This window comes from Papaver somniferum, chromosome 9 (assembly GCF_003573695.1).
Source record: "Papaver somniferum cultivar HN1 chromosome 9, ASM357369v1, whole genome shotgun sequence".
In the NCBI taxonomy this organism is placed as follows: domain Eukaryota; kingdom Viridiplantae; phylum Streptophyta; class Magnoliopsida; order Ranunculales; family Papaveraceae; genus Papaver; species Papaver somniferum.
The window spans coordinates 78166052-78238140 of record NC_039366.1 but is presented as its reverse complement, the minus strand read 5'-3'; the positions used below and the strand labels follow the sequence as shown (position 1 = coordinate 78238140).

The following is a 72089-nucleotide window of genomic DNA, read 5'->3' as shown; positions in this document are numbered from 1 at the left end:
ATCCAAACTAATACCTCCCAGTGTTTTGACTGTCAGATATGTTCCAATGTTAATTTGTTTTCTTTGATCTATTCAATTTCAATTTTCTTTCACCCTTTCAATGGCTTATCTCTTTAACAGATCACAGACAATGTGCATCTCCATACTTCTGCATTTTCCCCCCCTTCTCTTTTCTCTTTAATGTAGTCTCTTCCGATAGACGTAATTTCCCTCATAACCCTCCTATTGTGATAGTTAACCTCTCCTCTTTTCTTCTGTGTCTGTATATGTATTTTCAGTGATATTTGTACATCACAGTTCAAGCATTGTAAATTAATCTCCTTATTTGCTACAAATTTTTTCATTATTCAGGAGGTGCCAAGGATAGTGCGGCTAATGGAGGAATATGTCAGCTGCTGGAGAAGAAGGAGGGTCTTTTTCGGCAAAAAATGATGGGAAAAAGGGTCAATCATGCATGTCGGTCTGTCATTTCTCCAGATCCCTATTTAGCAGTCAATGAAATTGGAATTCCTCCTTGCTTTGCACTGAATTTGACGTATCCAGAGGTGGGGATTAACATTTTTCGTCTTTCATCACCATCATGTGTTCCCTCATTCATGATTGAAATTTGGAACGCCCTTTCTAATTCTCAAACAACCTGTTTTGGTACGCCTTTATATTTGGATTTGTTGCTTGAACATGATTCATTTTAGTCCATTTCTTGATTCTACAGAGAGTGACGCCTTGGAATGTTAACAAACTGAAGGAGGCTATCCTCACCGGCGGTGAGGAACATCCCGGAGCTACACACTACGTAGATAAGTATTCAAGTGTTAAATTGCCAAAAGCTAAGCAAAAGCGATTTGCATATGCAAGGAAGTTACCCACTTCGAGAGGAGTCCTTACACAAACTGGCAGGAGTGTTGAGCAAGAACTTGAAGGAAAGGTGGTGTACCGCCATTTACGAGATGGAGATATAGTGCTCGTCAATCGACAGGTACAGCATATCTTGAGAAATTTCAATGAGTTCGTCTCTTGTTAGATGAACATTTCTGTTTTGTATATTGCATTTTTTTTGTATATTGTGTATCTAGGTTTAACCAACAAGTGAGTTACATCTTTCACTGTTGTGGTTGAAGAGTCTGTTGAATTAGTTGGACCAATAACCATCAGGTGTATATTCTCCTATCTATTTAATAGGAATGTGAGAATATTACTGCCCTGTTACATGAGAAACCATTGTATATCAGGTAAATTTTTATCCAAAGAGTGTGAAGAGAACTACTTAGAGAGTGATACCGCAGGTGTTTATTATGGTGAAAAAATGAACTATCTGGAATTATCTGAATTCTTAGTGTTTGAGAAGTGTTTCTAATTGCTTCTTGGCTCACTTTATCTGGACTCATTTATTATTGACAGCCAACACTTCACAAACCAAGTATTATGGCTCATGTTGTCCGTGTTCTGAAAGGGGAGAAAACACTACGTATGCATTACGCAAATTGCAGGTTTAATATCCTTTTTTCCTCTGTTTTATGACTGTTTAAAGATGCATTGCATATGTTTGGGTACTGGGCTTAAAGTTTGCTGTATGTTTTGTAGTGTTTACAATGCTGATTTTGATGGCGATGAAATGAATGTTCATTTCCCTCAAGATGAAATTTCACGTGCAGAAGGTTACCATATTGTGAATGCAAATAACCAATACCTTGTTCCAACAAGCGGTGAACCGAAAAGGGGTTTAATTCAGGTTTGATAGTTGCTTACTGTTAGGTCCTTCAAGGTTCACTCACTCGCATATGCGACCTTCAAGTGTTACTATATATTTGAACCATTAAGCGAGAAACTGATTTTTCAAATTGTTTTGCTTTCAGGACCATATCATAAGTGCTGTACTTCTCACCAAGAAGGACACGTTTTTTACTCGAGATGAGTACAACTACCTTCTTTACAGTTCTGGGGTGTCTGCTGCTGTTCGAAATTCATCTAGTGGTGCATCTCGCAAAAAAATATATATGATAAATTCTGAAGATGAGTTAGAAGGCGCTCCACCTGCTATTTGGAAACCAGAGCCGCTGTGGACAGGGAAACAGGTGCAGACCAAGTTGTTAACACGGGCCTGTACATTCTCTGTCTGGACACTATGTGTTGCCAGTACAGATGATCTTATAAAATGACACATTTTTTTTTGGGTGGTGATTTTAAAAGAAAAATCTGATGTGGTTTCTATTTGCTTTTTTTTGCAGGTCATAAGCTCAATATTACAACATATTACTCGAACCAGAGGACTCGCTCCTTTTACCATTGAAAAGTCTGGGAAGGTACCATCTGAATATTTTGGAGACTCAAGTGGAGAATTCATGCTGCGCATTCACAAAAACGAGTTGGTGCACGGGGTGATTGACAAGAATCAGTTTGAAAAGCATGGCTTGGTTCATACTGTCCAAGAGCTCTATGGTTCGAATGTAGCAGGGATTTTGCTTTCTGTTCTAAGTCGATTGTTTACTCTGTATTTGCAGGTACAATTATTTTGTTTTGTTTCATTGTTGGACTTGATTTTATATTATTTTACCTGGTCAGTTGATGCACATTTCAATATTATGCGTATGACCAGATGCATGGTTTCACTTGTGGAGTGGATGACCTTCTTATAATACCTGATGTGGAAACAAAAAGGACGAGTATACTTGAAAAAAGTGAAGAAATTGGGAAAAAGGTCCATTGTCAGTTTGTTGGTTCTGCCGATGGAGATATAGGTTTGTTTAAATTTAACTACTTTTGCTTTGTGATGTACTTGTGTTTGATGGGAACCATTTTGGCCGTAATGCTAAGGAATGTCTTCGTTGTAGATCCAACGACGTTACAAGCAGAGACCGAAAAAACTATACGAAATAATGCTGAATCTGCAACAACCCGCTTAGATAGGATGATGTCCAGTGCTCTCAACGGGACAACCTCACAGGTGAACAAGGAGTTGTTTCCAAAGGGGTTACAGAAACCCTTCCCAAAGAACTGTCTTTCCCTTATGACTACAACTGGAGCAAAAGGTGGTTTGGTGAGTAGAAATTGAATCTCTTGGACATGGAACTATTATTCTTTGGGTAAAAAGTTTTTACTGCTGGTTTTGGACATAAGCTGGGCAAAGGGTGACAAGAGCACCAGAGTGTGCTGTGGCTACGTTCGATATATAAACTCTTGGTGATTAGCAGTATTTTGGAATACTTAATTTTATCTTATTTCATTTTTAAATTTTACTATATTTTAAAGTTGAAAGTTAGAGCTATTCCCATTGCACCAGCACTAGTTTATAAGCAGTTGGCATCTATGTGAGATTGAGTACTAAATATTCGCTATTGCATTCGTTGCTACATTTACATGTTAAATGCCCTGCACTGCTTTTTTTGACAATCTTAGTCTTACTCATTATAGTTCTTTTTTTTATGCTCGTTCAGTCTAATGATGGAAAGCATAGTTCCATACGGAGGTTGGTTGGTTGGTGTCAGTATCTTCCGTTTTGCTCTGTCAGTGGAGTAAATATGCTGTGAAAACACATTTGCTAATTCTTGAAAGTTCTGCTGTTTCGTTTGTTCACATACAATCTGCAAGGCACTGCAGTGTCATTCTGTAGTGTTATATGTTTACCTTGCTGAGAAAAAAACTGTTTTAAGAAGAATACTATAAATCACAATTATACTTTTTCTTAATCAACTTACACTTGGTCCACTTTTTTCGTGTTTGTGTGAATGACTAATATAATAGATAATGTTCTAATTTGATCTGGTTGCATTATGTGTGGGTCCTTATTCGTCGGCTAACTTCACCGCTACATTGACTTGTTTTATGAACAGGTTAACTTTACACAGATATCCTCTTTGTTAGGCCAACAAGAGCTAGAAGGTAAACGAGTTCCTAGAATGGTTTCTGGTAAGACTTTGCCTTGCTTTCACCCGTGGGATCCTGCATCACGGGCTGGAGGCTTTATCAGTGATCGTTTTCTGACCGGTCTTCGCCCTCAAGAATATTACTTCCATTGCATGGCTGGTCGTGAGGGGTAAATATAAATTCTTTCTACCATAACTGACAATTTCTGTTGTTTTAAGGTGAGGCCTTTACAGAGTATTATAGGTTTTGGACCACCAACTGGCAAGGCAATCTTTGTACTTTAACAAATACAGTGTGATATCAGTTTCATAATGCAGTAATTCAAGTATAAAGATACAAAAAATAAACTCAACAAATACCAGTACCTTAACATTCTAATTGATAACCTTTCGATGAGAAGAAAGTGAAACCTTTTTCTGATGAACATACTGAATTATGGTGCCAGGTTAGTTGATACAGCAGTCAAAACTTCTCGCAGTGGATACCTGCAGAGATGCCTTATAAAGAATCTCGAGTGTCTAAAAGTCGGTTATGATCACACTGTCCGTGACTCTGATGGATCTATTGTCCAGTTCTGTTATGGGGAAGATGGTGTGGATGTCCATAAGACTAGCTTCATTTCTGAATTCAATATACTTGCTGCTGTAAGAAAGTTGCTGTCATCTTTTTGTTTCATTTGATGTTCTCAAATTTAATGCTAGTTTTACACATTCAGATTTTTTGTATTTGTTCTCTGTTCAGAATCAGGAGGTTGTGCTTGATAAGCTTGGTGGTGGCTGCGAAGATGCCCTCGTAATGAAATTCAATAATTATATTAAGCACATGCCAGAGCCCCTTGAAGGGAAAATAAATGAGTTTATATCTAGTTTGTCGAAGAAGCAGAGGGCATCTCTACAGCTCAGGAAAAAGGACTTTTTAAAGTTAATGAAGCTTAAGTACTTTAGAAGTCTTGCTCAGCCAGGAGAACCTGTTGGTGTTCTCGCTGCTCAGTCCGTAGGAGAGCCATCTACTCAGATGACGTCAGACACATTTCTTCTTTCGCCTTTTCTTTATTTTTTATCATCATGTAGGTGCATTTCTAGTAGAGATGGTAAAGTCGTCTGGAGTTGAACCCATGGCCTTAAGTTGAAACTCACCTACCACTCACTTTTAATAATAAACTGTCTTCTATTACCATGATTTTGGTAGTCTCATTCCTTGCCATTAGGTGCTTGTAACATCTACCGATTTAACAGTACTTGTGGGAAGCTGATGATTTTAATTATCATCTTTCAGCCTTCTCTTCAACCTTATCAATTGTCCCACCTTTATGTCAGATCTCACCCTATATTGCAATGCGAGGATCATCTCGGGCATAGCCTAGACACGGCAAGTTGAATTTGCATGAAGAAATAGGCACTGATTGTTTCCCTATTTATTCGATGTTAGTAGTGAAATGAACTCGTTTACAAGAGACAACCTGGGGGGACGAAACCTGATAAGACTATTGGACATCCTCTTTGACCCTGAGTATAATACTTAGAACTATCAGCTATTGAATGGAGTTGGTTTGTTTTGCAGATGATTTACGTTATAGAGGATCACCCTTTTCCTTTATTTCCGTTGGCATGTTTTGAGCGTTATATTGAAATATTGAAGTGTCTTTTTTTATTTTTTTTGCAGTCTCAATACTTTCCATCTTGCCGGTCAAGGTGAAATGAACGTCACTCTGGGTGTCCCTCGGTTGCAAGAAATTCTAATGAGGGCTTCTGAGAAAATCCAGACTCCTGTTATGACCTGCCCCTTGCGGAAGGGGAAGACAAGGTAAGTGAACACTTTATTCAACCATTGCTTGCCTATCAATAGGTTTAGCTTTTGAACTTAGAATCTGTAGTCTGTTGCTTATATCACTTAATCACTATCCGGAGCGACTGTTTATTTCATTTTTGTGTACGGACTTCATTCTAGGATTTCTGCTCATGAATTTATTCAAACCATGCCTTGCCTAACCATCATTAGAGTACGCAAGGATTTGAAATTCACAGGTGTCAGCTTGTATCCTGTTTATTGGAAGAAATTTGGAGCAATCATTCATTCTGTTGTTAAATACCCTTTAACATGACCAAAATTATCGATTGAATCTCAACTTAGTGCCTGGATTGCATGCTCTTACATTTATGGAATATAACCTTTTGCAGAGATGATGCTGATCGCCTGGCTGCAAAGTTAAAGAAGGTGACAGTAGCTGACATAATTGAGAAAATTGAGGTCAACGTTGTGCCCTTTTCTGTTTATAAACAGCAGGTCACAACTGTTTTTAAGCTGAAGATCAAGGTCTTTGGACCTGAACATTTCCCACCCTATATGGATATTACACTTGAAGACTGTATGCAGACCTTAGATGTTTTATTTGTGAGGGAGTTGGAAGACTCTATAGAAAATCATTTGATCATGGTATTCAAAGTCAGTGGCATTACAAATATGGGTCGGGAATCTGAAGTTGTGAATGAGGAAGAGAAAGAGAAAGAGGAAGATAAGGATGATTCTAGTAAGCAATCACATAATACAGGGGAAGAAACTGATGACGACGATGAAGGGGATGCCAATGATATCGAAGCAGAAGATCTTGGTGTTGATGCACAGAAAAGAAAAGAACAAGCTACAGATGAGATGGATTATGGCGAAGATGGGATGGAAACGGAGACTTCACTTGTTGAGAATGTAGATGCTGAAGGCTCGGAAAGTGAAAGTGAAAGTGATGATGTTGGGAATAAAGAAAATGACCAAGGTACGGATGGCGAACCTCAGATACTTGATGCTGAGGAAGAACCAAAATCTGTACCAGCATCAAAGTCATCAGACAAGAGGGAACCAGGATCTGCAGCCAAACCGAAAAAGGTGGCCAAAGCAAGGCGGACGAAAAAGGAATCCGATAGAGTATTCTTTGTAGAAGCTAAGGGGTTGGATTTTGAAGTCCATTTGAGATTTACCGATGAACCTCATATTATACTATCTAAGGTATTATTCATATCTACTAATATTTTCTTGTGACTGGCCTTGCACGTTTGTTTCCTGGTCTTATCACTTTCACGTAATTATGTACTTGCGCTGTACAGCAGTTTGAAAGTTCGCAATTGTCCTTTTTATTAATGATTTCTGTGTCCTCCTTTTATCTGGAAATTTATTCTGATCAGAATTCACATCGACATAATCTAAAAGTTTGATTTCTTTCATAGATATGACGAGATCAATGCTAAACACTTGTTTTAAATATTGCTACAGGTTGTCGAAAAGGCAGCAAAGAACGTCTACATAAAAAGATCAGGAAACATAGAGCGATGCTCTGTTATCGACCACAACAGAGATGCTAAACTCGCAGCACTACAGACAGCCGGAGTAGATTTCGGTGCTTTCTGGGACATGATAGATGATCTTGACATCAATCATATTGTCTCAAATGATATGCACACAGTTCTTCGAACATACGGAGTGGAAGCCGCTAGAGCTACAATTATAAATGAAGTGAAAGGTGTTTTTGACGCATATGGGATTAAAGTCAACATCCGACACCTAACTCTGATTGCCGATTACATGACCCAGACAGGTGCAATACGTCCTTTCAGTAGGTATGGAATTGCCAGCTCTACCTCACCTTTTAGTAAAATGTCCTTTGAGACGGCAGCAAAATTCATTGTTGATGCTGCATATCACGGCGAGGTTGACGATTTAGAGTCGCCATCAGCAAGGATTTGCCTTGGTTTGCCTGTAAAAGTAGGAACAGGCAGTTTTGATTTGTTACAACAGGTATTTTGATTTTGTATGTATAAACGGATCCTACAAATCCCTGCAATTTTGTTTCGTTGCTGTTGTTATCAGCATATCTAACTTTTGTTCCGAGTTTTCGGAACTGGTAAGGTGGGGGACATATAAATTCTGATGCAAAATGTTGTTCTTCATTTATCAAGGCATATGTTTGGCTGTTGTTTGAGATTTTGGGTTTCTTTTTCTTAAAACACTCAACTTTGTGACCAGTGGAAGCAAATGATGTACCAAAAGATAGTGTTGACTTTCACTTTGTTTGTTTTCTTCTGGTTCACCAACCTCGTCTGAATCTGACTAAAATCACCTGATTTATTTGAATCTGACTCAATATGTTTGTTTTTTGAGTCACATCTGACTCATTTTACTCAAAAATATGAATCGGTGATGTTCCTATGAGTCAGGATTATTTTATGTAGAAATTGACGTCTAGTCCCAAAGTTAGTGGGCTTTAGACGCTCTAGTCCTGTCGCCCCAAGCCTAGTATTGGTTAGTCCAAAATTCCCCCCCCCCCCGAGACAGTTTAGTCCAGAATTTGGACGAGTTAGTCCTTTTCTCCACCGATCTGATTTTTTTTGGTACCCAAAATGTCCTTAAACCATAAGGGAAAATTAGGCTCAGGCCCCACCCATGGATAACCCATAATATGAGGCCCTTAATTAAAAGAAGTTTAAACCTAGGCCCCGAATTATTAAAAGACCTTGATATACCCTTATGAATATTGTCAAGCCCATAATTAAATAAAGTTTAAATCTAGGCCCAAAATTATTAAATCTAGGCCCCGAATTATTAAAGTACAGTGTGAATGTGTAAACATAAGTTACACATGCATATGGCATGTGTATCCAGAAGTTACACATCCTTATGGCATGTGTAATGCAAAGTTACACTTGCATATATATGCAAAAAATAGACATCAAAAAAAGAACATAAAAAAAAAATACATGTATTACTTTAATATTCATTTACAACAATTTTTTTAGCATGTGTAACTAGAATTTACACACGCATTTGTCTAGCGTAATCGAGAGTTACATATGCATCTATCTAGTGTAATTGAGAGTTACACATGCATCTATGTAGTGTAATTGAGGGTAATATTAATAATCAACACCTGCAGATTGACACACCAATCCAAAACATCAATTGATCTTCATATTCTTCTCTGTCATCTCAAGTCTTACGCAATCATACCTCCTAACTCATCTGCTCAGAGAGGGTAGCCTGTAAAGAGATGAATAAATCAATATTTATGCATGGAAAGACTGATTGGTATTCCAGTATCAGACCAGAACATAAAAAAATATGAATGCATGACATAAGATATACAAATCTTAAGTTTTACACATATAATTACCACATGTAACTAGCAGTTACACATTCAATTGGCATGTGTAACTCGCAGTTACACATCCAATTGGCATGTGTAACTAGCAGTTACACGATTTCAGAATTTTGACATTTTTGCAGCCTAGTTAGATCGAACTAGCTAACAAGAGAAATCACAAAACATAAGAATGTTCATAACATGAACCTAACCCTAACTTTATTGAACCTGTGTTTACCATGTCAGTCGCCGTGTCGATGCACAAACATGTATACCCTTCTATATAGTAAAATATTTGACCATAATTGTTATACCAGTGCTCATTCTGTATAGTAAGTAAAATCCAAGCTTTGATTCAACAATCAAAGAATCATGGCAACATCATTATATGAAAGAAGGAAAAGCATGAGCAGAAGAAAGATAACTATACAAGTAAAATCCCATATTTTCACCAATCAAAAATTGATTATCTGTATAAAAAAGGTCTGCGATCATGAAATATAACAAGCAGTGAAGAACTAATAAAAAGAATTAAGGTTCAATAACTTAACAGATCAAGTAAGATCCACCACCATCACTATTGTAAGAGGGGAATGAAGTAGCTGAACTAGAAATACAAGCTGAAATAATCATTCAAGAACAAAAAGTAAATTCAGATTTTGGTCAACAAGCAAAAGTTAACAAATTTGAAATCAAGATAACGAAATCAAGATAAAACTGCTCTAAAAAACTACATCAAAATCAGTATGTGTAAGTAAAAGTTACACATCTAATTAGCATGTGTAACTACAAATTACACATCTGTTTAGCTTGTGTAACTAGAAGTTACACATCTGATTAGCATGTGTAACTAAAAATTACACATCTATTTAACTTGTGTAACTAGAATTTACACATGTAGAAGTTACATACCGACCCCATGATCACAGACCAACGTATTATGTTGTTTGTGCAGTTGTTCCATCAAACTTACCAATCGGTGTCTTCATATCACTTTCTTCTTTATTTCAGACCTCTCTCCTAAATCTTTCAATGAAACAAAAAGTTCACGCCTAGAATATATGACAGAAAACTTTAACCATTAGTGTTGCACCCCTCACAACGCATCAAATGATGCAAAACTCAAGTACCAACCTATAAGTTAAAAGTTAAATTTTCAGATAATACACAAGCTTTAGAAAATATAGAACATAGAGAACTGTAAAAATTAAACCACTCCCTTGCGCACCAAGTGGCCATAACACCAGTGTGAATCCTTGGAAGATCCATGAAGATTTGTGCCATTCCGAATCTCCACTTCCATCAGTTATGTAAATCCATCTTAGGTATATTGCGTTACTACTTAAGCCCAATAAATCCAAATTCACAAACCAGGACACAAAATATACACACTTGAAACGTAAAACAAAAATATACTTAGCAGGTACACATGCAATGGCTTGTGTAAACGGTAGTTACACATCCATATGGCTTGTGTAAACTGTAGTTACACATCCATATGGCTTATGTAATAAGAAGTTACATATCCACTTGGCTAGTGTAATATGCAGTTACACATCCATATACTTAGCAGTACTCAAATTCATGACTTTAGAGATACATAATTATTAACGTTATTGTTTCCTATTGACAGGTAAATTTTGAAAGAATTACCCAAACTACTTGTTAAGGTTGTGTGCAACAGCAATTGCAGCCTTGACTCATCTATATCTCTTGCTGAAGTCAATCCTTGACACGTTATAGAAATACAACTGGAACTTGTCTTCTGGCAGATTCGCTGCGACCACGCAGTAGGCTACAAAATTCAGAAAACATAAGAAACCAACAAGATTAAAGAGATGTATCAATCAAAAAAGCTTAAGAAGATAATGAATTATATGAGTTCATTAAACTTCAATATCAATTCACAGATGTTTTACGAGAGCTTCTGGTTCTATGAGTGAGTTCAGGTTGCAGAGATCTCAGGATTCATAGTTACACATGCATCCTACTTATGTAATTAGGAGTTACACAAGCATATAACATGTGTAAGTAGAAGTTACACATGCATCCTACTTGTGTAATTAGGAGTTACACAAGCATATAACATGTGTAACTTTTAGGTACACATGCATCCTACTTGTGTAATGTGAATAAAGAATTGAAGTTATCTAATTGAATACCAATACCAGTAAAACATTCATCTGGCTCATATCAAGCTTAATTATTATATATATATATATATACATAATTATTTATGATAAATGTTTCAGAATTAAAATACATAATAAGAATGAATGTCATTAACAGAACTATGAGAAAGTAAGTTCTATATTAAATCAAGTCAGCATCAGATAATTAATATTAGAGAACCTGAACTGATAATACCTTGATTCTATCATATTCTCTGACAGCAACCATCTTCCAAGATACTCATGTAGGGTGTCCTGTATTAAAATGCGAAATCAGGAACTAAAAAGAGTTTATATAGATAACAAAATAAAGAAACTAGAGTCTAGAGGGTGATTAAATGTTCAAGTCCATCAAAAAATTGATAAATTTGCCACAAATAGTCACAATGAAAAGGTTAACAGGTTCTGATTTCAAATTTGAAGGCATGTGCTTACGTTCTTGGAAAACTAGGCTGACTTAAAATAAGATGCTACTCATTATACATCCCTTCTTCTCAATTATAGGTACACATTCAGTTCTGAGTAATTGCAAATCAACTAGATAGAACATTCCAAACTTCGTTTCGTTAAAAAATATTGTACCAGATGTTTGTCATTGTGAATTCAATTCTCGATAATACCTGATTGCTTTCACAGCGGCTGTTGCAACACATTTCATATTCACCGCTCGTGTTCTCTGACAATTATACATTGCCCCCTCCTTCTCAAATTTCATCAATTTGATGAATGCTAGACCCAATTCACTCATTGTTTCTCCTATATCTTGTTGAGCTTTCACAAGTCCTTCAGCCTGCACCACCAAAGAATGAATTTAACTCGAATAAAATATAATATATCCTGAAAAACAAAATCAACACTTAATACTACCATCACAGTATTTATTACATGCTTAGATACATTGCTCAGTTGTTGCTCGAAATCATGAAGCATTTCTTACTTCTCCAGAAACTTCTAATCCTCTTCAACCACATGAGGTTTCGAACCTCCCTAATCATTTGTAACCGACTGCTTCAATTCTTTAAATATTCTAAACAAATCTCTACCTCCTTTTCGCAGGTTGACTAACTTCATTCGGAGTAACAACCGGAGTAGAATCACTAACTCAGTTTCACAATCAAACCGTGAATCACATGATGCAAAATGACATTAAGTAGCATTTTTGTAGTAATTTCAAACATAAATGAAAACCAACATCACTTTGACCTCATACACACAATGATGATATAAGACGTAATATTTTTTGCAGCAGTCAAGTATATTCAATTCAAACAACAAAGAAATCCTATAATAACAAGGTATGTATTGAGTAGTTACCATCCAAGAAGGCGTTTGTGAAGATTGACTATGTATTCTTCAGTTATAACTTCCTCGTTTCTTCTCTCACTGTTTTCAACCATCTTCATAATCTCCCCATCCTCATAAACGTATCTCAAAGAGGAATTCTACAAAATTTATAAACTCTGATTTGGTGAAAATCCAAATTATACAAAATATACATCTGATGTGTCTCAAATGAGTAAATCAAATTTTGATTGTAATAAAATCAAACATTCAAGAACAAATACAAGTAGATATTAACTTTGAATCGAATCGAAAAATCAAATTAGATGAAATTCATAACAAATAAATGGGTAATAGAGATGCTAATTCACTGATTTCGAATCTGAAAACTGATTTTTAATCGAGATTTAAGATACAGAGATTCATGATTTCCAATATAGAAACCTAATTACTATTATTTTGAAATTTCTTATCAAGACTTTTATATTAAAAGCAAGATAGAGATTAGATTTTAACAGATCTGAACTTTGATAACGAGTTCATCGAGAAATTTCATTTAAAATCATAAAAAATTACAAATTAGAGTTGATTACAAACCCTAAAAAGATTTTCGTAAAAACAAAATCGATAAATAATAGTTCAAATCGAAGAGAATGATAAAAGCATTATAGATTGACGCAACAATTCTGAAATCAGATCAAAAGAAGAAGAAATTACCTATTTCTTTCGATTTGATGGTGAATCTCACTATTTCATCCATGTTATTCTTCTTCTGCGTGCAACCTACAGATCTATTTGTTGATAATGATTATCACTTTTTTCAATTGATTTTCACCGAATCTCCCTATAACAAGTGCTGCTGATGTTGAATTTAGGTTTAGATAATCAAGATCTTTGTTTGTAAACCTTAGATTTAGGTTTTGAAATCGATTTTCATTGCAAAAATCGGTTAGAAAATGTGCATTCTCCGCCCTGTTTCTTTTGCCGAGAGAGAATGAAAAAGCAGATGAGAGAGAGAGTGAAAAAGAAAATGAAAATGAAACTGAAATCTATAACTAGTTTTATTAGGTATAAATACTAAAGGTCAGTCTTGGTATTTGTTATTTTCTGATGACGTCAGCTTCCGGTAAAATTTCAAAATCTGGCCCCAAAATTGAAAGTAATGGGCCTAGAAATATCAAAATCTGAAAGAATGGAGTTGATAGTGGAGGATCCATTTTGTGGGGTTTCTATATGTTGAACCCATATAGCAGGGGGTTATAGTATTTTCCAGAAACCGTAATACGTCAGTTTTGGAAAGAGAAAAATTAGATCAGAGAAAAGTGAGGGAGAGACCGGAGATGGAGAAACATTTGATTCATCTCGATTTGATTCAAAATAAGCACGAAAGACCTGAAAACTATCATAACAAACGCTTGTTCTTGGAGATCTACTCGAAATCGGTGATATAAAATTGATGAGCATCGTCATGAAAAATTGAATCTGAAGATTTTGTCACCAAAAATGATTACGAAGATAAGTTTCATCTTCTCTTACCACTTATTTGTATCTTGAACATTCTATTTGGAGTTATTAGTTTACCGTTTTTGAAACTGAACTTCGTTCAATTTTTTTCTAGGGTTTTTATAGGACTAAGCTAAAAAATTCTTTTGATTAACATGTTAGATTTGAAATTATAAATTCTTTTTATTAGATGAGATTCATAAAGAGAAAGACAATTTAATCGATGAGCTTCACATATGAATTTCTGTTTTTTGTGTTCATTTTGATCTCATCGCTTCTTGCTAGAGTACTAATACTATCAATATGCACGCGTTGTTAGTAGGCTATCTCAAGAGTGCAAAGCATGTTTGATTTGATTACTTTATTATTATTATTATTTTTTATTTTTTTTGTAAGCGTTTGATTTGATTACTTGATATAAGGTATATCCAATGTTTTTTTTATTTTACATTCACTTGCAGTAGAGATTAATGTCATTGATGTATATCCGTAAACTATGTGAATCAAGCTGATACTAGCGATTTTTATATTATTTTTACACATTATAGAAACTACGTTATAAGATATAAACTAATCGTTAGTTGTCATGCACCTAGTAGGTAATAACAAGGGCAGAAAATGGACTTCTATCGACGGAGCATTAGAATCTGAGCAAGTGGAGCGTTTGACAGTCGTAGCACTAGTCAAGTGGGAAACAAGTTTGAACCTGCAACTTCTTATTATTTATGAATCTTACAAATTTGCATCTGGTTTAATTTGGGTACGTACATCTCCTATATGGGAATGCAGATGCATAAGTCAAACTGGTTGTGTATCCTTTTTGTCTTTTCTAAAGTTTTCCTTCCCTAGTCATACACTCCTATTATGATTTTTGTTAGACATTAATCATAGTACAAGAAGCATATATATATTACATATAATATTATTATTAATGTTACTGTTCGAACTTCTAAGATGATGCGCGGGCATGCATCTCATTTTTGAATCCCATTAAGCTTGCAGAAAACACTTACATTTTTGTATAGAACAATGCAAAAGTCGCGGGACCTTATATCTCTACATACTTACAATAGTTTTCCACTAAATACTTATTTGCATAAAAATTATTTTTATTTACTTATACATGATTAGGTTCTTTGTTGGATTTCATACGCTGATCAACAGTGTGGCTGATATTAGTGGATTGCAACTGGTTGTTTAGCTTGTATGTTGTGAATCTATTCTCACTTTCAGTTAATTTTGTTTTATAGTTGCTGTCAGTTTTGTATTTCCTCATGGTACAACGTAAAAATTGACTCCATAAGCTTATGCTTGCACAAATAATTAGGGTGTAGAAACTGGTACACACGTGTAAAAGTACACTAAAACATATTTCTAGCAAGCAGAACTAAAATCATATCTCTAGGAAAACCTAATTTATATTTAAAATTATTTTTAAAAGTGTTAGATCCTTGAATACTATGTGATACTTTAAACAGCCGCCTTACTATTTTGTGTATATTTTGTTATTGAATTGTTAATGTGCACAAAATTGTAAACCTGTTGAATGTGACTCTGTACAAGGTGTATTTTCGTGTACACTAGTTAAATTGTTAATGCGTTGTTCTACTTTTTTCTTTCATGTGTTGGTTTTTGTATTTGTATTGTTACTTGTTTTCTTTAATTGTAAGTGTCAGAGATAGAGAACTACATGCATAGCCTTTCCCTGTTGAGTGAGACTGATTGATGGGGAAACACTGAATGAAAAATAGACTTGCTAAGTGAGCTTGCAGTTTCTACAATATAGATGTATTTTCATGTACACCAGCTATACGCGGTGTACATAGAAGTGCACTTTTCTTTTTGTCCTTGTTATAAGAGGTGTATATGCTTGTACACCACTTATATGACTTCTTGTATATTCCACATGGACTATTTTTAGTTTTACATATGAAAAACTTGGCCTTCCTCGTGATGAAATGGGTATCGTAACGATCTTTATGACTTCTTGCAGAGATATTACCTCATGTTATTGTATGCTTGTATATATTAATTGGGATAAATAAGGGTAGATTCATTTATTAATTTCTCTTTTTCTTTTTCCAGAAATGGTCGAGAACAAAGGTCATGACTACTCATCCGGATGGTGAGAATTCTTTTTTTGGTTCCACAATTCGAAGCCGAGACGCAAAAAGAAATATTTAAAAGGTATTACTTAAGAATTTCCACCCTTTTATTTTTTTTCTTTTATTTTGCATCTTGGTTATTCTATTTGTTTGTTGATAAGTACATAATTATATAAAAACAATCAAGATTCCTGCACCTTTAGTATTATCGCGTTCCTATTTAACTCAAACTAGAAGCTCTTAATGTGTGTTGCGATGTGTACATAGTTGTACACATGCTGAAGATTAATGTGTACATAATTATACACCTGTTTATTGGGTGCGATTTCTAGGTGTTTATCGGCAATTCAGGAATAAGCTTTGGTTAATGTTTAATCCTTATACTTGTAATCATCACTAGTATACTTTTGTTTTGATTTTCAAATTTCAATTCGGCATGCAAATTTGATAATGGTAGACTGGAATTTATATCAACAGGTGAAACACTATCATTGGATCGCAATTCAAGATTTGTTATGAGGTCAGTACCATCTTGGCTTTTGTTCTTTTTAATCATTCACTTTGTCTTAACTCTGGATAACTGAACTCGAGAACTTTTTATACACATATGGTGCAAAGAAATATTTTTCCACTAAACTCTCTACTTGCAGCTCCCGTTGAGAAGTTTCATGTGAAATTACTTAAATTAACTACTTGTTTAGGATATGCCCAATTTTGTGTTTTTTTTTCTTTCTTTTTATTGTAGACTTTTTATGTGTAGACGATTCAAGTTGTATATGTGTATAAACTTCTGCATTTTGTTTCCTCTCATGAATATACAACATGTTTTGTGTACGCGGATGTTAGATTTTCTAGATTTTGTACATGTGTACATGGTGTACACTACTGTCCTGTCTCATTGATATATGACATGTTTTATGGGTATGGAGGCTAGATTTTCATGATTTTTGTAGATGTGTACATGGTGGTTGTACATATTTTTACACCTATAATATAAGTGTACATTTTCGTACACATGTGACAGAAATTACATGTGTACATAGTATCCCATTTTAGGACTCTTAATCAAGTTTTAGTGAACAATCTCTTTTTTGTTTTTTTCGATATCGAATCAGTGATGCTATGATTCACTAGATGTTGGTTACGATAGAAATGTTAGGGATGTCTGGTTGCTCCAATACTGTCAACTGTATGAATACTTATCCAGCAAGCAGCAATTCAAACATCTTTCCACTATAACAACGTAGAGATTGTAAAATCAAGGCCAAGTGCAGCAGTAAGTTAAATTAAAATCCAAAGTCGTCGAGGAACTAGATCTGATTCACATAATATAAACACATGCTCGCTAATGTATCAATCCAGCCAAATAATCATATCTACTGTAGCTTTATAAATGTTGCTTCTATTTGACCACAGGAACTTACATCAACGGATGCAACCCAAATTGGCAACAACCTCTCGAATCTAGGTCAGATATATAACAGAAAAAATCATTCAACAAAAGTATTGGTAAGCACATATTCTCAAAAATACGTAAGAATTAACTGGTGTATTTTCTTGTACACCAGTTATATGGGTGCATATAAAAGTGCACCTTTTTTTTGTGCTTGTTACAGGTGTGTTTGCTCGTACACCTTGCTCTTAGAGCTTCAATGGAGGAAGAGAGGGCAAGAAAGGACGGTGCTGCAAGGGCTGCAGATGAAAAAGGAGGTGTACATATTCTCAAAAATACGTAAGAATTAACTGGTGTATTTTCTTGTACACCAGTTATATGGGTGCATATATTGGTAAGCACATATTCTCAAAAATACGTAAGAATTAACTGGTGTATTTTCTTGTACACCAGTTATATGGGTGCATATAAAAGTGCACCTTTTTTTGTGCTTGTTACAGGTGTGTTTGCTCGTACACCTTGCTCTTAGAGCTTCAATGGAGGAAGAGAGGGCAAGAAAGGACAGTGCTGCAAGGGCTGCAGATGAAAAAGGAGGTGTACAAGCTTCAAGTTCACATGATACAACTATGACTGAAAACGCTGGCATTATGTCTGACGGAGCTAATACAGGCGATTTGATGGCAGGTCTCATGCTTGTTATTGGTTGTCCTGGGGTTGAATCTGTGGTTAGAAACAGAATGCAGTTTATGATTATATATGAATTAGAAGATGCGGTTTTTTGCAGTGAAGTAAAGATGCATTTGGTTTGATTAGAGTTTATGCCTGATCAAGTCTGAAAGAAGATGGTGTTACCGAGATTCCAAGGTTGTTAGAACTGTTGATTTGATGAATATGAGATGGAGACAGTATTGTTACTTTGTGTGATTTAGAGTATGCAGTGAGTAAGCTGATAACGAAATGAAGAAGCGCGTGTATTGTTGTTGGCTGAGCAATTACAGGGTATGGATGAGCTGCAGCTGGCTATGAAGCAATTGCAGGTGATGCTATGGGAAATTTGGAAGAATGAGTTTGCTTCTATGTTGCAGTACAAGGAATGGTGCAGCTGAGTAACTGGTGCTATTGAGATGGTAGAACTCTGAAGTGGTGATCTGGTGAATAAATATGAAATGTCGATGGGATTGAAAAGATGAAATCTGAAATGTGTGATGTTGGTGGTACTGAGGAGCAGGAATTTATGTTGATGTTGGATGGGTAGTGTTGCTGCAGAGAAGCTACAAAAACGGATAAAAAAATTGAGTTGAATGGTTGTGGTGCTCTAGTTGTTTGCAGCAGCAGGGTTAAGAGTGGTTGAGCGTTGGAGTTGGTGTTGGTAATGAGTTTGGGTTGTAATCATGTTGTACTTTTGTAGACGTGTACATGTTTGTACACCAATGTAAACTAAGTTTTTTTTTAAAAATGAGAATTATATAGTCATATGGGTACTCTTTTTGTAGCTCTCGGAAAGAGCTTTCCGAATATATAAAGTTTGTGAATTTTGGACAAATGGTTCGAAAGATAAATTGATTTTTTTTTATATTATTTAAAACTGATGGCATCATCATGAGTCACTATGGATTAAACTGCAAATATTTGGACTAAATTGAAGCAGGAAGGTTATTTGTGTACTTTCCATAAAAAAGGACTAATTTGTACCTAGTTGAATGGGTTAGGACTAACTAGTATATTTGGATGGGATTTTGGACTAAACTGTATTTTTCCCTTATTTTATTACCTGAATCAAACAGGTCGACGTAGGGGATTAGGTATGACTTAGTTTGTGAATAAGATTTGACTTAAGATAAAAAACGAACGATCTGACTTGAGCCGAGTCAGATTTAGACGCCGAGTCAGCAAAAAACAAACTCTGTTGGAACTTTTCTTGGACCGGAATGATAACCCAATAGCTTTGGCTGCTGATTCAGTCTCAACATATACATGATATATTGTTGTTATAAGTGGTGTCTATTTCGGCTAATTTTCTCCGGTTGCAAAGTTGGATATAACCTTTATTTATTATCAGATAGAAAAGCAAAGCCTGTAAGAAATCAAATTGGAATATATACTGATCACGTATGAAATAAATAAATTATGATATGAATTTCCTATCTAACGGTTTTAACATGCGTGAAAACAATAGGTCCAAATAACGTTGTCACTACGTTTTTTTATATTTTATTTTGTTAATTCATTTATTTTGATTTTTTCAATTATAATTTTTAATATTTTATTCTAAAATAAAAGATTGGGTAAAAAGATATTTTATATATTTTTTTCTTCTGAAAAACGGGTATAGCGGGAGTGAAAACTGAAAAACGGTCTAAAAATGTGTTAAAATGTTATTTAGAAGAAAAAAAAGGTAAAGATCAATTTTAAAAAAATGGTTATCACATGCGTGAAAATAGTTATAATGGGTCTCAACAACGTCGTTTTTTCCCCTATCTATCAGTGTTTTTTAGACATGGATATCGGTGACCTCACGAGCAAACTACTTTGGCGTGACCGTTTGACTATTTTAACGGCCGTTTTCTCGGTAGAAACTGTCGTTTTTCAAACCTTGATGTTGAATAATCTAGGTTAGAAGTACCAAACAGGTAATATAGAGCATCTAAGAGTGAAACGGTATGAACAACTCATTCAAAGCAAAAAAATTGGATTATGGGACGATCCAATTCCTAGAATTGAATTCCAGGAAATAGATTCCTTAATCAGGAAAATTGTTTGGTTGGGTTAATTGGATTGCACGGTAATCTAAATCTATAATGTTACTCAAATATCCTTGATATTTGAAATTCTGATACCTAAACTAAACCAGTTCAAGAAATCAAATTTCAAAATTTCAAAATCCAAAATTGGAAAAATGAATTACTTGACAAAAGGAAAAGAAAATATGGATAATTAAGAAAATTACCTTCATCATGATGATCTATTTCAGATGTGATCAAACAAATTTTGTCATCACGATCTGCAAAAGTCGAGCAAGACTTTTGGATTCTTCATCAGAAGAAATACTAACATATTCACTAGTCAGAGTCTTAGATTGAAATCCTTGTTCTTGAATTAGTGCTTTATCAAGAACTTTTACTTTGACAAAGATTCATATTCTCTTTGGCTAGAGTCTCAAGTTGTGTGTCTTTATCTCTAACTTCTTGTCTGAAAAGATTAGATTCAGTCTTTAGTCTCAGTATGTCAAAAGACAAACATCTAATAGGCTTTAGGAGTTTTACCAACTCCTTTTCAACATCTTCCTTGACATAAGAGTCGGACATAACAAATGTGCTATTGATTATCTTAATTCCTGGATCATGAGCCAAAGAAGTAGAATCATTTTCAAATTTTAAGTATTCGCAAACTTGCAATACATTAATTGAATCAGTCATAGATTCAATTTTTATAGGTTGGGTCGCACCAAATACAAATTTTTAGTTTTATCGTTATTGCCTGCACTGATACCAACTGAAATGACGAGGGTACCGTTTCAACCTATAAGTTCGATACCAAGTGTAATCGTCTATGGACAAAGTCGAAACAATACAATAATTTGGTATTCACTTGACAATAGTTACGGTACAAGACCGATTGACTATATGATCAATGTCAAGTGATTAGGACTTAACGTACAAGTGTAATTTATTTTATTATAACAAAACAATTATAATGAAGCAGTAAAGTAAATGACACAACAAGATTTTGTTAATGAGGAAACCGCAAATGCAGAAAACCCCGGGACCTAGTCCAGTTTTGCATACTCTCATAATTAAGCCGCTATACAAAGTACAAAGCCAACTTTGTATAGTTGAGACCAAGTAATCTACCCCTAGTCACTTAGTTCCATTAGTATCCCTGTGTCTACGATATTCTTGTCACGCACGTGAATCTCAGGACAAAAAATCACTATCTTGAGTTACTTGACTGATGTAAAGTCTTAAGCACTCAACTCCCTGTGATCGTCTTCCAAACAGTACAGGAACAAAGCTGTTTGGTAACTACTCCAATAATATTTTAATAAATATTCGTTGAGCTTTGACAACGGTTCTTCCGTTTAAACTAGTACACTTCTTTGTCGGGTAAGATCAATCCAAATTAGTAACTTAGGTTCAGATTCACAAATATCAGATTCAGATATTGAAAAATACCACCAAATGATAGTTGCCGATCTAGATGATTATATGATTAGATCTATCGATGATAAATCAGTTCTTAGTCGGATCCCAGCCGATCAAAATGTGTGCACCAATTACGAGATACGAAAACCAATAAGAAAAATCTTCTTTTCTTCAAATCTTCAATTACCTTCAATTGTACCTGCACAACAAAACTTGAATCCACTTATGATCGATCACACACAGAACGAAGTCTGTTAACAATGGATGATAACAAGTTGTCTTCAGTTCTAAAAACAGTTGTGAAGATCCCTTCAATACTTTGATCTAGTTTGAGTGACCTTATGTAAGAAGAGAAGGCTCTCAAGAATAATCAACTAGGTGCAATCAAAGTTTCAACAACCGTTAGTCAATCAAATCTATAATCGAAAACTAAAATAACAATGCAATTATCTAGTTTACCACCAACGGTACTCGTAGAGTTTGTTGATCCCACGTAAGTCTTTAAACGAGTGGTCGTAAGAGATTTCGCCTAATTAGGGTACTTTCCTATCCGGATAGACGGCTCCACCAGAAACAACACGAATAAAGTTTTCCTGGCTCTTAGGATAGTTTTTAAGAAATGCAAACTCAAATATTTATAGACCAAGGTTGTTTGGACAACAAGGAAATTCCAAAATCGAAAATATTCTCAAGATATGCAATAAGTACTTAATTTCGGTTTTCATATTTCCTAATAATATCCAACCTGTAATTCTGAAATCTCGCATTAGAAAATATCTAATATTAGTTTAGCACTTATATAACTTTCTAAGAGATATGTTTTTGATTGCTGGAAAATCAAAAACATATAATCGAAAATCTTATTTAAAAGATTCTCAATATTTCAGATTGGGATCACCTTGAGTATCAAGGAATATCTTTGGACAATAAAAGATAAGAATTGTATTCATGTCCAAATTATGTCAACATCTAAAACTTTCCTATTTAACAAACCCTAATTCCAAACTCACACAAATCGATAAATTAATATGTGAATATGAAGTATCGGTTTTGCTCTTGGGACCGGTTCTACCATGACACCTAACATAGGTTAAGATCGGTTCTACCAAGTCTCCAAATATAGATAGGGATCGGTTCTACCATGACTCCCGACAAAATCTAGGATCGGTTCTACCATGATTCCCAATATAGGTAAGGATCGGTTCTACCAAGACTCTCAACAATAGTTAAGATCGATTATACCATGTATCCCAATATAGGTAAGGATCGATTCTACCAAGACTCTTAACATAAGTTAAGATCGTTTCTACCGTATAACTAGGTAAAGATTGGTTCTACCATAACTTTCAACATACATCAACATCGGTTCTACCAAAGTTCTTACCTAGGTTCGAATTGGTCATCCAATAGATCTTCAATGAAAACCGGACCAAAACGCCTATTGATTTCCTTTCGATTGCGAAACAAGTTTCGTATATGTACTTCTTTTAAACATATGTAATCAAACATAGTTTCCTAGGATGAAATCACACTTATATCTGATACACAATCAAGTAACGAATTACATAAATCATGTCATGTCACATTTACGAAGTTCAAAAGATAAACGTTATACTTCGTAATCAAATATTCATCCTTGACACTTTGATCATTATAAAATGACCAAGTATAATACTAGAGTATTAAATATAACCTCATATATTATGTTTTTAGTCTTAAACGACTTTAAAGCAACGATAGGAATAGAAACAAGTCAAGTCAGTATCACTAAACTCAAGTGGAAGGATGATGTCTTCACGTTCTTCAGGTCTTCAGAGTAATACTTGTATGTCTCAACATTCCTAGACGTTCTAGTCTAATTTAAATGAAATTGACTCAATATATTTAATCAAGCGACTCTAATTGAGTTTTGGTACTAAAATATGACAGCGAAACTTGACATGTCGATGCTTGGTGGGTTTAAACGAGCAATGCTATAACAGGATCCTCAATTAAGCAAATTGCCTAAACCTTTAATATATGCATTGCACGGGAGTGCTTTGACTTCGATAGATCAATCTATAAGACTCCGACCTAAACCAAAACAATGGTCGTTCCAGAGTCAATTCAGTCACAAAGAGGGATGAGGGTCGATCTGTAAGAGGGAGGCTGAGAATTATATGAGATCAATGGTAATTGATGGATTGTGGATGTATTGAGTTCTCCGTGTTGGAGAGTTCTACAAGTTTGATAATAATATACTATCGTAAATTGGATTACCATGAGTTTTAATCAAATTGATTGAGTTTTGTTTTGTTCAGTCGAGCTAAGTTAGGTTATCAAATCATCGGTTGATGAACTTATTTATGTTGCAAAAGTGGTTAACACATTGATCTCCAGTAAGTATGACGTTCAAGAGGAGTGAAAGAATGGGGAAGTGGAAAATTGTGGTTGGACCAGTTCCACATTGCGTGGGAGACTTGGCTGATTGTCCATCCACTACTTTGCTAACTCATTCAACTGCCAGCACGACCTACTCACATTTCTCATCCTAGATGTATTGTTACATCACACGTGTTGTAGACTGCCATACCAAAACCCTAGTGAATATCCCCACATGTGACATGATTGATGTCTCATGAAGTCTACAAGGCAGACGTGTATTTAATTGGTAAATTTTTGACTTAGCTAGACCGTGGGTCTTAACCTTGATTACTCGAGCATAATTGACGAATGTGATATGCTCTGTGACTCATCGTTATGATGAATTGAGCATAAGATGTCTGCTGGGACAACAGTAATGCATAGACGTCGAGTCTGATGAATTATGACATATCATTATACCAGCTGAGGTGGCAATGATACTCTCGAATGATTTGTATTGAAAACGTTGATCTAATGAGATTTCTTGATCATGGACCAATGTATCCTGATATGTCAAGTATTTGACAAGAGATCATATATTTTTGAGTTATTATAGAATACCGATTCTTGATCCACCATGTCGTGAGTAGTCGAATGACAAAGTAGGAATTATAGTGTTGGTAAATGTTGGGTGATCGATGGTCGTCCAACGAAATATTACATGATCGACTAATTGGATGGTTGTCCAATGAAATATTGCTTCTTGGAAAATGCAGCAACAAAAATATTGTTAGCAGGACCGAACATTAAATAATATTTAAAATACTGATAGTTGGATCAATATGAAAATTATTAATGCTCAGACTTGATCAGAATTATCATCAAGTCTGAAACCCTAATTTCAGGAAGCCCTGGATCCAGGAGATGAAGGACTGTTCAACATGGGTAGAGAGACCGACCAACCAACGGGTATGAGGACCGTCGATTGGTGGTGGAGAGACCGGATAGGTGGTGGAGGATTATCCAAAATATGGAGGATTATCCAAGTGAATTAAGAAATGTGGGACTGGCCGTCCATGGTGGCAAAGTGGACCGACCATCCATGGTGGTGCATGTGCCACCATGTCGACATCCGTCCATTCATGAGAATTTAGGTATTTTTTGTAGGACGTTTATGCAATATTTTGTATTTTTAGAAGAATTTGATCTTGACTGAAACTTTCAATTTTGCTTGAATGAGCAAGTAGGATTCTTACTTAAACGTCCAATATTTTAGAATATTAAAATAAAGATATTTTAATATTTACTGGTGAAAAGACCTAATGGTTGTGAGACTATTGAGTTGTAAGTTTTCTGGAGAATTGAGCAATATTTGACAAAATATGGAGAACCAAGGGTTTGCTCGAATGAGGGAGACAAGGATTATGGAATAATAATAATATAAAAAAAAGTGGGAGGTGCGGGACCGACCACGGCCGCGACATGGCCCGTTCGGAAACTAATTCTGAAATTTTGAGGTCTGTTTGGTACAGGGTAATTGGGCCTATTCCCCCAGAATTCAATTTCTGGGCTCCCAATTACCCTAGCAGAACGCGCTGGAAGAGTATTTCTTGGCATGTTTATCTTGCATAAACCAGCTAAGATTAGTCTTACGGTGGAAAACCTCTGAGTCTCAGTTCCACCTATGCATTTGGAAGAGAGTCAAGCGCGAAGTGTCTTCATGTTGAGCGCTAAGTCTATGGCCACACTAAAGATCCTACCTATACCACGAGCACTAGAATTTCCTACACTGCTCCGAGTATATATTTCTCACCATAATTACCCATTCACGAGGCTCTCGTAGTGACTCCCGTAGGAGTCTGTAATTTGGTATGATGGTGCTTAAAAATTGTAGCATGTGTATAAAAAAGAATATTGATAGAAACATTTCGCGAGGTTAAGACTTATAGTACACCTTCAAGCTCCTGAGTCTTGTCTTCAGTTAAGACAATAATATATTAAGCGCAAAACTGTTTTCAATAGAGGATGAATTTTTTTATCTTTTTTTATAAAACAAGATTTTAGACCTCTATTTATGTAGCATGTGTATAAAAGAAAATATTGAAAGAAACATTTCGCGAGGTTAAGACTTATAGTACACCTTCAAGCTCCTGAGTCTTGTCTTCAGTTAAGACAATAATATATTAAGCGCAAAACTGTTTTCAATAGAGGATGAGTTTTTTTTTATGAAACGTGATTTCAGACCTCTATTTACCATAACTTAATCTCCAATAGTTAGGTACTACAAACTAGGAGAGATGAAATATTGAATACGAAGTTGTTAAAGAAAGTCTTAGCTACACCTTTGGATGCACCTCCATGTCGTATGTTCTTTAATTATCTTTTTAATAATTATATAAAGTAAACTTAGATGGTTTAAGATTTTATCACATAAGATATTTTAAGGATTAAATCCTATACTATTGGAGATAGTTTATTAGGTATGGGGTCTTATATTTTCTAGATATGTAAATTCTCCTTAATAGAGGTCTTAATAAGATTTCAACGTATGATTTGTTACACCTGTTGTTCGAGATGCTCTAAACATCTCCCTCGGATGCAAATCTGCCAATAAATTTGCAGCACGATTGGTCTCTCATACACATGAGAGAACACCACCTTTCTAAACTTATTTCTTAGCTGGTTAAATTTCCTTAAAAGTACGTTTCCTGCCCGAGGCTTTTCCAAAACCAACTATATTATCATCAGGATCACTGTAATTCACAAACAAACAATTCCAACATTGTCATTTCATTCATGGTGGAATCTAAAATAACCATTAATCAACTTGCTAACCGAATGGAGAAAGTTGCAACAGTTGACGATTCTGATGAGCTTTATATTGAAATTAACCTTTTGTTTCTAAGAATCTCGGGAAAAAAAGAGATTGGAAATTATGTTTTATTGGTAGATTATTGAGTCCCAAAGAACCTCTATTAATAAATCTCACTAACTGTTTTCAGAAAACTTGTGACCTCTCAAAGGGTTTAAACATCTCAAGACTTAACAAAGGCTTTCAATTTTTTGTGATTAAGGTTAACAATGAAGATGATAAGAAACATCTTTTAACCATGGATCCTTGGATTTCCCTAGGAATTTTCAACATGGGTTTTGTTAACTTGAATCCAGTATGGCTTGACAAAGTGTTGATGAAGATTCATCTTAAGAGAGTTCACGTAACAACGACCGCTTGATCTTGGGATGTGTTTTTTGAGATTTGCAGGTTGAGTGTTACAATAATCCAAAAATCTATAAGGATGAGAAGAATGTGGATGTTATATTGCTGATCAATTTGACATAAAAGATGCCAACATAAATATGGCTAAAGTTGGAGGAACAAACACTAGCATTGGATATGATTATTGGTATCACACCTGACCTTTGACAAAATCCCGGCCATGGGTTTACAGTTTACACCATGTAATGGAAATGAGGCTGATCAAAATAATAACCTTAGGAAAAGAAACATGATCTGCACAAAAGAGAATTGGATGAAGCAGGTAGAGGAAGAAGAGAACTCCACTTCCCGACTCACATCATATAATTGTATAGGTTACGGTTAAAGCGATCTGTAACGCTCTTAAAGTTGTGGGACTCACATGGAACACTCAGAAGCAAGACTAAAGTCTCTAGAAAATTGGCTCCCCAGAAAGGTGATATAGGCAATAAAATCCCAGATGACCTCTCAGACCCATTTAATAATAAACCAGATAAGAGAGTGTGGGAAGAATACGATGAAGATATGGTATCCTCTTCTTGGAAAGAAGCAACACTCAAAAAGCTGGTAGAAAATCAAATAAATCCAAATCCACCAAGCATGAGCCTAGACATAAGAAAGTGCTACCTAAGATACCACCTCCTTCAGTACCATCTAGTTTTGAAAAATGTACTTAGAGGCTGAAAAGTAGAAGGAAACAAATGGGCAGGAAGGATTGATCCGTCATCAATGACCTATCAACCTGCTGAATGAATTTGAGGAGAATGATAACAGGGAAATCAATCCCGCTAGGAAAAAAAACGAGGTTATATGAAACCAACAACTCAAAAAGATTCAAGCCAGCAAGAGCATATTGATAGGTACAAGTTGCGAGAGACAACAAAAATAAGAGTCACAATGCAAGACCAAAGGGAGGAACGACAACATTAACGATGGAAAAACAAGGCTAAGAAGGTAACAAAGATTTACTTTTTTTATTAACATGAAAAATAACATGTACTTAAAAGATAACCTTTTGACGCTACAGAAATTAGGCACACCTATCTGGGGTTAAGCTTGTATAATAACAAAAAAAAATATATATCATATTTTTGGGAGTTTATCTTGGAATTTTCAAGGTTTAAGACAACAACACACTCAGATTTATCTTAAAGATCTTGATATTTTATGTTTGATAGAAAGTGACTAGCAAAATGATAATATGCATAAAATCTTAAGAAAAGAATAAGATGTTTCTTGGAAGCCTCTTTCTGGTTGAAGGCCTCAAATCTTCATCTTCATAATTAGTCCACTCCTTATTATGACAGGTTCCCTGAATTACCATGTTATGTAGAATTATGCAAGTGAGCATAATATTGTGCATTTCACGAGAACTTAAACCACGATATGACCCTCAAATGATAGCGAACTTCCTCTTTAAAATTCTAAAATCCCATTCCACATCCTACCTCAACGCCATTTGGCATTGGTTAAAATGCTGGTATGAATTACCCAAGTCGCCAACACGGGGCTGACGGTAACATTTTATCAATGTTGAACATTTTGGATGGATTCCATCCATAAGATAATAACCATGAGTGTATTGATGACCGTTGATTACGAAATGGACTTGGGGACAAATTTTATACTTTAGATCTTCAAACAGAGGCAATTTGTGAAAAACATTAATGTCATTTTGTAAACCCGAAAGACAAAAAAAAAAACGAGTGATATCCAACAATCATAAGAAACAACAGCTTCAAGGATAACAGTTGGTTTTGGGTAATGACCCTTATATTGACCGCCCATATAAGTAGCGCATCCCTTCCATACTCAATACATACAGTCAAGACTACCCAGCATTCCCGGGAATCCCCTTTCCTCATTCTCCCTTAATATTTCTCTAACATCTTCCTTGATTGGTTTTCGTAAATACGTTGGACCAAAATGATTAATTATTACTTGGAAAAGAATGAAAGATAATTGAATGAAGTTAATTTTCCCATACAAAGGTACTCATCGTTCGGATCCGCTGGTTTGCCATAACCTAAAATCCTTAGACCTGAAGTAACTTTTTATTCAGGACTATGCCCGGTGTATCAAAATGATAATTAAATTAAGTTTCTACCCGACAAAGATCATTAATGACCTTCTTCACTAGGTTCTTGGGCATGCAGAATCGACGTTGGGAATCTTAATTAGAGTACACACAATTGAGAAGAAAATAATCGTACATCAACTTCTGGTGGAACCATTCCATTCCTCGATACTATATCTTCTTGTGCATAATCTTTTCGCCCTGGAACTCTAGGTATTTGGCCCGAATGTACGAGCATCAGAGTGTCCATTAGTGCTCTATCTGCAGGTTCCTCATCATCAAGTTGTTGCAACCTCCGTTGATGCATTTCTTGTTGTGATTTAAACCAATTGATATGAATATTCCTATATTCATATAAACTCGTCATTAATAAGTAAAAAATTTAAAATTCAGAATACATATAAAGAAATAGGGAAAATATATGTAGAAGTAGGTGTAACAACCCAAAATTCGAATTATGGATTAACCCAAATTCTAGGTGTTACGGGTGGGTATCGATGCCTAAAATCTATTTCATTCACTTAAGTTTCAAGCTTCCAAAAGGCTATGGGTACGACCTTGAGACTTAGTACTGCATTCCATCCGCAGACTGATGGACAGTTAGAGTGAGTAATTCAGGTTCATGAAGATATGTTACGCGCTTGCGCTTTAGATTTTAAGGGTAGTTGGATAGATTAAATACCATTAAGTGAGTTCTCGTATAACAAAAATTACCAAGCTAACATTGGTATGACGCTGTTTGAAGCACTTTATCGGCGACCTTGTAGATCACCGTTTTGTTGGGATGAAGTTGGCAAGAAGATTGTTCTTGGATCTGAGTATGTTCGCGAGACTACAGAGAAAATACAGATTATTCGAACGACTTCTAGCTGCCTAAAGTAGGCTAAAGAGTTATGCTGATAATAGGAGAGCGTTAGAGCATTACTCGGTCGAACTCGCATGCGTTGCTATCTCAAGCATGTTCGTCAATATTAGTGATCAAAACTATATGTCTTGATTTCTAGTATACTTATGACTAAGTCTCGGTCTCGAATAGTTAGGAATAGTTGAGCTCCAGACTCCATGGCGATTATCTTGCAAAGACGAAGAACTACTCAAGGAACCAGTGGAACTTCATCCGACCAAAAGGTATGTGGAGACTTGAACTCATCTTGTCACTCAAAAGTCTATCTACTCTATCTCCTACTCTTGAGACAAAAGTCGTATAAGTATGATAGTTTTCATACATACACATTTGCTATTTCGAGCCGAGTTTACTCGCCTATATTTTTCTCGAAATACGTGTTCGTAAGATTTTGCTTTAACCATCTTCATCTTTACCCGTGATGAAAGTCATGATGATGTTTCAATCTTGAAAATAACTTTGATGACGATAGTCGATTCTTTATGTCTAACGACTGTTATAACATTATAGAAGAATGTTTCAACGATTGAAATGTAGAGTTGAGAATATGTAACCACCTATGGATGTAAGCATATAGTGTATTCGCACATTAGTGTATAAATCCATGTGTCGGAAACCAAGTGCGTGCATACGTGTGCATGCGGTATTGGTGAAGGAGACAGGTTGGGGTACGTGTACTGGCGAAAATTCACGTCCGTGAAATTCTGCTGAGTTTGAAGTTTACGAACTCAAAAACCAGTCACCCTGGGTACGTGTACCCGTACGTGTACTGGCGTAACTTTTTCACCCGAAAAAGTCTGTTAAGTTTGGAAACTAAAACCAACTCAAAATCCGGTAGCTAAGGTACGTATACCCGTACGCGTACCCAAGCTAGTTATTTCTCAAATCGGTAGTTCATGGACTTAAAACAATAAATTATAAGGAATGCAATCTTTGCAAACCGTGGGTATATTGTTCATGAATTGATTCAAAGTAATCAAACCAATTTTGTTTCAATTGTGTCTATGTATAAAGACCTAAGCAATTGAACAACTCTTGAACTAGTTCTTATGAGTCATTTGAACTAGTTATGTGAAAGATGAATACGGTTAATATGAAAGCACTCATATGGCTAACCATTGGTCAACCATTTGTTAACCAACCAATGTACACGTTTAGGTACGGTTACTCAAACCTAAATGAATACATTTCATTTGTGTGTGACAAGCTAAGTTTCGATCTAACGGTTGGAAGATATTACTTGGATAAATCAGGTTTTTCATCTAACGACGATTATTGAATGCTTTGTTACCAAGGTAACTTAGATTGCAAACCCTGATTTGAAAACTATATAAGGAGACGTCTAGCAACTGTGCAAAACTAATTCCCACACCTCCTGTGTGATACTAGTTGGTTTGCTAGAGTCGATTCTCCTTTAATCGTAGGTTTCTTCTCGAAACCCTGTCGATTAACGACTGAAAGACTTCATTGGGATTTTGAAGCCAGACGAAACTACTTCCCTTGTAGTTGAGCGATCTGATCTTGCCATTTTCTATCGTACGAGTTCTACTGAATAATTGACTTGAGATTATATCTCCGATAGGGCAAGATAAAAAGAAATCACAAACATCTTTGTCTCATCGTTTGTGATTCCACAATATCTAGTTTCGCTACCATACAATTAAGATTATTGTGAGGTGATTGATAATACTAGGCTGTTCTTCGGGAATATAATTCTGGTATATCAATTGGTTCTTGTTCACCTTGATTTTTATCAAAAGACAAAACAAAACTTTTTGGTTTATCTGTGGGAGACAGATTTATCTATCCTTGTAGACTTTTATTTATGATACATATTTGTTTATTAAAGTCTTCGACTTTGGGTCGTAGCAACTCTTGGTTGTGGGTGAGATCAGCTAAGAGAATCAAGTGCGTAGTATCCTGCTGGGATCAGAGACGTAAGGAGTGCAACTGTACCTTGAATCAGTGTGAGATTGATTAAGGTTCAACTACAGTCCAAACCGAAGTTAGTTTGTAGTAGGCTAGTGTCTGTAGCGGCTTAATACAGTATGGTGTTCAATCTGGACTAGGTCCCGGGGTTTTTCTGCATTTGCAGTTTCCTCGTTAACAAAATTTCTGGTGTCTGTTTTATTTCTATTCCGCATTTTATTTTGTTATATAATTGAAATATCACAGTGCGTTGTATCGATCAATAGTGAAATCCAACCTTTGGTTGTTGATTGGATATTGATTGATCCTTGGATATTGGTCTTTGGTACCATCCAAGTTTATCTCTCTTGTATTTAATCGAGACTCGCAGATTGCTTGAGTAAGATTTAAATCAAGAGATAGAAATATTAACTCCTTGATATACTTTTTATTAAGATTGAGTCTGATTGTCTAGTTGATTCTCTTAAAAGTATATTAGAGTTAGTCCATACAGACTGCTAATCGAAATATCGGGTGAGGTTGTTAAACCCCCGCATTTTCAATTGGTATCAGAGTAGGCAAACACGTTCAAGACCTCAAAAGTATGTGTTTGTAGCGATCTGAATCTATGGACAGAGGTGTTATCTCTATTAACGTACCACCAGTCTTCGATGACTCTAATTACTTATGATGGAAAATTTTTATGCGAGTGTTTCTTCAAGCGCGTGATTTTGAATCATGGGTATATGTTGCTAATGGCTATGATGCTCCCGTTGTTGCAATAGATAACGTTAATGTTCCAAAATATATTGGCGAATACGATGCTGCTGAGATACTTGCTGCAAAGAAAAACTCCGACGGTTTGAATGCCATCATACATGCCATTGCCCAAAATCTTCAACTCCATGTGTCAAATTGCACTAGGTCTAAAGATGCGTGGGATATCTTAGAAACCGTATTCGAAGGAAATACCAGTGAAAAGGAAGCTAGGCTTCAAAACCTTAATTCCGATTGGGAAAACCTTCGTATGGCAGATGAGGATTCATTTGATGAGTTTAATCACAAAGTTTCTGAAATTGTTAATGCATCTTTTGCATTGGGTAAGACTATTCCTGAAAAGGATATTATGATGAAAATTCTCAAATCGCTGCCATCTAGATACGATTCTAAGAAGCATGCCATCGTTGAATGAGATAACCTTGATAACCTCTCCAGAAATACACTGGTTGGGAAGCTTAAGATCTTTGATCACGAACACTCGTCCAAATCTAAGGATGTTGCGTTCAAAGTACTGAAAGACACAAAATTACTTGATAAAAGTAAAAATGTGTATATCTCTGACGATGATCACTCTGAGACAGATTCATCAGATGAAGATCTTGACAAATCAGTCTCGAGTATCACAAGACAGTTTAGAGATCTTCTGTTGAAGAGAAGTAAACGGTTCTCCAAAGATAAGCCAAAAGCATCAGTCAAACCTCATAATCGTATTCCTCCCAAAAACAGGAACACAGATGAGACTGATGACGAGGATGCCTCAGTGCTTTAAGTGTAGAGGATTTGGTCATTTTGCAAACGAGTGCCCAAATCGTAGAAAATACACTGGGAACAAAGGTCTTGCTGCGACACTTGACGAGATGTCTGACAATTATGATTCTGATGAAGACAAGAAATCAAGTGTTGCTCTTCTGTATATTGATTTTGATAATTGTAGCAATACATACATCAATCTTGATAATCTTTTAGAAGAGAGCCCAATCAAGATGGAAGAATCAATTGACCCATCTTTTGGAAACTCTTTGCTTAATGTTTCAGGATCTACTTTGTGCCTAGCAACTTGCGTTTCAAAGGCCCCTGAACCATCCTTTGCGTTGACATGCTCCTATTGTTCTCTCAAGGGACATGAATTTTCAAAGTGTTTCAAGTACAAACACAAGATGAGATATGTCAACAAGCTTCAACGAAGAGCAGATCGTCTAGCCAATAAGCTTAAACTCGCGGAGAAAACAGCTAAGGTATGTAAGATCTTGTCCTCTTCGAAAAAACTAGTTTCCAAGGAAAGATATAGACCATTAGAGAGGAAAACCTGGTCTAAACATGCGGAAAGGCATAACTCCATTGATTCCGTAAAAAAGGGTCATGGTGGACAAATCATTGTTCACCACAGCACAACCTGATTGTGTTGTTTTTGTGCATCTTGTCTCATGTGCCTGTTCAAAAGAAACAAGATCTTGTACACCTCAGGCTTTAAGATAAAACAAAAATATATATATATTTTTCTTTTTGTTTAGCTTTGAGTTGTTTTGGCCTTGAAATTTCTTCATATCACTATTGATATTGGAAGGGACCGATTTGCCAAAAGAAGAGGGTTATTATCGACAATTCCGCTATTTATAGGGTTGTGAGTTGGACGTGTACGAACCTGTTTAAAGGTTTTGAAAAATTGGGGGTACAACCACCACACCCAATATTTCGCTTAGCAATCTGTATGGACAAACTCCAATATACTTTCTAGAGAATCAACTAGACAGTCAGAGTCAATCTAGATAAAAAGTATATCAAAGAGTTTATATCTCAATCTCTCGATTTAATATATACTCAAGCAAATAGAAATCTGCGAGTCTTTATCAAATACTAGAGAGATAACTTGAATGGTACCAAAGACTAATATCCAAGTGTTAATCAATTTAAATCAACAACCAAAAGGTCGGATATTCTAACTGATTGAACAACGCACAACCTGTGATATTTCAATTATATAACAAAATATAATGCGGAAAAGAAATAACACAGACACCAGAATTTTGTTAACGAGGAAACCGCAAATGCAGAAAAACCCCAGGACCTAGTCCAGATTGAACACACAATGTATTAAGCCGCTACAAACACTAGCCTACTGCAAATTAACTTCGGTCTGGACTGTAGTTGAACCCCAATAAATCTCACACTGATCCAAGGTAAAGTTATGCTCCTACGTATCTGATTCCAGCAGGATGCTACGTACTTGATTCCCTTAGCTGATCTCACCCACAACTAAGAGTTGCTACGACCCAAAGTCGAAGACTTTAATAAACAAATCTGTATCACACAGAAAAGTCTACGGTAATAGATAAATCCGTCTCCCACGAATATACCTACGAGTTTTGTTCCGTCTTTTGATAAATCAATGTGAACAGGAACCAATTGATAAACCACACTTATATTCCCGAAGAACAACCTAGTATTATCAATCACCTCACAATAATCTTATCGACGCAGCGAAAAATGATATTTCGGAATCACAAACGACGAGACGAAGTGTTTGTGATTTCTTTTATATCTTGCCTATCGGAGATATCAATCTCAAGCCAATTATTACAATTGTACTCGTACGATAGAAACAACAAGATAAGATCACACAACTACAAGAAAGTAGTATCAGTTTGGCTTCACAATCCCAATGAAGTCTTTAATTCGTTAACCTGGTTTAGAAGAAGAAACCAAAGGTTAAAGGAGAATGGACTCTAGATTAGCACAACTAGTATCACACAGAAGGTGTGGGGATTAGGTTTCCCAGTTGCTAGAGTTCTCCCTTATATAGTCTTTCAAATCAGGGTTTGCAATCAATGTTAGCTTGGTAACAAAGCATTCAATATTCACCGTTAGATGAAAACCTGATTAGATTCAAGCTAATATCTTTAAACCGTTAGATCGAAAACTAGCTTGTTACACACAAATTAAATGCACGTTTCTAGGCTTGTGTAACCGTACCCAAGTTTGTACATTTGTTGGTTCAACAATAGTCAACCGAATGGTTAGCCATATGATCACTTTCATATCAACCATATTCTTCTTCACCATAACTAATTCAAGTGACTCAAATGAACTAGTTAGAGAGTTGTTCAATTGCAAGGAAATCTTATGTAACTACACAAGACACAATTGAAGCAAAAACGATTTGATTCACTCGAATCGGTTCATGAACTATATAGTCACGGTTTTCAATTTGCATTCCTTAATTTATATAAGAATAATTTCATAAACATCGTTTTTAGATATAACCTACTCAAGTTCGCGGACTGGGTTCGCGGACTTAAGTTCCTGGACGGAGTTCACAAACTCCAGCAGAATTTCTCGGGACGAGAACTTCCGCCAGTTCGCGGACTTGGCTAACACCACCATTCCGGTTCTGTTGATCAACAAAGTTTGCAAACTTCGGTTCAAGGAATAAGGACTTATACATATATGTGTTTCCACAACAATGCTTATATCCTCCAATGGTTATATAATCTAAACTCTCATTTCAATCATTGAAACATTCTTAGAGGACGTTGATATTCTATAGTTGTTATTCACAAGCTATTTTTCGTCAAAGTAAGCAATTTTCAAAGTGATTGAAACTTGTCATGACTTTCGTCACTAGGTAAAGATGAACTTGGATAAAGCGAAAGCTTACCAACACATATTTCGAGAAATAGATAGACAAGATAAACTCGGCTCGAAATAGCAAATGTGTATAATCTAAGTCTATATAGAAAAACGACTTTTGACTCAAGATATGAGATAAATTTACTTTTGAGTGATAGATAAGTTCAAGCCTCCACATACCTTTTAGTCGATGAAGATCCACCGGTTCCTTGAGTAGTCCTTCGTCTTGTATGATGATTGCCATGGAGTTCTTCAGCTCAACTACACTTTCTATCCTAGTCCGAGACCTTAGCTATAGTAGACTAGAAATCAAGACTTATAGTTTTGATCACTAACATTGACAAACATGCTTGAGATAGCAACGCATGGGAGTTCGACCGAGCAATGCTCTAACAATCTCCCCCTTTGTCAATTTTAGTGACAAAACTATTAATACATATGGAATACAAAAAATAAATAAATTAACTTTTGTAGCTCCTATTCCACATGTCTAATCTTCAACATTACTCGAAATCTTCGTCACTTCCAAGTAATCCAATGATCCCAAAGGTTGTAAGTTCAACATCATCGTTGTTGAAAATCCGTAGCTATAACAACGAGAAAACAAGAGTTCTCAATCATTGTTATAAAGTGTCATAGTATCATTACACAACGTCAAAGTTCAATTGTATCACAGCTTTAACAACAATACTATGGTGATATGTATCACTCCCCCTTAGTCAATACTCCATCTCACATGGAGACCACTCCCCCTTACATAATGATCCGAAAACCATATGTATTTTTAGTGTGAACTACATATTAATTCTCCCCCTTTTTGTCAATAAAATTGGCAAAGGTACAAGAATGGGATCCTAATGAAATTTCCGAAAGAGACATTTCATGACCAAAAGAAAGAAACACATATCATCTTATTTAGATGCAATCATAAAGCCGAAGCTAAATGCATTCATCAAGGAGTTTATAAAGATACAAGATAACCCCTATAATATTCCATAGTCGCACTCCCCACAAAGATTTGGCAATTAAGCACAAGTTCAATTAAGAACTCTCCCCCATTAAATGTCATTCCCGAAAGAACAACAAGAGCGACCTTAATTTCGAAAGAAAATAAGGATTTCTTTGGACATAACAAATCACGTACAAGTATGAATTTGAATCCAAAAACCTCAATTAAATTAACCACAAGAGAACCCATGATTAATTTAATCGAAAGATGCTGAACATAAGTGAACTTATGGAGACTCAAAAAAATACAATTAGATTAACCACAAGAGAACCCATAATTAATCTAATCGAAATACACAACCAAACTAATAACAAAAGTAATCAATTTAATTGGTCATGCTCATCATAAGAAAACTTACAGAGCAACAACTAAATAACCAAACAAGATGATTAATTTAGTTGAAAATGCTCGACATAAAGTATCTTGCGGAACAACAACTAAGCTAATCATAAAAATAATCAACTTGGTCATTTTAGTGCTCAACATAAGACACTTTACGGAGCCTCACAGTAATACATAAAATATGGATCAGGGAAGATCAATACTGCTGAATACACAAGAATTCATTATATTTTCCATCACTATTTGCATAACGACATTTAATAGACATAATCCTTGCAAACAAAAGATTTTAACCTATCTTTCATCAATAATTGACATAATAGGCTTAACTTTTGTATTTGTCAAAAGTCTATTCATTCTTTTATCAATACATACATATCGACATACAAAAGACTTTACTTTTGACAAGGTATGGGACAATCATAGTTCACGGACGTAAACACACATATCCCATAACAATATTGCACTATATAAAACCATAAACATTAATACTGCAAAAATCATCTTCCAAACAAATTTAGAATTTAAACCAATAAATCTAAAAACATGAAGATGAAAACGTTCGACATAGCTATGTGTAATCACAATAATGGCTATTCCAAACTCTAGTAATCCTTCTCAAAAATAAGAATAAATTCTCATAAGAAGTTTCCTAGGCAACAAGACAAACTCGTAATGCACATACAAGACTATTTGTCCTTATAGGGTAGAATCAATCTTTTTCGCATGGATTTACACCAACAATAGCTACCAAAGGCGTATAAAAAGATCTTCTTAACAAACAAGAACATATAAAGTCAATAACGACTATGCACCATAGTTCACAAAGGATGATTGTGAACATTCAAGAATTCTATATCACTGCGTACTACTTTCCATTCTTGAACTTCCTTCTTTGTGATTCACCAACAACATTCTTGTAAAATCTACAAATTAGATTAGAAAAGTAGTACTCCAAGAATCCAAGTGCCCAAGTTCAAGAGAAGTGGAACAAGTGCAACGAAACGGAGCAAAATACTCAAAAACAAGAGACCGGACAAATACCAATCTTAACTCATCCAAATTCAAGGTTTCTCATCTCCATTTTTAAGAGAATCCAAATAGGAAGATAGTGCAAAAATAATGAGGTCAATCCGAGTTCGGACGAAGAATTTACGACCAAAACAAGTTTACCGAATATCGACGTCAAGCATGCATACGGGTTTGCAAACGAATTTTCGTATCCTGGAGCAGTATGGAGACGGGGTTTGCGAACTTAAACCCCTGGATTTTGGTTTTAAATGATGTTATGAATACTTGGTATGTGTACCATGAAGTCCAAACATCCCGAACTAATGTTTTCAAACCTAAACATTTAAGAACCTTAAACACAAATCAAGTTAGGTAGAAATGAACGATTAAACAAGGTACATGGATCATTATAAGTACTCAAACAAGTAATAAAACATAAAACTTGCTCAAGTTTATAGACATACCTTTTTAGAAAAGTCCAATTGAATTCTACAGCCTTACCGAATATAATATGTGCGCCCCAGTTGTTGTGCTTCCCTCACCGTATACATAGCAAGGCATTTCTTGGTGAGGATGCACTTTCAACACAAACAAGTTATGTTGAGGTGAACAATGTCTTGCTCACCATGGCACCAAGAAAGAGTTTCTTCCCAACAACTCTTAATTCCTGTAGTGTTGAGAAACACCCAAGGAACTGTTTTTATAAGTCTATCAAAGAACTTCAAGAGAACCCAAAAAGATTTGTGTTTCAGATTTCTTGTTTTCCAACTTATAAAAAACAGTTTCTGCATATAGTTTTTAGTACTGCGAAGGGAAACTCTTTTGATAAAAAGAGACGTCCCAGATTCTTCATAAAAGAAGACAATACTACTATCTTGATAGGAAGTATCGGGAATTAAGCAACGAATCAATTCATGCTTTGAGGTGAAACACTCAGATAACTGAGATTTAAACTCCTCTTATAATTCGTTTAGTTTATCACAACTAATTGGATTACGCAGAGGAGGATCATTGCTCTCACTGATTAGTAAATCAATATCAACCTCAACATGAATATTATTAATCATAACTTGATTTAGCCTGTCAAGAGATTCTTGCTCTTCTGGAGGTATAACTCAACATCAAGAGATAAGCTCTCAAGCTTCTTTTCAAGCCCTGAAAACACTTCAAGGGATTATAAACCTGGTGGAGGTTTAGATAAAATTTCTTCTACAAATTTTATTAAATCAGTCATGGAAGAGAATTCTGAAATCCCTGGATCTGGTGGTGCATTTATTGAGATATCACTACTGTCCATAGAGTCAGATCACTACAAACACAGACTTGTAAGGTCTTGAACGTGTTTGCCTGCTCTGATACCAATTGAAAAAGTGGGGGTACAACAACCACACCCAATATTTCGCTTAGCAATCTGTATGGACAAACTCCAATATACTTTCTAGAGAATCAACTAGACAGTCAGACTCAATCTAGATAAAAAGTATATCAAAGAGTTTATATCTCAATCTCTCTCGATTTGATATATACTCAAGCAAATAGAAATCTGCGAGACTTTATCAAATACTAGAGAGATAACTTTAATGGTACCAAAGACCGATATCCAAGTGTCAATCAATTTAAATCAACAACCAAAATGTCGGATATTATAATTGATTGAACAACGCACAACCTGTGATATATCAATTATACAACAAAATATAATGCGGAAAAGAAATAACACAGACACCAGAATTTTGTTAACGAGGAAACCGCAAATGCAGAAAAACCCCGAGACCTAGTCCAGATTGAACACACACTGTATTAATCCGCTACAGACACTAGCCTACTCCAAATTAACTTCGGTCTGGACTGTAGTTGAACCCCAATCAATCTAACACTGATCCAAGGTACAATTATGCTCCTACGTCTATGATCCCAGCAGGATGCTACGTACTTGATTCGCTTAGCTAATCTCACCCACAACTAAGAGTTGCTACGACCCAAAGTCGAAGACTTTAATAAACAAATCTGTATCACACAGAAAAGTTTACGGTAATAGATAAATCTGTCTCCCACGAATATACCTACAGGTTTTGTTCCGTCTTTTGATAAACCAAGGTGAACATGAACCAATTGATAAACCAGACTTATATTCCCGAAGAACAACCTAGTATTATCAATCACCTCACAATAATCTTAATTGACGCAGCGAAAAAAAATATTGCGGAATCACAAACGATGAGATGAAGTGTTTGTGATTTCTTTTATATCTTGCCTATCGGAGATATCAATCTCAAGCCAATTATTACAATTGTACTCGTACGATAGAAACAGCAAGATCAGATCACACAACTACAAGAAAGTAGTATCGGTTTGGCTTCACAATCCCAATGAAGTCTTAAAGTCATTAACCTGGTTTAGAAGAAGAAACCAAAGGTTAAAGGAGAATCGACTCTAGCTTAGCACAACTAGTATCACACAGAAGGTGTGGGGATTAGGTTTCCCAGTTGTTAGAGTTCTCCATTATATAGTCTTTCAAATCAGGGTTTGCAATCAATGTTAGCTTGGTAACAAAGCATTCAATATTCGACGTTAGATGAAAACCTAATTAGATTCAAGCTAATATCTTTCAACCGTTAGATCGAAAACTAGCTTGTTAAACACAAATGAAATGCACGTTTCTAGGATTATGTAACCGTACCCAAACTTGTGCATTTGTTGGTTCAATAATAGTCAACCAAATGGTTAGCTATATGATCACTTTCATATCAATCATATTCTTCTTCACCATAACTAATTCAAGTGACTCAAATGAACTAGTTAGAGAGTTTTTCAATTGCAAGGAAATCTTATGTAACTACACAAGACACAATTGAAGCAAAAACGATTTGATTCACTCGAATCGGTTCATGAACTATATAACCACGGGTTGCAATTTGCATTCCTTAGTTTATATAAGAATAAGTTCACAAACATCGTTTCTAGATATAACCTACTCAAGTTCGCGGACTTAAGTTCCCGGACGGAGTTCACAAACTCCAGCAGAATATCTCGGACTTCCGTCAGTTCGCGGACTTGGCTCACGCCACCATTCCGGTTCTCTGGATCAACAAAGTTTGAAAACTTCGGTTCAAGGAATAAGGACTTATACATATATGTTTTTCCATAACAATTCTTATATCCTCCAATGGTTATATAATCTAAACTCTCATTTCAATCATTGAAACATTCTCAGAGGACGTTGATATTCTATAATTGTTATTCACAAGTTATTTTTCGTTAAAGTAAGCAATTTTCAAAGTGATTGAAACTTGTCATGACTTTCGTCACTAGGTAAAGATGAACTTGGCTAAAGCGAAAGCTTACCAACACATATTTCGAGAAATAGATAGACGAGATAAACTCAGCTCGAAATAACAAATGTGTATAATCTAAGTCTATATAGCAAAACGACTTTTGTCTCAAGATAGGAGATAAATAGACTTTTGAGTGATACATAAGTTCAAGTCTCCACATACCTTTTAGTCGATGAAGGTCCACCGGTTCCTTGAGTAGTCCTTCGTCTTATATGATGATTGTCATGGAGTTCTTGAGCTCAACTACACTTTCTATCCTAGTCCGAGACCTTAGCTATAGTAGACTAGAAATCAAGACTTATAGTTTTGATCACTAACATTGACAGACATGCTTGAGATAGCAACGCATGCGATTTCGACCGAGCAATGCTCTAATAGGTTTCGAATCCCTACATTCCTTTTTCCTTCTCTGATATTCTTTATATCTTAAGACTGCTTATTGAAGTTGAATTGTGAATTCCCCTCACACAACCGTGCTTTCATGGATACTCCAAGCATCATGTATTTAGATGGAAAAGATATCAATATGATTGTTAAGCCATCAATCACCAAGGAAAAAGAAAAATCTCCGGTGTCTCCATCCTTGAAAAGAAAAAGAAGGAATGTGAGGAAGTCAAGGGAAGTTCCTTCTAATTCTCAGAAATTCTCTGATGTTCTTGATGAGTTGAAAGAGACAAGAAAGGAGATTCGACAAATAAAGGCTTGTGTGTTAAGATCTTTGGAAATTCAGAAGGCCCTGGTTCGACACCTTCAGCCAAGACGGTTTGTTGGTATTGACTCCTTCCTCCACGAACCCTATGTTCCAATGGTTGTTGACGACAAGGAGTTCGGGAACGATAAAAAATTTCTCAAAGATATCAATGTCCAGAAAGTCTTCTTATGAGAATTTATTTCTTATATTTTAGGAAGAATAACTAGAGTTTGGAATAGACATTATTGTGAGTACACATAGTTATGTCCATCGTTTTCATCTTTATTTTCTGTAGGTTTATTTATTTAAATTCTAAAAAAATTTTGGAAGATGATTTTTGCAGTATTAATCTTTATGGTTTTATATATTGCAATATGTTATGGGATATGTGTGTTTGTGTCTGTGAACTATTATTGTCCCATACGATGTCAAAAGTTATCTCTTTTATATGTCGATTTGCAAGTATTGATACAAGATCGATGAACTTTTGAAAAACAAAAGTTAAGCCTATTATGTCAATTAGTGATGGAAGATAGGTTAAAATCTTTTGTTTACAAGGACTATGTCTATTGTATGTCATTGTGCAGATAGTGATGGAAAATAGAATGAATCCTTGTATATGTCGTAGTATTGATCATTCCTTGATACATATTTTATGTGTATACTGCAATGTTCCATAAGTTCTTCTTGTGTTGAGCATAAGACGATTGAGTTAATCATTCCTTTATGGTGAATTTAGTCGTAGCTCGGTAAGCTCTCTTATGTCGAGCATTTTCCAACTAAATTAATCATAGATTCTTTTGTGGTTATTTTGGTTGTGTATTCCGATTAAATTAATCATGGGTTCTCTTGTGGTTAGTTTAATTAAGAATTTTGGATATAGAAAATCATTTCTTTATGATTTTTGATGTCCAATAAAATCCTTCTTTTCTTTTAAAAGTAAGGTCGCTCTTGAAAAAGCGGGGGTCTAACAACACCACCCAATATTTCGCTTAGCAATTTTTATGGACTAATTCCGAAATACTTTGCTAGAGAATCAACAAGACAGTCAGACTCAATCTAGATTAAAGTATCTCAAGGAGTCAATATCTCTCACTTGTTTTGATTTACTCAAGCTAAAACAATAGCGAGTCTTTAATCAAACACAAGGAATAACTTGGACGGTACCAAATACCAATATCCAAGGATCAATCAATATCAATCAACAACCAAAGGTTGGATTTCCAATTGATGATCTTAACGCACAACTTGTATTATTTCAATTATATAAAATATAATGCGGAAAAGAAATGACACAGACACCAGAACTTTTGTTAACGAGGAAACCGCAAATGCAGAACAACCCCGGGACCTAGTCCAGATTGAATACACACTGTATTAAGCCACTACAGACACTAGCCTACTCCAAGCTAACTTCGAACTGGACTATAGTTTAACCCCAATCAGTCTCCCACTAATTCAAGGTACAGTTGTACTCCTACGCCTCTGATCCTAGCAGGACACTGCACACTTGATTCCCTTAGTTGATCTCACCCACAAATAAGAGTTGTTGCAACCCAAAATCGCCGACTTGATAATAAACAAATCTGTCTCACACAGAAAAGTCTATCAAAGGATAAATCTGTCTCCTACAGAAAAACCCTAGGTTTTGTTCCGTCTTAAGATATAAATCAAGGTGAACATGAACCAATTGATAATTCGGTCTTATATTCCCGAAGAACAACCTAGATTAATCAATCACCTCTCAACAATCCTTCTTGACTACACAAGCGGTTTGTCGAGGAATCACAAACAGTGATATGAAGATGTTTGTGACTTCTTTATCTTTCCTATCGGAGAACTCTCACGATCTCAAGCCAATCAAAGATTGTACTCGTACGATAGAAGATGCAAGATCAGATCACACAACTACGATAAAAGTAGTATTGGTTTGGCTTCACAATCCCAATGAAGTCTTTAAGTCGTTAACCTGGTTTTAGAGAAGAAAATCAAAGGTTAAAGGAGAATCAACTCTAGCGAGCGCACTAGTATCACACAGACGTGTGGGGATTAGTTTTTCCCAATGCTAGATGTCTCCTTTATATAGCCTTCAAATCAGGGTTTTGCCTTAGTTACAAAGCAATCCATATTCACCGTTAGATGAAAACCTGATTTAGATTCAAGCTAATATTTCTCAACCGTTAGATCGAAAACTTAGCTTGTCACACACACTTGGGTAGACGTTTACTGGGTTTGTGAAAACCATGCCCAAATGTGTACGTGTATATTGGTTCAACACAGTAACCCAAAAGGTTAACCATATGAGCATTTCATATTAACCTAGTTCTTCTTCACCATAACTAGTTTAATTGACTCAAATGAACTAGTTAGAGAGTTGTTCAATTGCTATGAGATCTTATGTAACTACATAAGACACAATTGAAACAAAGATGATTCGATACGATGAATCAGCTCATGAACTTTATAGCCACGGTTTGCATAAAGCATTCCTTAGTAATTTAAGTTTCATGTTCAGAGTACATCTTAAGATCATAACCACTTAAGCTCACAAACAAGTTCGCGGACTTAAGGCAACCGGCAGAGTTTTCCAAACTCAGCAGAAAATCTCCCCAAAGAGACTTCCGCCAGTTCGCGGACTAAACACACAAACGAGTTTTTGGAAAATCCCAACAGAAATTCTCGGTAAGAGAACTTCCGTCAGTTCGCGAACTTGGCAAAGCCAATTCCTCCGGTTTCTCTCAATCAACAAAGTTCGAAAACTTCGGATTAAGGAATACATGGTTATGTGATTTAAACTCTCATTCCAATCATCGAGACATTCTCAGAGGACGTTATATAGCCGTTATTCACAGACCGTTTCACGTCAGAGCAATTCTCAAAGTAATTGAAACTTTTCATGACTTTCGTCACTAGGTGAAGATAAACTTGATCAAAGCGAAATGCTTTACCAACACACGATTTCGAGAAAAAGATAAGTAGTGAATACTCAGCTCGAAATGTCAAATGTGTATGATCCAGTCTATATAGCATACGACTTTTTGTCTCATAAGAAGTAGGAGGTAGAATAGATAGACTTTTGAGTGATAGATAAGTTCAAGTCTCCACATACCTTTTTGTTGATGAAGTTCCACGGTTCCTTGAGTAGATCTTCGTCGTTGTATGATGAATCGCCATGAAGTCCTTGAGCTCAACTACACTTTTCTATCCTAGTCCGAGACTTAGCTATAATAGATTAAAAATCAAGACTCATAGTTTTGATCACTAACATTGACAAACATGCTTGATATAGCAACGCATGCGAGGTCGACCGAACTGTGCTCTAACAATCTCCCCCTTTGTCAATTTTAGTGACAAAACTATTAATACATATGGAATACAAAAAAGATAAACTTTAGTGGCTCCTATTTCATAGTCTAATCTTCAACGTTCCTTGAAATCTTCGTCCTTCCAAATACTCCAATGATCCCAAAGGTTGTAAGTTTAGCACCACCGTTGTTGAAGATCCGTAGCTATAACAATGAGAGGAATCGAGATTCTCGATCATTATTATACATTGACATAGTAATATTATGTAACATCAAAGTCCAATTGCATCACGACTTTAACAACAATACTATGGTGATATGTATCACTCCCCCTTAGTCAATACTCCATCTCGATCATGGAAACCACTCCCCCTTACACAATGATCCGAAAACCATATGTATTTTTAGTGTGAACTACATTATTTCTCCTCCTTTTTGTCAATAAAATTGGCGAAGGTAAAAGAACGGGATCATAATGAAATTTCCACAAGAGACATTTCATAGACTAAAATAAAAATACATACCAACTTAATTTAGATGCAATCATAAAGCCGAAGCTAAATGCATTAATCAAGGAGTTTTAAGATACAAGATAACCCCTATAAAATTCCACATCCGCACACCCTGCAAGATATTACCATTAAGCACAAGTTCAAAAGAACTCTCCCCCATTTGATATCATTCCCGAGAGAACAACAAGAGCGACCTTAATTTCGAAAGAAAAGAAGGATTTTTTAATTGGACACCAAAAACCATGGAAATGATTTTCTATATCCAAAACTCAACCAAATTAATCACAAGTAAACCCATGATTGATTTAATCGGAATACGCAACTAAATCAAACCACAAAAGTGATCAATTTAATTGATTGTGCTCAACATAAGAAAACTCACGGAGCTACGACTAAGATAACCACACGGAGATGACTACCTTAATCGTTCAAATACTCAACATAAGGAAAACCTTACGGAATATACGACTACATCAACCATTAGAACATGATTAGTATAGCCGTTCATATACTCAACACAAGAACTTGTGGAATATATGAAAAACTCAACTAGATTAATTACAAGAGAACCTATAATTAATCTAATTGGAATACACAACCAAAATAATCACCGAAGCAATCAATTTAATTGTCAAAATATTTTGCTCGACAAAAGAAGACTTTCGGAGCAAATAACTAAATAACCAATCAAGATGATTAATTTAGTTCAAGAATGCTCAACATATAGCATTTCATGGAACAACCAACAAGGCTAATATTAATCGACATAGTTGTAAGGTGCTCAACATAAGATACACAATGGAGCATTCATGGTAAAACATAAAAAAATGGATCAACTAAGATCAATACCGTGGATAACATACAAGGATCTATTCTATTTTCCATCACTATTTGCATAATGACATAATAGACTTTATCCTTGTCATACAAAAGATTTTATCCTATTTTCCATCAAATAAATGACTGCATAGGCATAACTTTTGTATTTGTCAAAAGTCCATTCGTCCTTTCATCAATACGAAAACCAATTCATGAACGACTTTACTTTTGATAACATATGGGACCTTCAAGTTCACGGACGCAAACAATACATGTCCCATAAAAATATTGCAATACTTCAAAATCAAACATATTAATACTGCAATAGCAATCTTTGCCCTTAGAAGGTAGAATCAATCTTTTTCGCATGGATTTATACCAAGAGTGGTTACCAAAAGCGTATAAAAAGATTTCCTTAACAAAGAAGAACATACAAAGTCATTGACGACTATGAAAAATAGTTCATATGAGATGATTGTGAACACTCAAGAATATATAGCAATGTGAACTACTACCCATTCTCGAACTTCCTTCTTTGTGATTCACCAACATCACTCTTGTAACAACCACAAAATAGCTTAGAATAGGATTTCTCCAAGAATCCCAGTGCCCAAGTCCAAGAGAATAGAACAAGTGCAACGAAACAGAGCAAACACTAAAAAACAAGAGACATGACAAAGACCAATATTAAATCATCCAAATTCAACAATTCTGATCCTCCATTTTGAAGTGAATTCAATAAGGAAGAGAATGCAAAACGAATGAGGTAAATCCGAGTTCGGACGAAGAGGTTACGGCCAAAACAAGTTTACCGAATATCGACGTCAAGTATGCATACGGGTTTGCGAACTTAAACCCCTGGATTTTGATTTTAAATGTTGTTATGCATACTTGGTATGTGTACCATGTAGTCCAAACATCCTGAACTATTATTTTCAAACCTAAACATATAAGAACCTTAAATACAGATCAAGTTAGGTAGAAATGAACAATAAGCAAGATTATTATACGTATTCTAAGCAAATAAAAGTACAAATCTTGCTCAAGTTTATAGACATACCTTTTTAGAGGAATCCAATCGAATTCTACCGCCTTACTGAACATAATCTGTGTGTCCCAGTTCTTGTGCTTCCCTCACCGTATACAAAGAAGGGCATTCCTTGGTGAGGATGCACTTCCAACACAGTCAAGTTGCGTTGGGGTGAACAAAGTCTTGCTCACCACAAGTGACCTTTGGATTATCATGAAAGAGATCACTTTTAGAACCTTTCACATCCAATTCCATTTTTCCAAAAAACTTGTTAAGTTCCAACATCATGGATACTGCCTTTTTCGTAGTCATGGAGTTTTCTGGAAGATCATTCCTTTTCACACTCAAAACATCATTGTCTTTCTTAGGTATCCACTTCTGAGTACGTTTAGGAACAGTCGGAACCTTCTTCCCATCACTCTCTTCTAGAATTCTTGGAAGAGAATTGGATTGACTATTCTTTTGCAAGTTAGTCTTTCTCCAATCTCTCTTATAGAATTCTTGGAAGAGAATTGGATTGACTATTCTTTTGCAAGTTAGTCTTTCTCCAATTGGGAGCATCAAATCTTGTCTTTATCCTTACGAAGTTATCCTTTTGATAACCATTACGATTATGAAAAGGATTCGTACGACGTTTATAGGAAAATCTAGGTTTATCATAGCACTGATTCCTTTGCCTAAAGGTTGGACAATTACAACCTGTAACGTTAAGAGGATCAGTCTTAACGTATGATCTTGGCTTCACAACTTCTTGTGATGCCCAAACAAGAACATCATGAAGTTTCTCATTCCTTATACGGAAATGACATCTCCTTTCCATGTGACCTTTATTTCCGCAATAGTGGCAAACATAAGGAATGTTCTTACCTCGATCCATGTGTGCTAACTTTGGAGGTTGATAAACTTTGCTCTTTTGAACCTTAACTGCCGGTGAAGGTTATTTCACTTTTTCCATAAGTGGAAACCTTTTGTTGAGAAGAATCACTAGCCTTGAAAAATTTTACCTCTTTGCTAGTACTTGGAGCATCTATTCCCTTATAGCCCAATCCTCGTGTATCACGATGATTTTTACTTGCTCCTAGCATAGTGGTTAATTTGCTTTAAATAGTATTGAACTTTTTCAAGTCATCTTCCAACATCTTGATTTTATCAAGAGTAACAGCTAAATCAGCCTCAAGGCGTTTTTCTCGAGAGCTTTCTCTGTCGTCAAAACTTGTTTGCTGGGAGTTAAACCTTGCTTCAGATTCTGTAAATTTCTCTTCCAACAAAAAGTACTTTTGATAAAGATTATCACATTCAAGTGACTTCATACTAGGTTTTCCTCAGAATCCTTGAGGATCGATTCGCAAGAACGATTCGAAAAATAAACACCTGCGTAACATCGTCTCAGTTTCTTGTTTTCTCAACAGAGAGGAATCAGAAGAGGTGAGACATGAGAAGTTGTAATCTTCTTCATTTTACATGAATCCAAAAACTTAACATACTCTGAGACTTCCTCATCAACATCTCTATCAATATCTGAATCACCTTCATCAGAAAGTTCATCCAACTGTTCTTCTAGGAGAGTTTCCCAATCAACAGTTTTTACATCAAGAGAATGTTTAGATATTGACTTAGATGTGACGGTTCTCTCAGGTGAATCCAAGTTTTTAGAATCATCTGGTAATTTCTGAACGGGTACGTTATTAGAGATAGACTCGTCCATAATCAGATCGCTACAAACACAGACTTATAAGGTCTTTAACGTGTTTGCCTGCTCTGATGCCAATTGAAAAAGCGGGGGTCTAACAACACCACCCAATATTTCACTTAGCAATCTGTATGGACTAACTCCGAAATACTTTGCTAGAGAATCAACTAGACATTTAGACTCAATCTAGATTAAAGTATCTCAAGGAGTCAATATCTCTCACTTGTTTTGATTTACTCAAGCTAAAACAATAGCGAGTCTTTAATCAAACACAAGGAATAACTTGGACGGTACCAAAGACCAATATCCAAGGATCAATCAATATCAATCAACAACCAAAGGTTGGATTTCCAATTGATGATCTTAACGCACAACCTGTATTATTTCAATTATATAAAATATAATGTGGAAAAGAAATAACACAGACACCAGAAGTTTTGTTAACGAGGAAACCGCAAATGCAGAAAACCCCCGAGACCTAGTCCAGATTGAATACACATTGTATTAAGCTGCTACAGACACTAGCCTACTCCAAGCTAACTTCAGACTGGACTATAGTTGAACCCCAATCAGTCTCCCACTAATTCAAGATACCGTTGTACTCCTACGCCACTCATTCCAGCAGGATACTGCGCACTTGATTCCCTTAGCTGATCTTACCCACAACTAAGAGTTGCTGCAACCCAAAATCGCAGACTTGATAATAAACAAATATGTCTCACACAGAAAAGTCTATCAAAGGATAAATCTGTCTCCCACAGAAAAACCCTAGGTTTTGTTCCGTCTTAAGATATAAATCAAGGTGAACAGGAACCAATTGATAATCCGGTCTTATATTCCCGAAGAACATCCTAGATTAATCAATCACCTCTCAACAATCCTTCTTGACTACACAAGCGGTTTGTCGAGGAATCACAAACAGTGAGACGAAGATGTTTGTGACTTCTTTATCTTGCCTATCGGAGAACTCTCACGATCTCAAGCCAATCAAAGATTGTACTCGTACGATAGAATATGCAAGATAAGATCACACAACTACGATAAAAGTAGTATCGGTCTGGCTTCACAATCCCAATGAAGTCTTTAAGTCGTTAACCTGGTTTTAGAGAAGAAAACCAAAGGTTAAAGGATAATCGACTCTAGCGAGCGCACTAGTATCACACATAAGTGTGGGGATTAGTCTTGCCCAATGCTAGATGTCTCCTTTATATAGCCTTCAAATCAGGGTTTTTCCTTAGTTACAAAGCAATCCATATTCACCGTTAGATGAAAACCTGATTTAGATTCAAGCTAATATTTCTCAACCGTTAGATCGAAAACTTAGCTTGTCACACACACTTGGGTAGACGTTTATTGGGTTTGTGAAAACCATGCCCAAACGTGTACGTGTATGTTGGTTCAACATAGTAACCCAAAAGGTTAACCATATGAGCATTTCATATTAACCTAGTTCTTCTTCACCATAACTAGTTCAATTAACTCAAATGAACTAGTTAGAGAGTTGTTCAATTGCTATGAGATCTTATGTAACTACACAAGACACAATTGAAACAAAGATGATTCGATTCGATGAATCGGCTCATGAAATTTATAGCCATGGTTTGCATAAAGCATTCCTTAGTAATTTAAGTTTCATGTTCGGATCACATCTTTAGATCATAACCAATTAAGCTCACAAACAAGTTCGCGGACTTAAGGCAACCGACAAAGTTTTCCAAACACAGCAGAAAATCTTCCCAAAGAGACTTCCTCCAGTTCGCGGACTAAACATGCAAACGAGTTTTTGGAAAATCCCAGCAGAAATTCTCGGTTAGAAAACTTCCGTCAGTTCGCGAATTGGGTTCGCGGACTTGGCAAATCCAATTCCTCCGGTTTCTCTCAATCAACAAAGTTCGAAAACTTCGGATTAAGGAATACATGGTTATGTGATCTAAACTCTCATTCCAATCATTGAGACATTCTCAGAGGACGTTATATAGACGTTATTCACAGACCGTTTCACGTCAGAGCAATTCTCAAAGTAATTGAAACTTTTCATGACTTTCTTCACTAGGTGAAGATAAACTTGATCAAAGCGAAACGCTTTACCAACACAAGATTTCGAGAAAAAAATAAGTAGTGAATACTCAGCTCGAAATGTCAAATGTGTATCATCCAGTCTATATAGCATGCGACTTTTTGTCTCATAAGAAGTAGGAGATAGAATAGATAGACTTTTGAGTGATAGATAAGTTCAAGTCTTCACATACCTTTTTGTTGATGAAGTTCCACGGTTCCTTGAGTAGATCTTCGTCGTTGTATGATGAATCGCTATGAAGTCATTGAGCTCAACTACACTTTTCTATCCTAGTCCGAGACTAAGCTATAATAGATTAGAAATCAAGACTCATAGTTTTGATCACTAACATTGACAAACATGCTTGATATAGCAACGCATGCGAGGTCGACCGAGCTATGCTCTAACAGCTCTTGTTGTTCTCTTGGGAATGACATCAAATGGGGGAGAGTTCTTTTGAACTTGCACTTAATTTCCATATCTTTGTGGGGAGTGCGGCTGTGGAATTATTTAGGGGTTATCTTGTATCTTTATAAACTCCTTGATGAATGCATTTAGCCTCGGCTTTATGATTGCATCTAAACAAGTTGATATGTACTTTTCTTTGGTCTTGAAGCGTCTTCGTGGAAATTTCATTAGGATCCCGTTTTCGTACCTTTTCCAATTTTATTGACAAAAAGGGGGAGAATTAATGTGTAGTTCACACTACAAATACATATGATTTACATGCTTTACGGGTCATTATGTAAGGGGGAGTGGTTTTCATGTTGAGACGAAAGTATTGACTAAGGGGGAGTGAAACATATCACCATAGTATTGATGTCGAAGTTGTGATATGAGAACTTTGATGTTGTGTAATAATACTATGACACTGTATAACAATGATCGAGAACTTTTGTTTTCTCATTGTTATGGCTACAGAACTTCAACAACTATGATGTTGAATTTAACATCTATGGAATCATGGGAGTACTTGGAAAAGACGAAGTTTTCAAGTAACGTTGAAGCACCAAGGAGATCAAGCATGTGGACGAGAAGCTACAAAGTTTTATTTATTTTGTAATCCATATGTATTGATAGTTTTGTCACTAAAATTGACAAAGGGGGAGATTGTTAGAGCATTGCTCGGTCGAACTCGCATGCATTGCTATCTCAAGCATGTTTGTCAATATTAGTGATCAAAACTATATGTCTTGATTTCTAGTATACTTATGACTAAGTATCGGTCTAGGATAATTAGGAATAGTTGAGCTCCAGACTTCATGGCGATTATCTTGCAAAGACGAAGAGCTACTCAAGGAACCAGTGGAACTTCATCCGACCAAAACGTATGTGGAGGCTTGAACTCATCTTGTCACTCAAAAGTCTATCTACTCTATCTCATACTCTTGAGACAAAAGTCGTATAAGTATCATAGTTTTCATACATACACATTTACTATTTCGAGCCGAGTTTACTCGCCTATCTTTTTCTTGAAATACGTGTTGCTAAGCTTTTGCTTTAACCATCTTCATCTTTACCCGTGATGAAAGTCATGATGACGATTCAATCTTGAAAATAGCTTTGATGACGATAGTCGATTCTTTATGTCTAACGACTGTTATAACATTATAGAAGAATGTTTCAACGATTGAAATGTAGAGTTGAGAATATGTAACCACCTATGGATGTAAGCATATAGTGTGTTCGCACATTAGTGTATAAATCCATGTGCCGGAAACCAAGTGCGTGCATATGTGTGCATGCGGTATTGGTGAAGGAGACAGGTTGGGTACGCGTACTGGCGGAAATTCACATCCGTGAAATTCTGCTGAGTTTGATGTTTACGAACTCAAAAACCAGTCACCTTAGGTACACGTACTGGCGGAACTTTTTCACCCGAAAAAGTCTGATGAGTTTGGAAACTAAAACCAACTCAAAATCCGGTAGCTAAGGTACGCATACCCGTACGCGCACCCAAGCTAGTTATTTCTCAAATCGGTAGTTCATGGACTTAAAACAATAAATTATAAGGAACGCAATGTTTGCAAACCGTGGGTATATTGTTCATGAATTGATTCAAATGAATCAAACCGATTTTGTTTCAATTGTGTCTATGTATAAAGACCTAAGCAATTGAACAACTCTTGAACTAGTTCTTATGAGTCATTTGAACTAGTTATGAGAAAGATGAATACGGTTAATACGAAAGCACTCATATGGCTAACCATTGGTCAACCATTTGTGAACCAACCAATGTACACGTTTAGGTACGGTTACTCAAACCTAAATGAATACATTTCATTTGTGTGACAAGCTAAGTTTCGATCTAACAGTTGAAAGATATTAGCTTGGATAAATCAGGTTTTTCATCTAACAGTGATTATTGAATGCTTTGTTACCAAGGTAACTTAGATTGCAAACCCTGATTTGAAAACTATATAAGGAGACGTCTATCAACTGTGCAAAACTAATCCCACACCTCCTGTGTGATACTAGTTGGTTTGCTAGAGTCGATTCTCCTTTAATCGTAGGTTTCTTCTCGAGACCCTGTCAATTAACGACTGAAAAACTTCATTAGGATTGTGAAGCCAGACGAAACTACTTCTCTTGTAGTTGAGTGATTTGATCTTGCCATTTTCTATCGTACGAGTTCAATTGAATAATTGACTTGAGATTATATCTCTGATAGGGCAAGATAAAAAGAAATCACAAACATCTTCGTCTCATCGTTTGTGATTCCACAATATCTAGTTTCGCTACCATACGATTTATATTATTGTGAGGTGATTGATAATACTAGCTGTTCTTCGGGAATATAAGTCCGGTTTATCAATTGGTTCTTGTTCACCTTGATTTTTATCAAAAGACAGAACAAAATTTTTAGGTTTATCTGTGGGAGACAGATTTATCTATCCTTGTAGACTTTTCTGTGTGATAGAGATTTTTTTATTAAAGTCTTCGACTTTGGGTCGTAGCAACTCTTGGTTGTGGGTGAGATCAGTTAAGGGAATCAAGTGCGTAGTATCATGCTGGGATCAGAGACGTAAGGAGCGCAACTGTACCTTGAATCAGTGTGAGATTGATTAGGGTTCAACTACAGTCCAGACCGAAGTTAGTTTGTAGTAGGCTAGTGTCTGTAGCGGATTAATACAGTGTGGTGTTCAATTTGGACTAGGTCTCGGGGTGTTTCTGCATTTGCGGTTTCCTCGTTAACAAAATTTCTGGTGTCCGTGTTATTTCTATTCCGCATTATATTTTGTTATATAATTGAAATATCACAGGTTGTGCGTTGTATCGATCAATAGTGAAATCCAACCTTTGGTTGTTGATTGGATATTAATTGATCCTTGGATATTGGTCTTTGGTACCATCCAAGTTTATATCTCTTGTATTTAATCGAGACTCGCAGATTGCTTGAATAATATTTAAATCAAGAGATAGAGATATTAACTCCTTGATATACTTTTTTATTAAGATTGAGTCTGACTGTCTAGTTGATTCTCTTAAAAGTATATTAGAGTTAGTCCATACAGATTGCTAATCGAAATATTGGGTGAGGTTGTTAGACCCCCGCATTTTCAGAGAGGACCCTTTTCTTTTTATGTGGTGAAAGTGTTTTTCTTCGTGTAAAACATCGAAAAGAAGTAGTTCGTTTTGGTAGTAAATGTAAGTTAGCACCAAGATATATTAGTTCAAGATCACGAAATGGGTTGGTGAAGTCTCTTATGAACTTGAGTTTCCAGCACAAATAGGAAAAGTTCATAATGTTTTTCATATCTCTATATTGCGATTGTACAAATCGGACGAGTCACACATCATCGTCTGGAAATGTCTGGGAAGTGTAGGATGGTGCCACATACGAAAAAACACCTATTCGTATTCTGGATGCAGAGGAGCAAGTACTACGAACCAAGACGATTCGGTTTGTTAAAATATTATGAAATATCATGGTCCCGAAGAAGCGACGTGTGAACTTGAGTCTGAAATGAAAGAAAAGTACCCGAATCTTCATAATGGTGTGATCATCTTAATTTTGTGATGAAATTCTTATAAGGTGGAAAAATGTGATACCCTCCATTTTCATTTGTCCATTCTGTATGTGTTTTTGGTTAGGTATCAACCGTACCCGATAATCTAGTTTTCTTTCGTTTGTTGAGATAAGACCAAATGGGAAGTTTGGTCTTACTATCTATTTGATATTTCTATATAGTTAGAGTATCTATGTATTTTGTTTCAACACTAGCTATTTGACCTGCTGACATGTGATTGAAGTAGTTTTCACAAGACTAGAAAATATAAATATGGGAACTTAGCAGTGTGTTACCACCCTCTTTCACTGTTTAGAAATTTGGGGTGTTATAATAGATGCGAGTAATTTGATGAAGTAAAAGGGCATATATAAGAATGAAGTAAGAAGAAATAGTCATTATAAAATAGCGGTTAAACGATAGAATATCTATCGAGCGATGGGGTTACAAAGCACGCCAGCGGTATAATGAATATCGCTTGTTTTTCCAGAGTGGCGCGGATAATTTGCCATGCCACCTGGCATGGCAAATGGAGTTTTTTGCTACGGTGCATAGGAGTAAAACTTCTCTAGGGGTTAACCTCTTTACTTTTTTTCTTTTTTTTTGCTAGACTTCTGGGACTTTCAGCCCCTACTCGTTTCGTATTAAAAAGGAGTCCCTTGATGAAATCTGTGGTAACAGCAGGTCACATGTAAAAATGGTTTCTTCTCTTGCACTCTCCCGCAGATTCAGTTCTAAAATTTCTTCTTCATATTCCAGTTATCTAATCTCTCAACAACCGCTTAATTCTCCCAATTTCATATCACCAACCTCTTATGTTGATCAAAAACTCAACATCCCTTTTTCTTCTACCAATTCAATCTCACCATTATCAGATTCATCAACTATCTTCTCTAGATTTCTCGGCTTAACTCAGCAAAAACCATTAAACCCTAACCATACTTTCATCAGATCTTACTCAAGTTCTGTATCGAAGTTCCATTCTTCAGAAAAATTGATCAAGATTCCCACTCTATCTAATCCTAGTTTGTTCTTAAGTGAAACTCTTAGAAACTCTAACCCTAGATTATTCTCAACTTCCAATGAGTCTGTTTCTGATAAACCCCAAACCCCTATAGCTGATGAATCCAAAAACCCTAATGAAACCCGTGAATTCAAACATCAAGAGATCGAAGGACCTACAGTGGAACGTGATGTATCAAATCTAGCTAATGAAACCCGAGATGTTTTACAAGCAACTATGAAGAACATGTTCAACTTTAGTAGAGCTTTAGCTCTTCTTGGTCTGGTTCATCTAGGTTATGGAGCTTGGATTTCTTATGCTACTCAAGCTTCTCCGTTTGCAGCGGTTTCGTTCCAGAGTATTTCAGCTTTTGCATTTCCATTTTCGTTGGCGTTTCTTCTGAGAAATTCGTTAAATCATATGGCGTTCTACAAGAAAATGGAGGAAATGGGAAGGTTACAGGTTCTAACTCTGAATCTTCAAATTCTTAAGAATTTTAATCTCTTATTTGTCAGGATACGTGGGATTTCACTCTTTTGTTCATTTGGGTTGTTGGCTGGATTGTCATATACTGTATTGATAAGATGATTTTGTTTTGTCTAGGATGTGTTTGGTAATTATTTTCTTAGTAGTCTGCGAGGTTTTCTAGGTCCAAATTGTTATCTGGTGGTACCTATCAATTACTGTACTTCTTATAGCTTGTTTGAGTGCAGTTGAATAAGATTATTTTGAGTTCTTCTTTTAATTCCGTAGAGCACAAATATTGCTTCATTTGCAACAAATTATGGTGGTTATAATGAACAATTAAGTGAAATTCTAGTTCTAACATTTTTGATTATGAGTTCATATTCGCTAGTTAAAAATCTCATACCTAATATTAATTAGCTGGGATCATTGATGTACATTTGATGTTCTAAATGAGGCTTTGTGCTTGGCATTATAATTGGAGCTCTAGAGTTTAGATTTGTTGGTACTGAGGTTGTTGTTACCTATTAAATTGTCATGACGCAAGAGGAAATCCTTAGTTTACTTTATCACTAGTTTGTTTTTGTTACAAACTTTTTTCGTAAGGTATTGATTTGCTAATTTGGATGCTAGTCCATATAAGTACAAAACAGTAAGAATGATCAAGATATCAGGTACTTGTCATTCGATTAGAACCTACATGAATTCAAGTAAAAGTAGGCAGCAGTCAGTAAATATGCAGAATGAAAGTAAAATACACGATAGAGTAAACAAACCACTTCATGGATTTAAACAGTCACGTAATTACATGTATGCGGAAAATTTTGAGATGGTACTCGCAAAGGGAAGACATCAGATTCAACCAGTATCAGTTGCCACCGCCTAAATTTTGTGCAGTCATGAGGCTTTTTGTCAACCATATTGCTGTTTCTCTTGATGAAACTACGTATTCCCCAAATGGTCTAAGCACACCAGCAAGTTCTTCTAGCCTATTCTGTTGAAACAATCGTGCACATAGCTCAAGCAAAGACTCTAGAGCATTTGCCCTTTGCTCTACAGAGCCAGGGTTTCACACTCCGCTTCCTTTTTATCACCATTTAGGTCACTATCACCCTTTCCAACTTTACAAGTATCATCCTTCCTAGTTTTCTCTGGAGAGAAGTGAGTCAAAGTATCTTGTCTCATTTCATCTTCAGCGCGAGGTAGTGTATCCGATGATGTGTAGTCTGTTGATCTCCCTACCGAGTGCACATCAGACTCTTCTGATTTCAGAAAATCGCAAGTTGGTTTTCCAATATCCTCACAGATGATGATTGGCTTAGTTAGCGGTGACACACAATGTGTCTGGCATCTGCAGGAACAGACTGTATTGTTGGTAAGCATTCCCATTTTCTGGTGAGACCCTGGGCTGTTAGCAGAATCTCCTGTGCTGTCCTGACTGTCAACCACCAGGGAAGCTTTTTGCTCCGAGACTTCCCCTACAGTCATTCCTTCTGTTGAATTTGTTATGGTGCAGTCCTCTTGATTTACAGCTTCTGTGTGAGTCATGGATCTGCTTTTAGAGGCAGTTCCAATATTGATATCTCCATTATGTTGGAGGCAGTTTTTGTTTATGCGCTTCTCTGCACCTTGAAGAATGACTTCGCCATTTGTATGTTCACTTCTCGATTTGAAGTTCATGTTAGCTACTTGGTTGTCAAAGCTTGTAGGATCCACTTTTTTTTGTTTCGATTTTATCAAACTTGCAATTAGAGAAGGTTACTTTGCCACGAGAGATCGAACTCCTTGATCCTGAACCTGTTACACCACCGTTTGTCCCAACATTTTCTGGACCTCTTGTTGTATCCAATGTGGTCTCCTGGCCACTGTTCTCTTTTCCATTGATAGATTTGCCAGAGCATTGATTGCATTTTGCCTTATCAGTAGAATTGTTTACAGACTTTATGGGGAGAAAGACAGGAGATAGATTGCTGCATTTAGCAAGGTATGGTTGTAAATGGGATGCCTTAATAGTTCTGCAGCCTAAATTGTAGGGGAAAAAAGGGGTGGGTTAGAAGCCGACATTGTAGAACTGACAAAGGTCATGCGTTGGGATATATTTTTGATACTTACTGTTGGCCTATGTTCTGGGCTCTTTCTTAGCATGCTCTTGATTAACCTTTTCCTGTAACATAGATTCAAAAACATTTTTCAGGTTAATAGCAAGTATTGTAATTTGATTTCTGCTGGGTCTATACGTTATGAAATTAGTTTAGCATAAAGAGTGGTGGAATCTCATTTTAGAAGACTGGAAAACTTACAAATCAGAGGAATAAATGGTGGGTAGTGGTGAAATGGAGGATCTATTTATCTTGCTAATCAGTCCAGCCATATCCTGTTTGATGGAGTTATGTTAAGACTTAGGTATGTCAACTTCAATTTAAATTTAGAAAGGCACGTTCACTAACTGTGAGGTTGGAACTTGAAAGAAACTAGAAAATAGGGCAAAATCAAGACTTACTGGAGCTCTAAAGGCAGGTTGATGTGCAGCAATTTCAAACATGCAACAACCTGATTAAGTAGCATGATCTCCTCAGTTAGAAAGACTATAATTAGAGAATTTATTTGGCTTAATAATTTAAAAGCATACACCAGGCTTTGTTTCACCTAAAGACCAGATATCTGATTTATAGCCATACGGGATATCTGCGAGGAGCTCAGGGCACATGTAATTGGGAGTTCCAACGATCTACATAAGATATGAAGTACAGCTGAAATTGTCAGTTTTAGTCAAGACTGCAAGAAATAAATAATTCAATGAATAATTCAAACTGAAAGATTGTGCTTTACATTTATATCTAATCAGGGACATGTAGGTTTGAAATCTGAGAAATTTCATGCTGTTTACCAAAAGTTGGATTGTAGAGTTTAAGCATCGTGTCAAATTGTTTTGGTGTATGAAAATGGACACAGATCAGTTTATTTCCTTGGTTTTATACAGAATACAAGAGAGTTTTGGGACTTTCCTAGAGAGTTTTTTTTTTCCTCTTTCAATGCAGCCCGTGTTAATGTTCCAAGTCCATATTTATGCTTTGGTTGTTAGAAAGATTAAAAGGAAAACCTTAGCATCTTACCGAGGAAGTAAGGTCATCTTTGTTGAGTAATTTTGCTAGTCCAAAATCACCTGTACTTCCAATGTAGGAGAAAAAAAAACACCTGTTAGAAGGCAATAGATTCGAAACCAAATCGCAGGAAAGAGTATCTGTCATGTCCTATAATTTAGAGTGCTTTATGACATAGTGGGCCAATTATATGTAAGCAGAATGAAATTGGAGAAGACCGTCTTACCAAGCCTTATGTCATTGTCCTTCGTTAGAAATATGTTCGAGCACTGCAACATGCATATCGACTTCTGTTAAAATGGGGAGAAATAGTTCCTTTTGACTGATGTTCTCAACCGAACAAATGCACATACCTTGAGATCCCTGTGGAGAACACGGTTTGAGTGCAGGTAGTCCACGGCTAACAACAACTGGGTCAGCCATTTGCAGAGCTTCTGAGGGAACCCAAAAAGGAAGGAAAAACACACATTAGATGCAGACAGATAAACAAAGGTATCACAGGGAGTAACTCGAATTTGTCTTGGGGTTTAGATAGTTGATCGTCTTTTTATTATTTTCTTTGTCTCTTTGTTTTTGTATTACCTTTTCTGGAACAAATGCTCCTCTGGCCTTCTTTATAACCTCAGCCCTACGACATTGTGAAAAATTTGGATCACTTCCGGAAGAACAAAAAAAGAGGAAAATTTTCAACAAAGATTATGGGATAACTCCTTACATGTCACCGCCTTCACAGAAGCTTGTTACAATGCAAACACAACATTCCTGGAGAAGATATATAAGTTTTATTAGCTTAGAATTAGTGTTGCAAATTTTGGTATTGATATTATTCCTGTAAGTTAAACAGTTAAGAATGCAAGAGAAAGAGAGCTAGTACTTTTTCCACCCAAGCATCCTTGTATCCTACAATATATGGATTATTTAGCTTTGCCATCAAGTTCATCTGCCACAAGTTAAGGATTTAAAGTTAGAAGCAAGAAAAGGAAAATGGAAGGCCAAAAGACAATTGCAACATTGCCTAACTTATGTCTGCTGACTCTTCCACTAAGAAAACAGTGAGACTGTTGAAAAGTTAATAGAGTAAAGCTCTGGAATGGGACACACCTCCTGGTGTGCTGTGTGCTTGAACTTCTCTGTTTGCTTAGCCAACTGAATCTTCTTCAAAACATACCTACCAACAAAACAAAGTCGATATCATACTGGAAAACAAATAGAATAATTATGTTGCAGTTTTTTCCTGTTTTCTTTTTCCTTACTCATGTTCTTGGATGTTTACTTTTTATTGGTCTACATGTGAAATGTGAATGAGTCTACCAGATGTACAGTTGGTCTCTGAAGCCATTGGATTGGATTGGATTGGATTGGATTGGATGGGGCCAAAGGAATAATCTTTTTTCACTAGTATGGGCCCAAAGAGTATCTTTTTCAGTTGGCAATTTTTACCAACTTGTATCAAAATCCTTGACAGTGGGTAGGAGTAAGACAACCAACAAATGAAATTAGAATACAAGCAATGTCCTTTTTCTATACCTTCTGTAACTAGCCATATGGAGGAAGAAAGAACTGCAGAACAAAGTTAACAGATACCAGAAAAAATGAATTGAGAAAGAAAAAACAAACTCAAAAGACCCTATAGTATGTGCTGTTCAAAGCAACTGAACTACAAAATTAAAATCCAGCAGGATCCAAATAGACTTCTGGATGTATGTTTACTTAAAGAAATGAATTCTAGAATGATTCAAACTAATTGTTTCTATGGAATTGATTTAGTTGCATGGTTTCGGACTTGCGAATACTTGGACAGAGGAACATAAGACAACATGATCACAGACGGAATGGATAGAGAGCGAGAGCGATAACGAGTTACTTACTTCTTGTTGTCTGATTTATGGAGAACAAGAAATGCAGCTCCAAAAGCTCCTCTTCCTATCTGTTCAATCACTTGGTATTCCTCCATTTTTGATTTCATCTCCTTTTCTTTAATAATCTTCATGACAGGTAAACAAAACAATCTCTCATATATATTTACAAGATGAACAAAGAGAATGAATTTTTTATGTGAAAATATAAATGAAAAGGAAAGGTTTAAATGTAGAATTCACAACAGCATTAACTGTCATCACTACTACTATGAGACCTAGACTAGGACTTTAAAGATTTCATCAGATCTACCACCAACATATGCTGCATTAAGATGACAAGACAAATGGAGAGAATTCACACAATGAATGAGAAGAATTTAAGTTATTCTTTTCTCCGTTTAAGAATTCACACTATTGACATGAATGAACACATAGATAACAGTTAGATCATTAAATTCTCAACATTTATATCTCCAAAGCCCAAAAAATATAATTGCTTACATAAATTCCACTTTCAATCCAGCCTTGAGGAGAGAGTCAGTGTTAGGAGGAGGAGGAGGAGGAGTGGTTTGCTTTCAAAAATTCAGATTGAATTCATTTCCAAGCAATGAAAACAACTTGTAATGAAAAAAAGAAGACATAATAAAAAAACAAACAAAAGCATAAAGAAGGGTTTTTCAGTGACATGTATGTCAAGGCTGTTGAGAATATGACCCTTTAATTTTTGCTTAGAAAAGGAACTCTTTGCTTGTATCTACAGATTACAATTCCAGAAAGAAAGAAAGAAAGAAAGAAAGAAAGAAAGAAAGAAAGAAAATCATTACTCTCTCACTCCCTCGCAAACTCTACTTATTATTATTTCAACCAAGGAAAAGGAATCCTCCCTCTATTCCTCCTGCCATTCGGTTGAGATGTCGCAATCACCTCAACTGAATATCGGGGTTCTTTCAAACTCCATTCCTGTTTTTTCAAGTCTTGGATAATCTCAAAGAAACTGGATTATTAATTACCTAATTCTTTTATTTTTCTCATTTGGTTTCTATCCTGAGCCTGTGTGCTCAGCAGCTCCACTCCAAGTGGTTGTTTAAACTCTGATGCACACAATATAACCAATTGTCTAAATTGGAAAGTGCCAATTGGACGTCATACACAGCTCCATGGGGTATGGTTATTCTCTTGGATTTTAATGCTTCCATTGGATGCTCTTAAGCACTAATGTATTCTTTGGGTTAATAAAAACTTTGGTGGAACATCCAATCTCTATAATATACTATAGTGCTTACATAAGCAGATATTTTGTCTAATCGACTTAACAATTATTTAAGAACTATTATGCACCTGCCACTTTTAGTTATATTTCATTTGAGGCAGGATGTGTTCACCAAAATGATTATTATTTGAAGCTAATCTCTTAATAATCTCACACTCTCACTTAATATCACACTCCTATAAACTAGTATAACTGTTGCCATGGTGGGAGGGCCGACAGAAGAAGAATCTGAAGATGGGGTTTGTCACGGTGGGAGGGGCGACCGAAGAAGAATATGAAGATGGGGTTTGTCTGCGACTACGTTCACCCTGTTTCAGAAAAGGTGATACTTTCGCATTGTTTTAGAAAAAGTGATACTTTCGCTCAGTTTCAAAAAAAATTAATACTTTCGCTCCGTTTCAGAAAAAGTGAAACGGAGCGAAAGTATCACTTTTCTTGAAACAGAGTGATAGTATCACTTTTCCAGAAACGGAAAAATTAATCGATCCATAAGCCAAAATATGGTTGCATGATGTGTTATGCATCCTTTGTGGTGGTTTGCATAATGGTTATGCATTCAATTTTCGAGAATCGTGCCTAAAGTGAAAGTATCACTTTTCTTGAAACGGAGGGAGTACATCGCTTTATTAGTTGCGATGGAAAATTAGTTGATGCATCAACCAAAATATGCGAAAGTATCACTTTGGTTGGAAAATCCCTTTTTCAACACTGACTCTGCAACAAAATCAGCCGGTTCTCCAGCTATTTTTGCCAGTAAGGCAAACTTGAACTTGGGAGTGGGTCGTTACATGAGCGAGAAGGTGTTTGGAGGCCCATCGAGTTATATCTCGTGTAAGAGAGCTCCATTCAGGCCTGCTCATGACTCACTCCGCTCAGTTAATGAGGATCACAATACGGGTGAGAAGGTGATGGGTGCCCATGATCCAAATGAAACTGGTAAGTTGGTACTATATCGGGTCACAACGGTTTTTCGGATCAGGAAAATTCGGGTGCGGATTTAGACCCGGATTTGCACGGCCTAGAAACTAGTGAACCGGTGGATGTATCCTCGAGTTCAAAAATCAAGATTTGATGGATCAACATCTCACCCGTTGAATTCAAATTCAAATTCAACTTTATCTCCTGTAACGGCTAGTCGGTCTGCTGCAGAAATGCAAACATTTCCTCAAGCATCAGATGAGGAATTTAATGCGAAAGTGGATTTGCAGGTCAACTTTAATAAGTCGATGGGGATTGAGAGTGAGTCATCTATTGCCAAGAAGATTTGCAGAAACATGCTTTTTAAGCTACAGGGTGCAAATCAGGTAAAGCAAAATGATGAAATCAAGATGATGATCTGGGGAGTTTTGATGATGACTCAGGAGATGAAGATTGGGTCGCAGAAGAAGCTAGAGGTACTGTTACTTCTTATAATGAACAGGTGCTGAGGGAGAGTGATTCTTTCTCAAGTTCGAGTGTTTCAGTTTCAAGGGACAATGATGGGGTTAATGGACCATAAAATATTGTCATGGAATATCAGGGGTTTGGGAGAGGATGTCAAAATTACTGCTGTCAGAAATACGATTAGGAGAAATAAGTCGTCAATTGTAACTATTCAGGAGACCAAGAAGGAGTTGGTAGATGATCAATTGATCATATCATTGTGGGGTAATAATGGTTGTGAATATGTCTATCTTCCATCTGAGGGGAGGTCTGGTGGTATTATAATAATGTGGAATCCCTCTACAGTTGTTATGGAAGATCATCTTTTGGGAGCTTTCTCTGTTACTGTGCAGTTCAAAAATGCCCATGATAGTTTTGTGTGGTTATTTACTGTTGTTTATGGTGTTGTAGATCCTTTGGATTATGAGCAATTCTGGCAAGAGTTAGATGATATAAGAACAATATATTTTCATCCTTGGTTGTTAGGGGGTGATTGGAATGCTATTTTACATCAATCTGAGAGGAATCAGTCAGGTGGTTGTGTGAGGAATAGGAAGAATTTCAAAAGATTTTTAAATCGTCATAATTTGATGGACATTCCAATGTCTGGTGGTTCCTATACTTGGACAAACTCACAAAGGCAACCAATTTTGAGAAGGTTGGATAGATTTGTTTTTACAGCTGATTGGGAGGATAAGTGTATTTCTTTGGTGCAATTCAGGCTAAGAAGACCAATTTTTGATCATGCTCCAGTCCTGCTAAACTGAAATGTAGGTACTCATGGTACTCCACCTTTTAGATTTGGAAATTATTATCTGACTCATCCAGACTTTCTTGCTCAAATGAGAATCTGGTGGTTAGGACTAGCTTTTAATGGTAGGCCAAGTTTTGTTCTTGCCAAAAAATTGCAAGTTTTGAAATCTTTTATCAAGCAGTGGGGAAGGGAGATGTTTGGCTCTTTGCAGAAGGAAGTGGATAAACTTGAGACTAAAATTGATGTTTTGGACAGTTTGGAGGAAATGGGTTTCTTGTCTCAGGTTGATTTTATTGATAGGGAAGTAGCAAAAATTGATCACAAAAAAGCTTCTTTAAATTTGGCTAGGAAGTGGCATGCTAGATCAAAAGGGAAATGGTTAGCCGATGGTGAGAGGAATTCACATTTTTTCATAAGAATACTTCATATAATCAAAGAGTAAACTCTATTCACTCTCATTTAGTTGATGGTGTTATGTGTCATGACAAATCAGTGATTAATAATGAGGCTAAGAATTTTTATGTCAACTTGTTCAAAGAAGATGAGAAGTGCAGGCCTAGATTTGATGATTTGGAGTTACCTTCATTGAGTCTGCAACATACAATTATGTTAGAAAAACCTTTTGAAGTGGATGAGGTGAATAAAGTAATATGGAGTTTTGGCACAAATAAGTGTCCTGGTCCAGATGGATTTATAATGGAGTTCTTTAAGGCTGTGTGGGACACTATTCAGTTTGATCTAATGGATGTTTAGGGAGTTTGAGCAATTTGGCAATTTGGATTGGAGGTTAAATTGCACTAATATTATCCTGATTCCAAAGGGTGATGGTGCTGTTTCAATGAACAATTTCATGCCAATCAGTTTGACAGGTGGAGTTTATAAAATCATTTCAAAAGTCTTAACTGAAAGACTTAAGATAGTTTTGCCAACTATTATATCTGAGTTTTAAGGTGCTTTTGTTGACAGTAGGTAAATCACAGATGGTATCCTAATTGCTTCTGAGCTCATTGATTCAAGGGAGAGGGAAGGCATTGCAGGTCTGGTAGTGAAGGTGGATTTAGAAAAAGCATTTGATAGTGTATCAACTGGAATTGTCTGGATTATATAATGTTCATATTTGGCTTTGGTAATAGATGGAGAGGTTGGATAAGGTGGTGTATATCTAATACAAGATATTCCATGGCTATTAATGACACTGCTTCTAGTTTGTTCAGAAGTGGAAAGGGGGTAAAATAGGGTGATGCTATTTTACCTTTTCTGTTCATCATGGTGGTGGAAGTTCTTTCTTTAATGATCAAAAGAGCAGCTTATCTGGGTTTGATAGAAGGCTTCAAGCCAGTGTACAATGATGATGCATGCACTATTAATCATTTGCAGTTTGCAGATGATCTTATTGTTTTCTTAAATGATGACATTGAGCAGGTGCAGAACTTAAAAAGCATTCTTTTGGATTTTGAGCTAGTTTCTGGACTTAAAGTCAATTTAAGTAAGAGTGCTATTGTGGTTGTGGGGAATGCTCAGAATGCAGTGCAATGTGCAGCTTGTTTTGGTTGCAATCTAGCTGCATTTCCTATGAAGTATCTGGGGATTCCTCTTGGCAGTAAGTCTAAAGCTGTGGGGGTTTGGGAAGTTATTATTCAGAGATTTCAAAAGAGATTGAGATCTTGGCAGAGAAGATATTTATCTAAAGGGGGGAGACTTATGTTGATCAAGAGTGTACTGTCTAGTATCCCTATCTATTATTTGTCTTTGTTTCAGATGCCAATTTCAGTGGTGAAGCAGCTGGAGAGGATTATGAGGCATTTCTTATGGGGCTCAACTTGCTCAAAGGCTAAAAAGAGTTGGGTTCGTTGGAGCTCTGTGACTTTAACTAAAGAAGGTGGTAGTGTGGGCATTAAAAAGTTAAGGAAGATGAATCAAGCTTTTAATGTTAGGATCTGGAGGTATGGAACTGAAAAGAAAGCTTTATGGAGAAAAATTGTAAATCAAAAGTTTGGAGGTAATGCTGAAGCCTTTTATCCTTCTGATAATAAGAAAGTTGTAGGCAAAAGTTTGTGGGCTGTAATCCTTAAGAGTAAAAGTCATGTAGTAGCCAGTACTAATTTGCAGATCAATAGTGGAGATAGAATTTTGTTGTGGCAGGATAGGTGGGTCAATGGGCATTCTTTAAAGATTTTATTTCCAGCACTTTACAAGATAAGTAGAATGAAGGGAGCAATTATCATGGATTGTATTACAGCAGATGAGGGGTGGAATTTGGGTTTTTGTAGACCTTTGAATGATGCTGAAGTAGATGAGGTGGCTCAGCTGCTGCCAGTTTTACCAGTTATTAACTCACAGTTGGAGGATCAAATAATTTGGCAGTACGGTGATAATTTTATTGTAGAAGGGTGTTATAAGTCTATTGAGGATGTGGGTTTAATCTCTTTTCCACATAAAAGCTTATGGAATCCTAAAATCCCACAAAAAGTTGTTTTCTTTGTTTGGACACTTTGTTATAATATAGTTCCAACAATGGATTCTTTGAGGAATTCTTTCCAGATGAAGGAGTGTTTGCTTTGCAAAAAGAATGTTGAATCTAATCAACACATCTTCTTGCACTGTGAGACTACATCTATTATTTGGAATTACTTTCTACATGGCTATAATTTTCAATGGGTGTTTCAGGGGTCAGTGAGACAGGCTTTATGGGAATGGAATAGGAAGAAGGGTAATAATCTCTCCATTAGAAGGAAGATTTGGGATTTAATACCTTTTGCAATCTGGTGGATAATTTGGTTGGAGAGGAATGGAAGGCATTTTAGTGGAAAGTATAATGATCCCCAACAAATCATTAAGCAGGTTAAGCTTCAAATCTATAACTGGTGTGTAGGAACAAAAGTGTTTAAGGGTTATTCTCTTAGTCAGGTGATTGAAAATTGGGATGGAGTTCTTGGCCCTGTATAATTCCTTTACAGGATTTTTGTTGGTTTTTTTGCTTGTTTTCTATAACAAGTTTTGGTTCTTTTATGTGTCTCTACTATAATTGAGCACACTTTGTACCTCACGGCTCTACACCATATTGGGGGAACAACTGTTTTTCTCTTTTATACATTGCCTTTTGAGTCAAAAATCAACCAAAATATGGCTACATAAAGTATTATGTATTCTTTGTGATGGTTTGCATAATAGATATACATAATTTTCTAAAATTGTGCCTAAAATGATAAATACCTCTGAATTTTTCGTAAAAAACTCTAAATTTGGTATTGTTGTTTGTACTCATTGTTTTTTAAAACCTTTCCAATGAGATAAAATTTGTAAAATTCCAAGGAACGAATTTTTAGATATGTTATATTAAAATTTGATTTCAATTATACCCTTGAAAAGATAGGATACATAAGGAAAAATAAGATACATAGGGAATTATGTAAAAAGGCTTCACCAAAAAAAGCCTCACCAAATCCAATCGTTTTATCAAATTGGACATTTGTGTTAAGTTTCATTTTACAAAAAAATGGACATAAAAGGAACTCCCTCCCTTCAGGCCCTTCGGGCCTTCCGGTCGGTAGTCCCAAAAAAAGTAAACATAAGTCGAAACAAATAACACCACCGGCTTTGACAGTGAAACTGGTACGATAAGATTATATGTTCAAAAAAGCGCTCACTTATTAGAAGAGTAGTGTTCAAAGAGAAAAACATATTATCACAGAGATTTATTAAATTAGAAAACTCACTCATAAGAAAACAAACTCACAAAGAAAATGATGTAAATTGTTTGATGATGCCAGTTCAAATATGTCAACGGATATTGCCTCATCTAGAGATAATTGTATATGAAACAAGCCTATCTTTTTGACGGAGGTAATAGATTTTTTTGCAAAAAAATTTAAGCATCGCACGAGTAAAGAACTAGAATTAGATAAAGATAAAATAAAATGACAAACACAATGGAATAATAAGTGTGGGGTTAGAAGAACTCATTTGATGGTATCCCACCTCATTTTAATCATTCTTGTTTAGAAGAACTCAAGTGTATTCATAATTTCATATCTTTAAATCTTCCCTTTTGAATTTTATATACATTTTGGACAAAAAAGATAGTACTCCCTCCGTCCCACTATTAAGTGACATATTTATTTTTAGATTTTGTCCCACTATTAAATGACCTATATCACTAAAGAAGGAGATATTTCTTAAATTATCCTTTTAATTGATTATAAAAAATATATGAAATATGCATAATTTGATAGGCATATTTATATTCTTTATGTAGGTGTTTTAAAATGATTTTCAATGGTATAAAGTTTGTGAACATCCGCGGTGTAGTTTGAGAGATAAATCATCAAAATTTCACTAATTATTATCCATAAGGGTATAATTGTAAAATATGCTTAAAAATACTTTTTTCCCTTGCTTGCCTTAAAAATTGTGCAAACTTGAACTAGGTCACTTAATAGTGGGACGGAGGGAGTAGTAGTTGATTTATGTGAAACCATTTGGAGTTAGCCCAGTTGGCCAGGAGTCTGATTCTCAAGTAGGAGGTCAGCAATTCGAGTCTTTGCTCAAACATTGGAGATCCCGTGTAATTACTACTAACTTTACTATGGGGAAGGGGGCCGGGTTTTCTCAGTGGGGAGTAGGCGCGGTGGCTACGCTGCCAGGGGCAGGACGGGCTTATGCCTTGATTTGTGTCAAAATTTTAATATCTATTAGGGGTGTGGGCATGGATAAAACTAGGCCGAAGTTGTTTTGGAAGAGAAAGAAAACCTCCATCCTCTCAAATCTAGCACCAAATTTTGATTGAGGACTTAAGCTTAAGGTGGTGTTGTGCCTATTTTTGATTTTTGTTGTTGTGATGTGAGAGAAGCCCAACTTTCCATTGTTCTCACCAGAAACTACTAAGGTAATCTTAGCAGATTCATGTGCCAATACTATAGTATTTGTTAGAGCATTGCTCGGTCAAACTCGCATGCGTTGCTATCTCAAGCATGTTTGTCAATGTTAGTGATCAAAACTATAAGTCTTGATTTCTAGTCTACTATATCTAAGGTCTCGGACTAGGATAGAAAGTGTAGTTGAGCTCAAGAACTCCATGGAAATCATCATACAAGACGAAGGACTACTCAAGGAACCAGTGGATCTTCATCAACTAAAAGGTATGTGGAAACTTAAACTTATCTATCACTCAAAAGTCTATATATCTCCTATCTTGAGACAAAAGTCGTTTTGCTATATAGACTTAGATTATATACATTTGCTATTTCGAGCCGAGTTTATCTCTCATATCTATTTCTCGAAATATGTGTTGGTAAGCTTTCGCTTTAGCCAAGTTCATCTTTACCTAGTGACGAAAGTCATGACAAGTTTCAATCACTTTGAAAATTGCTTACTTTGACGAAAAATAGTTTGTGAATAACAATTATAGAATATCAACGTCCTCTAAGAATGTTTCAATGATTGAAATGAGAGTTTAGATTATATAACCACTGGAGGATATAAGCATTGTTGTGGAAACACATATATGTATAAGTCCTTATTCCTTGAAACGAAGTTTGCGAACTTTGTTGATCAAGAGAACCGGAATAGTGGCATGAGCTAAGTCCGCGAACCCAGTCCGCGAACTTGAGTAGGCTATATCTAAAAACGATGTTTGTGAACCTATTCTTATATAAACTAAGGAATGCAAATTGCAAACCGTGGCTATATAGTTCATGAACCGATTCGAGTGAATCAAATCGTTTTTGCTTCGATTGTGTCTTGTGTAGTTACATAATATTTCCTTGCAATTGAACAACTCTCTAACTAGTTCATTTGAGTCACTTGAACAACTCTCTAACTAGTTCATTTGAGTCACTTGAAATAGTTATGGTGAAGAAGAATATGGTTGATATAAAAGTGATCATATGGCTAACCATTTGGTTGACTATTGTTGAACCGACAAATGTAC

The 72089-nt window shown here is 35.9% G+C and overlaps 2 protein-coding genes and 1 pseudogene across 2 annotated transcripts in view; 2 read left to right on the top strand and 1 right to left on the bottom strand.

Annotated features, from left to right (window-relative positions):
* LOC113308046 (DNA-directed RNA polymerase I subunit 1-like) overlaps positions 1 to 7830 on the top strand; it is a 12485-nt gene extending 4655 nt beyond the window's left edge. The window contains exons 8-21 of the mRNA XM_026556516.1: positions 352 to 545; positions 713 to 976; positions 1399 to 1487; positions 1582 to 1729; positions 1854 to 2072; positions 2226 to 2498; positions 2594 to 2735; positions 2829 to 3034; positions 3828 to 4030; positions 4307 to 4505; positions 4603 to 4880; positions 5524 to 5664; positions 6039 to 6858; positions 7123 to 7830. Of these exons, the coding sequence (XP_026412301.1) occupies positions 352 to 545; positions 713 to 976; positions 1399 to 1487; positions 1582 to 1729; positions 1854 to 2072; positions 2226 to 2498; positions 2594 to 2735; positions 2829 to 3034; positions 3828 to 4030; positions 4307 to 4505; positions 4603 to 4880; positions 5524 to 5664; positions 6039 to 6858; positions 7123 to 7653 (3707 nt within the window). The 3' untranslated portion in view covers positions 7654 to 7830. The remainder of the gene's footprint in view (positions 1 to 351; positions 546 to 712; positions 977 to 1398; positions 1488 to 1581; positions 1730 to 1853; positions 2073 to 2225; positions 2499 to 2593; positions 2736 to 2828; positions 3035 to 3827; positions 4031 to 4306; positions 4506 to 4602; positions 4881 to 5523; positions 5665 to 6038; positions 6859 to 7122) is intronic.
* A 49153-nt stretch (positions 7831 to 56983) lies between these two features.
* On the top strand, positions 56984 to 57877 carry LOC113312181. Its single transcript, XM_026560934.1, has one exon. The coding sequence runs from the start codon at positions 56984 to 56986 to the stop codon at positions 57875 to 57877; it is 894 nt and encodes a 297-aa protein (XP_026416719.1).
* A 639-nt stretch (positions 57878 to 58516) lies between these two features.
* Positions 58517 to 63803, bottom strand: LOC113311106 (annotated as a pseudogene).
* Between the last annotated feature and the right edge of the window lie 8286 nt (positions 63804 to 72089).

Bases quoted from the DNA above. Each gene is read 5' to 3' on its own strand.
- LOC113312181 (XM_026560934.1), top strand. From the start codon at position 56,984: ATGGTTTCTTCTCTTGCACTCTCCCGCAGATTCAGTTCTAAAATTTCT.